Here is a 72089-nt window from a genome sequence, read left to right as displayed (position 1 = left end):
GGCTACACTGCACCACACTTTGGTGATGACCTTTTCAAGGGTGGTAGTGGACCAATACCCTAAGGAGAGCTGCAAGTATGGAAAACATGTATCCACCTCATGGCACAACAAATACATCAAGAATTTCAACCCCTTATTCCTTATGCCCCCCAAAGGCATTCTAGCCTTATATCCCTCCTTATGACCCCCATTGCACAAACAGGCCATGCAGCAAGGGTCACACAAAAATCCCTTGTGATCGCTCTCAAAACGAGAGTCTCTCACTCGAGGGTTGTCACTGCTACCACCCACAATATCCTCCTCTCTCCCAAGAGTAAGAGGTCTTGAGAAAACTCCCAAAAACATAGACAAAACATAATGCAAAACACCAAATGAAATTCCTAAAAAGGACATACAAGAAAACAAATTTCTTACACCAACATACTTTCAAACACATGCAAAGAAAATGAGACATTTTAAAGAATAATGAAACCAACCTTAATCTACCCAAAGGTAGGATAATATTTGAGGAAGAGCTGCCCAATCCACGGATCTTCTTCTTCTACCCTTAGCCAAATTTTCTATTCAAATCTATTCTATTCTTTTCAAAAATTATCTTGTCTCCAAAAATGGAGAGTGGGTGATTACCCTCAAATTTTCAAATTCTTGCTTAAGAAACTCATTCTCTCAGTTCTCACAAGTTTGTAAAAACTAAAGAGGAAAGTAAGACAGAATGGGAAAAAGACTCTCATTCGAATAGGAAAGTTTACAACTAAGTTCAAACTTCTAATTTCAATCTTCGCACAACTCAGAAAAGCCAAATTTTAAAGTGTCTAAAAGGTCACTTAGGAGTAGAAACTTGCCTAAAATTACCCCTAACCCTTAGGTATACCTTATGGGCTTTAGGAAACCCTATTAAACTACCCCTAGGTGTTCATTTAACCCATTTTAAACCCCTTTGAAGTTTATTTTCGGGTCAAACATATGTTGACCTCTCCAAAGATTCTTTTCCCAAGGTATCTATGACATCACGTTATATTAATTGAAAAAGCTATAGTTGAACACTTTCCCACCAAGAGACAAAAATAAAACATTTAAACTTAAATCCACACGTGTCAAGTGACACAAATAAAACACTTTTACAATTTAAAATATGAAATTGTCTCTTGTGGATTTTACACAATAAATTTAAATAACACTTAACACTCATGCAGCATATACTGTTACGAATAAAAATACAACACAAACGGGGTGTTGTCTCTCCAAATAGATAACCCCTGGCTTACAAACACACATAAGTCTAGGTTTGGTTCTCCGTAAATTTTCCATGGTCACATGGTTAATTTCCTGCGCATCTCAATTTACACATTAGTACTTTCAAATATCCACATATAATATAATTCAAAGGAATAACAATACACATCATCACTTGCATACAATTTTCATCTGCACAGATTAAATGCATCTTTTATCAAGCAATTTCACATAAGCAATTTCATCCTAATTCACATAAACTTAACCATACATCATAGTTCTATTATCATAGTAAAGTCCTACAAATTCCATAACGACATCTATCATTGCAATATCATCTTATCTAACAATCATGTAGTGTTCTATCTCATAAAGCATATAAGTTAATCATCAAAACATAGCAATGTTATCCAAATCCTGAAATCATATAAGTTCTAAGTTTCAAAATGCATCAAAATAAAGTATCCATAATAGTCTAAATATAAAATCCACTAAATGTCAGACTGAGTCGAGGTGAGGCCTCACATTCTTCTCTTAGTCTAGCATGTCTATCAGGGCATCTTGAAGCCATATGACCAATCTTATTGCAGTTGAAACATTTAAAGGGTGCTTTACCTTCATACTTACTTCCAATTGGACCTTTTGGCATTTTTCTTGCAAATAGTGCTTCAAGTTCTTCAAGCTCTTCATTCTCCTTCCTTGTTTCTTCAAGTTGTATTGCATAAAAGGCTTTCCATTCTGATTTGTCAAATGATGGAGCAGATGATGTCAATACTTTAAAGGCCAAATCTATCTTTATAGTAGCAACAGGACCAATTTCCTCAATTTCAAAAGCTGAAAGTTTTCCAATCAGTGTATCCCTAGTTACTGATGTATTAGGCATTGTTCTCAACTCATTTATAGCAGTAACCTTCATTTTATATGCTAGTGGCAATCCTCTTAAAATTTTTGAAACAATTTCATTTTCACTCAAGGTTCCTCCACAACATTTAATACCTAAAACAATTTCATTTACTCTTTCCATAAAAGCAGAAATTCTTTCATCTTCTTCCATTTTTCAGATGTTCATACCTGACTCGGAAGCTTTCAAGTTTTGCAATCTTGACTATGGAATCTCCTTCATTCAGTGTTTCAAAATGATCCCAAATAGCTTTAGCAGTAGACCTATCTGATAATCCCATGATTTGTTGATCTGATAATGCACTCAAAAGTGCTTCTCTTGCTTTGCAATCATTTTCCTCATCTTTAGCTAAGGTAGTTGGAGTAGTCTGATCAGCTACAGTAGTAGTATAACCATTCTTTGTAACTTCCTAGATGTCTTTACCAATGTAATTCAGATGTGTCTCCATCCTGATCTTCCATATCCCATAGTTGGTTCCATTATGTTTAGGACTGTCCTTCCTGAAATAATTAGTAGTCATTGGATCTCCTCAAGTTGTTAAACTTCTGCAAAAAAAGACTAGGCTCTGATACCAATTGTTAGGTCCTGAAGACAATTGAGAGGGGGGGGGGGGGGGGTGAATCATTTGTCTAATAAATTCAAACCAAAAACTAATTAACCAACTAGATGCTTAATACCAGTAAACTAGTTAAGTATGTCGATAGACAGTGTTAACAATAAATTGCTATACCGATAAAAATAAATGCATGAAACATAAACATAAAGTCATCCACAACACATAACACCAATATTTGTACGTGGAAACCCTATAAGGGGAAAAACCACGATGGGAAACCTTACCCACAATCAGATGATACTACTGTAGATAGTAAGTGTACATAATGGGGTCTGCACATGCAGAAAGGCCAACAACCTAGAGCTCACTGCTCAATCACAAAATGGGAGTCACACTGACTACAGTTGGATGGTTAAATCCAATAAGAATGTACTACACAAAATAGCATCTTCATATGTTGGATTCAGTACTGGTGTAATGCTGATATGCCTCTACAAAAACCTAGCTTCACCTTCAAATGATGTCTTCGTGTATACCTTCACACAATTCTTCTTCACATTCCACATTCGATCTTACATATAAGATCTTACATTTATACCATAACCTAAGACCAATTTTAGTAGGTCGGCTCTACATGATATTACAATAAAAATATTTTACAAAAAATATAATATCCAATGCAATAACCGATTGAACATGTTGGCTTAATGCATTTACAACAATAATAAATTATCTCCATAGTGTGCCATGTTGATCTGGAAAAGATAAACCTGTCGGTGTAACCCTAGATAACTTTGGACCTATTTGCCGGTAAAAGAAAATATGCAAATATGAATATATGATTAATTCTTCAAAAAAAAGTGTCCACATGATGTCTTCGACATTACCAAGTGTCTCCATATCATTCCAAGTGTTAGTGATCATTATATCCTACCGATGAACCATATACCAGTAACTATGCAATAGTTACTTGCTTGCCAATGAATGTTGCTGGATCTCCAAAGTGCTAGTTTTCTAGTAGGTGTTGACATCAATGACAAAACCATACCAAAATACCAACATTATTGGTTCATCTAAACCTATATCAGTTATTAAGCAAGAAATAATAGGATTTGAGGAAAATTTGGAGAAGTTTGAGAAGTAAAAAGCAAGGATCAAAGCAAATGCCAAAGAGCTTAAGTATAAACTTAGTCCTAAATTGGATAACCTTATCTCTCTGAGAAATGAGATCTCTAAGGCATTAATTCAAGGGGAAAGATCACCAGAGGAGCATATGCATCATCTCATTGGCACGATCCAATGAACTAAGGCAACCATGAATGATAGCAACAGATTCATGCAGATTTTAAATTTGGTTTTGGCTGACATATTTCAGAGTATAACCAACTGGTTACAAACTTTGAGGTGAAATTTTTCAAATCGTTTGACAATTTTTGACAACCTTTGTCATTGATGTCAAATGGGGAGTAGTAGACAGAGAAAAATGATCATTCAGAGGAGATCATATGCTCAAGGGGAGCACATCATTTTTGGTAAATTTTTGGACTTCACTTTTTGGAACAGTTTTTGGATTTTTCTCACGAGTGTTGCCATCAATGCCAAAGGGGGAGATTGTTGGCATTCTACACTCTAATGAGAAATGATGGTGTTGTCATTTATGGCAACCTTCTGGCAACACCTGACATTAATCTAGTAAAGCTACCAGTAGGCACTGACACCAGAATAGACATCTACATACACCGACAAACACTACATTGACAGCGGCTACAATGCATACCGACACTCTAGTCGACAGGGAATAAACTTTTGTTTATTTTATTTAATGTAATTATCTTCTGTAAAGCCGACATGGCATATTGTAAAAGACTCATATATATGTATGAGATCTTATAGGTCATTTTGTGTAATAAGTATGGTAGAAGGATAGCATGAATGAATGATATTTTTGTATAAGGAGATATAATTTGACAGTGAAGGTTTTGGTTATAGAATGAGCTTAAACCGGTACTGAACCTGGCATAGTTGATGCTGATTTGAAGAAGAACATTGTATTGGATTTTCATAATCCATTTTGTAAGTCAGTGAGACTTCTATCTTATAAATTGAGAAGTGGGCTCTAGGCAGTTGGCCTTCCTGCATGTGCAGGCCCCTCATTGTAAGTAATATTTATTCATTGGCCAGTGAGTGAATATTATGGGTCACAAATCCCACCGAGGTTTTTCCCACACCAGGTTTCCTCATTAAAAATCTTGTGTTATGGTGTGTTTTCTATGTTGTCTTTATTGTTCCTTTTTATTGCATTAACTCTTATTTACCGGTACACTATTTTGGAATGGAAAATACTTAATAAGGTTAAATACTAATTCACCCCCCCCCCCCCCTCTTAGTATCTTTGGGACTATCATTAATCCTAACATTAACAAGAAGAAGGAGACCATTATCTTTATAGAATAGAGGTCATAGAGCAACACACACTTAGGTATGATCAAAGACACTCAAAACATTGAAGAGCAGAGTCAATGATTAAGTAATGAAGGTCCAGACCTAAAGCATCTACAATGGACATCACAACTAAAGAGAAAAATAGCTAAAGGCATAAAACAGATATCTAATGCAGTGCATACAGGGGCAGTTAAGTTGATTACTCAAGAGAAACAAGCAATATAATCATGGTAGTAATGGTATATTGATTTACAAGTCTAAAAGGTTTACAAGATAAAAGTAGTCAATCATTGTTATTAAACAATTGTAAACAACAAAGACTATCTATTTATTTCTTATATGAATGTTTTAGTAATGTCTCTTTGTTTGAAGGGTAGACTAGAACAATCTAGAGAAAGATTGAGCAACAATTCCATAAGAACAAGGATTGCAATAGTCATTAGGACAAAAGACTCTTAGTAACCTTATAGTCATGAAGCCAAAATGACAATAGAAAAGGATAACTATTTTCAATCAAGGCACAAAATAACAATACAAAGTCACAAGGGATTCTCAACCTTAAACAGAAGCACTATCAAATCCAAAGAGAGAAGCACACTAAAGTTTCTAGAATTAAGTAAGAGTTTGATATTTATATAAAGAGTCATACATACCAAGACATTGGCCGAAAGGATAGTCTAACACATATAAATTGATGGTATGATGAAAGAACAAGGATCCGGTCCACTACTAAGAGGGGGGGAGGTGAATTAGTAGATAGAAAAACTAATAAAACTTCACCAATCTCAAAGTCAACTTCTCAAAGTAAACTTAGAACTGTCAATGCAATATCATTGTCAAGATTAAACTGTCAAGTTAAATCGGTTGCCTGTTACAACAGATTAATAGTAAACAACTTGAAACTCGTAAACATCCAAATACTTTTATTGACATAAGTAAAACTTCATTTCATATTGTTGTTAGTTACCATGACTTATCAAAGTGGATTAAGTAGTTAAGCAAATCAACCATAATAAAATATAACCACAAAACATTCACCACTTGACACAATATTTTGACATGGAAACCCAAATGGGAAAAACCATGGTGACATGAGACTCACAAGATAACTATTTGAGCTCCTCTAAAGTTCACCCTATTAGGAGCCAAGCCTATTAAAGCTTTAGGGTAAAAGTACAAAGTTGTGTCACACTTTTATAAAAGAAATGGTCAATGATGATTCAAATTTTTAAATTAAATCAATAGAAAGTGAAATATATGTTTTGAATTTTAAAATGATGTAAACTAATAAAATTTATATTCTTATGTCTATTTTGTGTTTGTAATTTTAATAAAAAATAAAAAAATTATTTGAATATAGTTTTTTATAAAGTAAACACTATAATTTAGTTGCTGAAAAAATGTTGAAATTGAAGTTACACAAGCCACCACACTTTATTTAGTAAATTTTCCTTTTTTTTCTTGAATTTTTATTTTTATATTTATAACTTGAAACTTTAGTGCATGGATATATTTTTTACTATTTTTTATAAATATATATTTTTTAATAAATTTGAAAAGTTGTGTGTGTTGAAATATAACTCTTTCCAATTCCCACCACCTTTTTTCTTAATTATTTATCCAAATTAGAAAAGAATTATATCATCTTGACATAGATTATTTTCTTTACTGCATCATACTTTTTAAAATTTTTTTTAATAAATTTTAGTATTTTTTCTTGACAAGATAATCAACCTTGTATTTTAGTGTTGATGATCTACTTTCAATAAAAAATATAAAAAACTAACTAAAATATTAAAAGATATATATTTTAAAAAATTCACTTATAGATCTATAAAAGGGTATTTTTACATTTCAAAAAAAAAAATTAATAAGAGTAGGAGTTGTTGAAACATCGAGTTTTTTTATTTTTTTTATTAGACCAAAAGTAGTATAAAATATACATTTAGTAGACACTTCCAATTAGAAGAGTTGTGGCCCATATATAACTTAGCTATAATGAATCTATATAGACCATATGTTTGAGTAAAATTAATTTTTAGTGAGAATTACTTAAATTCACTTGTGCTGATAAGTTAGCCTGAAACGTGACACATTTTTGTGCTTTTGCCCTTCACAAAAAGTCTTGTTAAGAATAGATCCTATTAGGGACCACCCGGTTAAGGGATTGACTATAATGCCTTGTTAGAAGCAATACCCTGTGAGGAGTAACCTTAGTAGAGGATTTAAAATCCAAGCTAATGGACCACTTGGTTAGAAGATTTGAATAACACCAAACTTGTTATAGATTATCCGGTTAGGGGATTTTACTGCTATAATTGTTAGAAAACAACATGGGTTTGCTAATCTATTTGAATAGCACTATACTTGCTTGTTTAGATCCTTTTCATGTTACCATCTTCTTTTACTCAAACTGCAGAAACATCATCTGGTTCGGCAACCACACACTCAACTGAAACTTTGCCAACTTTGAAACTAAACAACTCATTGACCTTATAAAACAATCAATTAGGTCGGTAACACAAAAAAAACCTAATTATCTCATAGAGATTACAAACAAGTTGGTTCAATTATGACTGTTGGATTACATAACAATCTCTACACATCATTCAAGAAATCCTCGACTGCTCCTTGATCACTACTTCATCAAACTCAATAAATCATCATGTGCTTTGCATTACATGAAATATACTTTCTCATTCCCTAGACAAAAAACTATTACCTCAACGTGCCAAAAATACTTTGAAACTGTTGGTATTTTGGTATGGTTTTGTCATTGATGTCAACACCTACTAACACTTATCAAATCTAGCACTTTGGAGAATCAACAACATTCACCGACAAGAAAGTGACTTATGCACAGTCACTAGTATCTCATACACCGATAGGATATAATGATCACCGGCACTTGGAATGGCATGGAAAACACCTGGTTATGTTGAAGACATCATTTGGACACTTTGTTTTGAAGATTTGTTTATTGGCATATTCATATTTGCATATTTGCTGTTATCGGCAAATAGATCCAAGATATACACTAGTAGATTTATATTTTCTAGATCAGCACGACACACTATGGAGATGTTTTATGATTGTTGTAAATGCATCAAGCTGACATGTTGAATTGGTTATTGCATCAGATATTGTTTTATTTGTAAATTGATTTTAATATAATATCCTCTATAGCCGGCCTACTCAAATTGGTCTTAGGTTATGATATAAATGTAAGATCTTATTTGTAAGATCGAGTGTGGAAAGTGAAAAAGGATTGTGTGAAGGTATATGCAAGAATAAGAAGAGCTATACATGCAGACATCATTTGAAGGTTGAAGGAGGGTTTTTGTGAAGACAATCAGAACTACACCGGTACTGAATCCAGCATAGAAAGATGCTAATTTGAGCAGTACATCCATATTGGATTTAATCATCCAATTGTAGTCAGTGTGACTCCTATTTTATGTTTGAGCAGTGAGCTCTAGGCGCTTGGCCTTTCTACATGTGCAAACCCTATCTGTATACACTTACTATCTGCAATAGTATCATCTAATTATGGGTAAGGTTTCCCACCATGGTTTTTCCCCTTATAGGGTTTCCACATACAAATATTGGTGTTATGTGTTGTGGATGACTTTGTCTTCTTGTTTCATGCATTAATCCTTATCGGTATTGCAATTAACTGATAAAACTGTCTACCGGCATAAATGACTAGTTTACCGGTATTAAGCTTTAAGTTGGTTAAGTTGTTTTTCGTTTGAATTTATTTGACAACTGATGCACCCCCCCCTCTCTATTGTCTCTGAGACCTAACAATTGGTATCAGAGCATAGTCCTCTTTTTACAGAAGTTTAACAGCTTGAGGAGATCCAATGTCTTCTAACTATTTTAGGAAGGACAGTCCTAAACTTGATGGAACCAACTACGGGATATGGAAGATCAAGATGGAGACACATCTAAAGTGCATTGGACAGGATTTCTAGGAAGTTACAAAGAATGGATATACTTCTCCTACTACAAGTCAGCCTAATCCACCAAATCTGACTAAAGATGAAGAGAATGATTGCAAGGCAAGAGAAGCACTCTTGAGCGCATTATCAGATCAGCAAATCATGGGATTATTAGATAGGTCTACTGCTAAAGCTATTTGGGATCATTTGGAAACACTAAATGAAGGAGATTCTATAGTCAAAATTGCAAAACTTGAAAGCTTCCCATTCAGGTATGAAAATCTAAAAATGGAAGAAGATGAAAGGATTTCTGTTTTTATGGAAAGAGTCAATGAAATTGTTTTGGGTATTAAATGTTGTGGAGGAACCTTAAGTGAAGATGAAATTGTTTCAAAAGTCTTAAGAGGATTACCACCAGCATACAAAATGAAAGTTACTGCTATAAATGAACTAAGAACAATGCCTAACACATCAGTAACTAGGGATACATTGATTGAAAAACTTTCAGCCTTTGAAATTGAAATTTTTTGTCTTGTTGCTACTATAAAAACAAACTTAGCTTTTAAGGCATCAACATCATCTACACCATCATTTGACAAGTCTGATTGGAAAGCCTTTTATACAAGAGAACTTGAAGAGAGCAGGAGAGAAAATGAAGAACTTGAAGCACTATTTGTAAGAAAAATGCCTAAAGGTCCAATTGGAAGTAAGTATGAAGGTAAAGCATCCTTTAAATATTTTAACTGTAATAAGATCGGTCATATGGCTTCAAGATGCCTTGATAGACATGCTAGACTAAGAGAAGAAGCTAGAAGAACATACAAACCTAACCCTGAATATCAAAGATACAAATTTAAGAAGAATAAAGACAAATCTTATTATCTTGCTAATGAAGGAGTCACTGATGATTCTAACGAGGATCTGACAAACAATGGATGGGTTTTTGTTGCTATAACAGAAGATCAACTGCACCTACTATTCAACTGGTAGAATAGGCCTTGGTAGCTAAAATCAAAGTTAAGGATGAATGGATCATTGATTCAGGATGCTCACATCATATGACTGGTGATAAAAGTAAATTCTTGAATTTTTAGGAATATATCAGAGATCTAGTGAGATTTGGAGATGATAAAGCTTGTTTGATCAAAGGTAAAGGTATAATATCTCTTGATGGTAAGCATAACACTGACAATGCTTACTATGTTGAATGTTTAAAAAATAATCTTTTGAGTGTTGGTCAATTAGTTGAGAAAGGATTTCAATTATAATTCAAAAATGGTAACTGCAAAATTATGAACAGATCTGGTTTGGAAATTGCAACCAGTAGTCAAACTAGAGGTAATATCTTTCATCTGAATAAAAATGAAAAGACATCATTGATTGCACATATTGATGAAAGTTGGCTATGGCATAAGAGACTCTGACATGTAAATTTTGATTGCATTATGAAGATCAGTACTACTAAGGCAGTTAGAGATTTACCTAAGATTCTTAAACCTCAAAATCCAGTATTTAAGGAATGTCAATTTGGAAAACAAGTTAGAGATACTTTTAAAAGTATTCCAGAAAAATCCAATAATGCTCTTGACTTAATTCATACTGATTTATGTGGTCCAGCTAGAACTAAAAGTTTACAAGGTGATAGGTATTTCATGCTAATCATTGATGACTATTCTAGAATGTGTTGGGTTACTTTTCTCAGAGAAAAATTAGAAGCACTTGGGAAGTTCAAACTGTTCAAAGCAATTGTAGAGAATGAAACTAGGAAGAAAATCAAATGTCTAAGATCAGATCAAGGAGGAGAATTTACATCTAAAGAATTTAATGCATTCTGTGAAGTGAATGGAATCAGACGACAGCTATCAGCACCCTGGACACCACAACAAAATGGAGTTGTAGAAAGGAAAATCAGAACCATCTTGGATGCAGCTAGAAGTATGTTGTCAGAATCAAATCTACCACATGTATATTGGAGAGAACCAGTAAGTACAACGATCTATACATTCAAAAAAGTTCACATCAAAGGTGAAACCGGTAAGACCCCTCATGAACTATGGTTTGGTATTACTCCTACTCTTAAATATTTTACAATATTTGGAAGTAAATGCTATATTAGAAGAGATGAGTATATTGGAAAATTTGATCCTAGAAGTGATGAAGGAATATTTCTTGGTTATTCATCTAAGAGTAAGACATATAGATGTTTTAACAAAATATTGGAAAAAATTGTTGAGAGTACAAATGTAAAGATTGATGAACAATTTATAGGAACTTCAAGGTATATAGACTTTGAACCGACAAAAAAAATTATAACAAATGAGCCTACACTGAACCCACTGGTATAGAATGAAGATCCAGTTACACTGTTATCATCTAAAAATTCCACTGTAACTGAGGAACAACAACAAACAAAGACACCTCAGTATGTAAGACTGAATCACTTTGAAGATCAGATAATTGGAAACAATTATAAAGGAGTTGTGACAAGAGAAAGATTGGAAAATGAAGAGGTATGTCTTATTTCTCAAATTGAACCATCATCTGTTAATTAGGCATGTGAAGATAAACACTGGATTAAAGCTATTGAAGAAGAATTAGAACAAATTGAGAAAAATAACACATGGACATTAGTTCTTGACCTAAAGACAAAAATGTAATTGGAACTAAATGGGTATTTAGAAACAAACTTAATGAAGATGGTAAGGTAATTAGAAACAAAGAAAGACTAGTATGTAAGGGATATTCATAGAAAGAAGGAATTGATTACAATGAAACCTTTGCACTGGTAGCTAGAATTGAGGTAGTTAGATTATTCTTGGCTTTTGCAGCACATAAGAACTACAAAGTATATCAAATGGATCTCAAATGTGCATTTCTAAATGGAGATCTTGAAGAAGAAGTTTACATTTGAACAACCTAATGGATTTTCCTTGACAGAAAACAAAGATATGGTTTGCAGATTAAGGAAAACTTTGTATGGGTTGAAGCAAGCTCCAAGAGCTTGGTATGCAAGATTAGATAAGTATCTTTTGAAGATTGGTTTTTCTAAAGGTAATGCTGACAACAATTTATACTATAAAGTAACTAATGATGACATCTTGGTTATAGAAGTTTTTGTTGATGATATAATCTTTGGAGGAGAAGATGGATTATGTAGAAACTTTTGTATTGAAATGCAGCAAGAATTTGAAAACAACAAGAAATTGAAATGTCTATGATTGGAGAAGTAAATTATTTTTAGTATTGCAGATTTCACAGACTGATAAAGGTATATTCTTAAGCCAATCCAATTAATTAAAGGAGTTACTAAAGAAATTTGGGATGGAGAACTCTAAACCGGTAAGCACACCTATGACTACAAATGAAAAATTATCACTAAGGGATGAGTTAACACCTATTAATCCAACCAGGTACAAATATATGATATGAGGTCTACTATATTTGGCACAAACAAGACCTGACATTATAAATGCAGTATGTATTGTTTCAAGATTTCAGAGTAATCCTAGAGAAAATCATGAATCAATAGTAAAAAGGATTTTTCGATACTTACAAGGCACTACAAATCTTGGTTTATGGTACCCTAGAGATGAAAACTTTGAATTATGTGCATACACAGATGCAAATTGGGTAGGAGATGTAGATGAAAGAAAAAGTACCACCAGCGAAGCATTTTTCCTTGGTAGCAATTAATTTCTTGGTTGAGTAAGAAACAAAGTTGTACATCTTTATCAACAACAGAATCAGAATATGTTGCAGCAGCAACAAACTGTACACCGGTATTATGGCTTAAACAAATGTTGACAAACATAAAGGTAAAATGCAAGGAACCTATTACTATCTTTTGTGATGACACTACAAGAATTGCTATATCTAAGAATCCGGTACTACATTCTAAAACTAAACATGTTTCTATCAAATTGAATTTTCTGAAAGAGAATGTTGAAGCAAAAGAAGTAAAACTGGTCTATGTGAATACTAAAGAGCAGATTGTAGATATTTTCACCAAACCTCTACCTAAGGAGAATTTTTAATATCTAAGAGATCAGCTTGGGGTCATACCCCCACTGGTAGAAACTTAGATAGTTGATGTTTATCATCAACCAACAGAACTAAAAAAGAAATCTTTTACTTCAGTTTTTCATGGGAAAGCTACTTCTCAAGGGGAGTAGTTGGTATAGTGAATTGAATAGTATTTTGTATATGATAAATAGTCTTATATTGCTTTGGCATTTGATGTCAAAGGGGGAGAGATTGGTATATGGAAAAACACAAGAAAAATTCATGTCGCTCTCAGGGGGAGAGATTATTACTTTGGGGAGAGATTTTTTTTGGTTATGACCTCTTTTGGGAGATTGTTGGTTTTTGGTATATGGCATTTCTATTTTGGCACTTTGATGGTGAAGTGGGGAAAATAGATTAGAAGGTTAAATGATCAAAACATAACAAAATAAACCTCCAAAATGCTAAAATAGCATGAAAAGACCATTTTACCTTGCTATTTTACCTTCTCCATCAAATTGAGCTTGATGAAGTGAAGGCCCCCCTTGATAATGCTCCACTTGATGTGCTCCTTTGATTGCTGGATGTGGATGGCTCTCCAATGATGTGCACAACATGAAATGGATTTTAGGAGGATGATAAGGGTGAAAATGATGAAGCTACCAAGATGATTTCCTGGGCTCAAAAGGGCAGCATAGGCTTACTGGATTTAGAGATGTCCCAATGAAGGGATGGAGCCCTTTTATTTATAGGAAGAGGAGAGAAAAATAGATGGCTAGGATGGATTCGAGTTGAAGGGCTAAGATTTATTTGTGAGCTCACACAAGCTCCAAGAGAGGGTGTGGAGACCAAGAAATATGCCTTAAAGGCATTTTGTATCTCCACACTCCACAAGGTGCATTGGAGGATTTAAAAAATTCTCCCAAAAAGGATATTATGGGGATTGGAGGAATAAAAAAGGAATTAAAAATTCCTTGAGAGAGAGGATACTTGGAGGAATGTGAGATTTCAAAAATCTTACATTCACCTAGGAAAAGATTATTTAAAAGCAAGGAGTTGACTTTGTGGCTAATCATGACGATTAGCCATTAACGATTCATTAGGAGGGGGATTGGAGGAAATGTTAGGTGGGATTAGGATTAGACTAGGAGAGAGAATGAGTGGAGGGAATAAAAAATTAGAAGAATAATGTTAAGTGAGTTTAGGGAGTTTCTAGAAGAATTTATTAGGTTAATGATGAATTAAGAAGATGATTTGTAGGAATCATGTAGGTTAACTAATTAATTGAAATTAATTAGCTAAGAGGAAGATTTGTGAGGATTTGATTTTTTAGAAGAATAAAGAAAGAGATTGATTTATTAAATAAATCAATCACATGCTATAGTGACAATATTAATTATATTTAATTAATATTGAGGAGAATTTGAATTAACATAATTAATTAATTAATTATGTGAGGCATTAAAAATAATTAAAATAATTACTTTTAAGCGTCTACAAATGGTTTTTCCATCTTGTGTTGCCATCAATGCCAAAGGGGGAGATTGTTGGTATTTTGGTATGGTTTTGTCATTAATGTCAACACCTACTAGGACTTATCAACTCTGGCACTTTGGAGAATCAACAACATTCATCGACAAGCAAGTGACTTATGCATAGTCACCGATATCTAGTACACTGGTAGGATATAATGATCATCGGTACTTGGAATGACATGGAAAACACCTGGTTGTGTTGAAGACATCATCTGGACCCTTTGTTTTGACGATTTGTTTATTGGCATATTCATATTTGCATATTTGTTGTTACCGGCAAATAGGTTCAGGATATACACCAGCAGGTCTATCTTTTCTAGATTAGTATGACACACTATGGAGATGTTTTATTATTGGTGTAAATGCATCAAGCTGACATGTTGAATCAATTATTGCATTGGATATTGTTTTATTTGTAAATTGATTTTGTTGTAATATCCTCTAGAGCCGACCTACTAAAATTGGTCTTAGGTTATGATATAAATGTAAGATCTTAATTGTAAGATCGAGTGTGGAAAGCGAAAAAGGATTGTGTGAAGGTATATGTGAGAATAAGTAGAGCTATACACGCAGACATCATTTGAAGGTTGAAGGAGGGTTTTTGTGAAGACAATCAGAAATACACCGGTACTGAATCCAGCATAGAAAGATGCTAATTTGAGCAGTACATCCATATTGGATTTAATCATCCAATTGTAGTCAGTGTGACTCCTATTTTGTGTTTGAGCAGTGAGCTCCAGGCGCTTGGCCTTTTTGCATGTGGAGAGCCCATCTGTATACACTTACTATTTGCAGTAGTATCATCTGATTGTGGGTAAGGTTTCCCACTGTGGTTTTTCCCCTTACAGGGTTTCCATGTACAAATATTGGTGTTATGTGTTGTGGATGACTTTGTCTTTTTGTTTCATGCATTAATCCTTACTAGTATTGCAATTAACTGATAAAACTGTCTACCGACATAAATGACTGATTTACCGGTATTAAGCTTTAAGTTGGTTAAGTTGTTTTTGGTTTGAATTTATTTGACAACTGATTCACCCCCCCCTTTCAATTGTCACTAGGACCTAACAGAAACTCTCTTCATACAATATGCATATGTGTCATAATCATTACCGCTCATCATCAGATCATAAACCAATATAATGAATTCACTAAACTTAATCGATTAAGGTTTATCAAATCAATAGGTAGGGTTTATTGGTTCACTCCACAAACTTACCTACCAGTTACAGTTTCTCAGTTATAGTTAATTGACATCAATAAAAACATAACATATCATTAGTGCAATCTTCATGCAAATGCCAACAGTCTCCCCCTTTGGCATTGATGGCAATACAAATATCAATACCATTGATTGTTGTGATTTGTGAATAGGAATCCTGGTTTACATTTTACCATGTACTCTCCTTGTCTTCAGGTTGTCTTCCTTCAAGTACCAGCTATAGACCTTCTCTCTATCAATCATACAATCATCTCTCAAAATCACATAGTTCTTCTCCCCCTTTGACAAAAATGCCCACATGAAAGTAAAACATGCAATGTCAAATTTCACTATTTAACATCAACAACCTACAACCTGATGCTCCCCTTGTGGAATAATTCTACTTCTACACCAATCCTATTGTAAACTTCTACAAGTAGCTCTAGGACTGATGTATACTACATCATGCTCAATTCACCTCATGAAGGGGTACAACCCCTAGCTAACTTCTAAGATACTCCAAAGTAGTCTTAGGCAAAGGTTTAGTAAAGATATATGCAAGTTGCTCCTTGGTAGAAACATTCTCCAAGATCACATCTTTACTCTCCACTTTCTCCCTCAAGAAATGATACTTCAATTCAATATGCTTCATTCATGCATGCAAAAAAAGTTTCTTTGATATATTTATGGCATTGGTATTGTCACATAAGATCTTTACAGGTTCTGTAAACTTCATCTTTAAACCTTTTAAAATGTGCCTCATCTAGATAGCTTGGGTACAATTCATATAAGCTGCAACATACTCAGTTTCAGCAGTAGACTATGATATACAATTCTACTTCTTGCTACTCCATGAAACAAGTCTTCCTCAAAGAAAGAAAGCTCCACTGGTTGTTCTTTTCCTATCATCAACATTACCTGCTCAGTTTGCATCTGTGTACACCTTCAAGACAAAGTTTCCTTCATATGGATACAATAATCCATAGTCAATAATACCTTTCAAATATCTGAAAATCCTCTTGGTTGCTATCAAATTTGTTTCCTTCGTATTCTTCTAAAATCTAGCAACTAGACCAATTGCATGAGCTATATCCGATCTGCTATGAAAAAAATAGTGCAATTTTCCAATCATTGACCTATACTCCTTCTCATCACAAATGTGGCTTCATCTTCCTTAGAAAACTTCTAACCTATAACCATTGGTGTCCCAACTGGTTTACAATCACTCATACGAAATGTCTTTAATACCTCTTTCACAAACTTAGTCTGTGTGATGAAAATACCACTCTTCATTTGTTGTATTTGCAAACCTATGAATTTTTTTATCTCTTCTACTAGAGACATTTCAAACTCACTTTTCATTTCATTTGTAGTCATTGCTCATGTCATAGTTACCTCCAAATATGATATCATCTACAAACACTTCACTAACTAGTATCTTATCTCCTTCAAATTTAAGATATATGTTGTTGTCTTCACTGGTTCTCTGAAAACCTATCTTCATTAGGTGTGAATGAAGACTTTCATACCATGCTCTCGATGCTTTCTTTAATCCATATAGTTCTTTGTGCAACTTACATACCATGTCTTTCTCATCAATCAAAGCATAACCATTTGGATGCTCAATGTATACTTCTTCTAGTATTCCATTCAAAAATGCTGACTTCACATCCATCTGATATAGTTTGAAACCCTTATGTGCTACAAATGCAAGTAAAATTCTGACACCTTCCAATCTAGCCACTAGTGCAAAAGTCTCACCATAATCATGTACTTCTTATTGTGCATAACCTTTTCAAACCAATCTATCTTTGTTACAAACTACAATACCTTCTTCATTCATCTTGTTCCTGAATACCCACTTAGTACCTATCACATTTTTATTTACCAGTCGGTCGGGGTACTAGGGTCCATGTAATGTTTTTCTCAATTTTTTCAAGCTCCTCCTCCATAGCTTTAACCCAATAACCATCTCCAAATGCTTCCTTAGTAGTTCTAGGCTCAATAGAGGAGATCATGATGGAATTTTCTCTTATTCTTCTTCTAGTTAACACTCCAGCTTCCTTATCTCCAATAATTTGGTTAGGATTGTGATTTAGTCTCACATACCTTAGAATGACATGATCATTATCTTCGGGTTCTTCTTCTTCATTATCATTATGTTCTTTTGAGTCTACCTATTCCGATTGAACTGGTACAACAACATTCTCTTTACCAGTTTCAGGTTTCACAAGTTCTGGTTCCAAAAACAAAATGCAAGGATCTTCATCCTTTTCTCCACACTAGTTTCCTCTAAGACTTCAAGATATTCATCCACTTGAACATCAACACTCTCAATGATTCTTTGTGTCTGGTTGTTATAACATTTGTAGGCCTTACTCTTGGTGGAATAACCAAGAAATATACCTTCATCACTTTTAGCCTCAAACTTGCTAACATAGTCACCTCTCTTAATAAAACATTTGCTACAAAATATTTTAAAATAACTAACATTAGATGATCTACATACCGTTATTCATAAGGAGTCTTGTCCTTACCTCTTTTTACCAAAATCTAGTTCATAGTGTAGACAGATGTGCTGAGAGCTTCTCTCCATAAATTTTTCGCTATACCTCCTTGTATCAACATCATTCTAGCTGCTTCAACAACTGACAAGTTGTTCCTCTCTGCAATACCATTCTGTTGTGTTGTCCTTGGTGCAGAAAGATGTCATTTCATACCATTTTATTCATAATATATAGTTAATTCCTCATAAGTAAATTCACCACCTTGATCAGTCCTCAAACATTTTATCTTCTTACCACTCTCCTTTTCAGCTAAGGCCCTGAATGCCTTTAACTTACTAAATGCTTATGTTTCATCCTTCAAGAATGTGACCCACGTCATTCTTGAGCAATCATCAGTGAAGATCATGAAATATCTATCACCTTGAATAATTTTAGTCCTTATTGGTCCATAGAGGTATGTATGAACCAAATCTAACAGATGTTTTGCTAAAAAATATTTTCTCTTGAAAGTTGAGGATGTCATCTTTCCCAACTAACATTCCTTACACAAAGCATTAATCGGTTTGTCCAACTGAGGCAAACCTCTCATTATCTTGGACTTAGTCACTTTAACAATGTTATCAAAATTTATATGACAAAATCTCCTATGCCAAAGCCAACTATCATCTACTTTAGCAATTAATCAGTTGCTGACTTTAGGATTTAGGTGAGATAGGTTACCTTTAGTCTGCTTGTCGGTTACAATCAGTTCACCTTTGCTCCCATAGATTTTGCACATACCATTCTTAAACTCCAATGGATATCCTCTGTCGTTGAGTTGAGAAACACTCAAAAGATTGTGCTTTAGACCTTCAACCCAGTAGACATCATCCACATTGCTCTTTTCAATAAGAGAAATAGTTCCCTAACCTTTAACCATGCAGGGTGAGTCATTACCAAATCATACAACTCCGCCATCAAATTTCTTTAAAGAAATAAATTTTCTCTGGTCACTGGTCATGTGATGTGAACAACCACTATCAATGATCCAATCATCAAAATTATCCATGCAAGAAACTAAAAATTTCTGATAAGATGTTTCTTCTTTAATGGCTACAAACACAATATCTTCATTAGCATCACCATCAGATTCCTCATCAGTGATACCACCATCAACTGCAATCAGACAATCTCTTTTTCCTTTTCCCTTGTACTTCTTGAATTTTTCTCGCTTGTGCTCATTATCACCATTAGGACAGTTAGCTACAATGTGTCCAATCTTGTTGCATGCAAAATATTTCAAAGGTAATTTACCTCTATATCTACTAGTACCTCTAGGCAACCGCTTGGCCAACAATGCTTCAAGCTCAACAGAACTATCTTCATCATCAACTTCTTTGCTAGATCTAGATTCATAATTGCGACTGACATCTCTACTTTTCCTCATAGATGGGTTAGAAACTAAAGCTCTAAATGCAGATTCATATTTTTGAATACTACCATCATAACTATTTAATTCAAAATCAATAAGCTTACCAATGATGGAGTCAAGACTTACATTAGTTTTGTCAATAGACTTTATCTCTTGAATGGCTACAACGTAGATAGTATAGACCGGTAGCAAGCTTCTCAACACCTTACTAACCACTGTGGCACCTTCCACTTTACCACAAGCACTCTTGATCTCACCATCTATCTTTTTTATCCTTTGACCATATTGTTGGATATTCTCACCTTTAGCCATCTGCATGTCATCAAAATTTCCTTTTAGACTCTCTTCCTTGGAAATCTTCACATGTTCATCTCTGCTATAAATCTCTTCAGGTTTCTTCCATACCTCATATGCAGTCTCTAGACCATGGACATCAACATATTCTGCATCAAACAAAGAACTCATAATAGCCTCCAATGCTTGATTGTTTTTTTGTTTCTCTTTCTTCTGATCATTAGTCATAATCCCACTAGGTTGAACATATTGAGTACCAACATGTTCCCAGTGTTGATTTCCTAGACTCTTGATATAAATTTTCATTATATCACTCCATATTCTATAGTTCTCTCTATTAAACTTTGAACCTTCCTTCTTCAACACGTTCTGCAAGATCTTTACCTCAAGCTGCTAGGCTTAGAGCTTAGAGGACCTAAGAAGCTCTGATGCCAATTGATGGTATGATGAAAGAACAAGGATCTTATCAACTACTGAGAGGGAGGGTGAATTAGTAGCTAGAAAAATTGATAAATATTCATGAATCTCAAAATCAACTTCTCAAAGTAAACTTAGAACTATCAATGCAATATCACTGTCAAGTTAATCTGGTTGTCTATTGCAATAGATTAATAGTAAACAATTTGAAACTCATAAACATCCAAATACTTTTACTGACATAAGTAAAACTTCATTTCATATTGTTGCTAGTTATCATGACTTATCAAAGTGGATTAAGTAGTTAAGAAAAACAACCATAATAAAACATAATCACAAAAATATTCACCACTTGACATAATATTTTGACATGGAAACTCAAATGGGAAAAACCATGGTGAGATGAGACTCACAAGATAACTATCTAAACTCTTCTAAAATTCACCCTGTTAGGAGCCAAGCCTGTTAAAGCTTTACAAAAAGTCTTGTTAAGAACAAATCCTGTTAGGGACCACCCATTTAAGGGATTGACTATACTGCCTTGTTAGAAGTAATACCCTGTGAGGAGTAACCTCGGTATAGGATTTTAAATCCAAGCTAATGGACCACTTGGTTAGAGGATTTCAATAACACCAAGCTTGTTAGAGCTTACCTGGTTAGGGGATTTTACTATTGTAATTATTAGAAAATAATAGGGGTTTGCTGATCTATTTGAATAGCACTACACTTGCTTGTTTAGATCATTTTCATGCTCCTATCTACCTTTATTCAAACTGTAGATACATCATCTGGTTTAGCAACCACACACTCAACTAAAACTTTGCCAACTTTGAAATGAGACAACTCATTTACTTTATAAACAAATCAATTAGGTTGGTAACACAACAAAAACCTAATTGTCTCATAGATATTACAAACAAGTTGGTTCAAGTATGACCGTTGGATTACATAACAATCTCTACACATCATTCAAGAAATCCTCAACTGCTCCTTGATCACTGCTTTATCAAACTTAGTAACTCATCACGCACTTTGCATTACATGTAATATACTTGCTCATTCCCTAGACAAAAACTGTTACCTTAATACACCAAAAACACTTTGAAACTCTCTTCATACAATATGCATATGTGTCATAATCATTACCACTCATCATCAGATCATAAACCAATATAACCAATTCACCAAACTTAATTGGTTAGGGTTTATCAAATCAACAAGTAGGGACTAGTTCAACTATCTAATACTTAGCAATACCGGTTCACTCCACAAACTTACCTATCAGTTACAAAACATCATTACACCAATATCATTACCAGTTAATTGACATCAATGACAACATAACATATTATTAATGCAATCTTCATGCAAATGCCAACAGAAATAGAGCCTTCATAAACTATAGATATAATGGTTCTTCTTGTTAATAACAAGAGCATTCATGACCATATATATATTTCATTTCATGGTTAGATAAAGAGAAAACATAAATGAGCAATTACTATTATTTTAATGGTGGTATTATTTTGGGGGTTTGTTGTTGCCCTACTATTGACTATGGATAGGGGTGGGTGGATTCAAAGATCCTTCCCTGATTCCTCTCTCCCAAGATGTTGACTCCCTACTACATAGATTGAATTCGAGGGAACCCAACTGATATAGGAGGGTGTGCCAATAATCAATCTCCTCTCTAGGTGGGTAGTTTATTTGATACAAAAATTTCATATTGCATACAAGAAAAAGATACAAAAATTTTATTTAAAGTTTTATAATTCAAAAACACAGAAATGTACAGTACCTGTGTTTTTCAATGTCTTCCTTTGGTCTTCTTCTACCGTGTGTAGTCTATAGAGTGTAGATAAAGTCAACATTTTTCTTTCCTATTTTTTCCACAACAAAGTTTTGATTACAACATTCCATCCATTGGTTGGTTTCCATAGCTCCTCTTACTCTTGTCGATCGAAATTCTGATTTCTCGTTAATTTTTTCCTTGGCTGGAGTCATTTTTTTTTGGAAACAAATTAGCCTCTATTGACATCATTTACTTGAGATTATAGTCTTAGTCTTTGGAGGTAATTTTTTATCTTTAAAGAATTCAAAACCTTCTAAAATTTCAATTATGACCTTGAAATCTATATAGCCTATTTTTAATCTAGATAGATGAAAAATGGGTGACAATAAAAAATGGGTAATCTGCAATAAAAAATATAATGCAATTTTGATAAACAGTAAGATGTATATATACATATATATTTATTAGAATATATATATATATATATACATATATATATATAATTAGAATATTTTTAGTTTTTAATTTAAGATAATATAAAGAATAATTTAAATATTTAAGGTAAATTATTTATTTTGTCTTAAAAAATTGTTTTAAATCCAAATGAAATTGTTATACTTTTATTCTTATTATATTTTTAATAGAAATAAAAAAATATAATAGAATACATCTTATTTATAAATAAAAATAATATTTAAATAATAAATAATTTACAAACAAAAATATTAGGATCAAATTTTTATATCATTTCCACAAGTACCTAATTTCTTTAAGAGAAGAGCCAGACAATTATCTAGTCTTTTATTTAGTCATTTATAGATTTTTTGTAAAAAATAACTAAAATTTGGTCATTTTTACTTGCTGTGACTAAAAATTTTGCTCACATAGTCATTTATTTGCCATATTTATACTAGTGAACTCTTCTCAAGACTCAGATTCTTCACTTCCTTCTCTTTCTCCCTCAAAGAAATCAATGTGAACTTCTTCCCATCCTTCTCAACAGTAACTAGGTTTCTTATATAGTCATAAATAGCTCCTCTATGATACTGCCAAGGTTTTCCTAACAAGACATGACAAGCACTCATGGATACAACATTACAAAAAAATTCATCTCTAAAAGGCCCAATATTAAAATTCACCAAACACTGCTCCTTTATCTCTATCTTTTGATCATCTTGCAACCAAATTACCTCATAAGGACAATGATGCTTAGGCCTCTTCAATTCAAGATTTACAACCATCTCCTCAGATACCAAATTGTCAGTACTTCCACTATCTACATTAAACTTGCAACACTTACCACCTAATTTACACATAGTTCGGAAAAAACTCTTCCTCTGAGTAGATCTAGTATCATTTCTCCTAAACATAAGGGATTCTCCTTTCTATGGTGAATAGTCAAATCCGGTACCATCACCTTCTGGTTCCTGATTTGCCACACAACTTCTTGTCATTCCTTGCTTACATTCATAGAATCTATGTCTAGTTTCTCCACACTTGAAATATTTGCCAGGAAATTCTCTATCGGTACTGCTGTTACCTTTCCTTGGTGTCTTCTACTTTGGATCTTTACTCCACTTAGGTTTTGATTCATCTTCTTCAATGAGTTTCTTCATACTATCACTCATCTTGAATTTCTCCTTCCCTCTATTCGGTTGTATTCTCCTCATCTTCTCCTCAGCCTTCAAAGCATACTAGTAAGCTTCTTCAACTTTGGAAACCTTCAACATAATCATGTCATCTTGAATGTTAAAACAAAGTCCATTGATGTACCTCACCACCTTTTCTATGTCCACCTCTTTGTTGGTAAATGCACACTCTAATGAGAAATTGTAGGTGATTAAAGGTTTCGTCATTGATGACAACCTTGCAATCATATGATACTGGCAAGACAAAGACACCGGCACTGGCACCAACAGACTCTTTACTGACAGTCAAAGGAAGGATACCGACACCCTGGCAGATAGGAATTTTGCTTAAAATGTATTTTGTAATTAATTGTAAAATCATTGTAAGCCAACATGGCAAGTTGTAATATGCCTCATATATGTATGAGATCATTGTAAATCATTTTGTAGAGTATAGGATGTGAAGTATGGAAATATAATATGCAGACCTAATATGCAAATTATTGGTTAAGGGTTTATGTATGTAGCAGAGCTTAAACCAGTATTGGATCTAGCATAGCAGATGCTAACCTGAAGTAGTACAAGACATTGGATTAATATAATACTTTTTTGTAAGTCAGTGTGACTTCTTTTGTAATTGAGCAGTGAGCTCTAGGTACTTGGCCTTCCTGCATGTGCAGGCCCCTATTGTAAGAGTAATATTCATTTATTGGCCAGTAAGAGAATATTGTGGGTCACAAATCCCACCGAGGTTTTTCCCACATCGGGTTTCCTCGTTAAAACACTATGTTATGGTGTTATTCTCATGTAGTTGTTGTTATTCTTGTTTACTGCATTATTTTTGGTTTATCAATACACAGTTTTAATATTCTTTTCATGTTTTAAGTCAAGTAAAATCTTATATCAGTTAGATACCAATTCACCCCCCCTCTCAGTATCTTTGGGAATCCTAACAACAAATGAAAATATTTGTCATTGATGTCAAAGGGGGAGTAGTGGGATGAGAAAAATGGTCAGAAGAAAGGACATCATCTGCTCAGGGGGAGCATACATTTTTTTTTAGAATATAGTTTTGGTAAGACAATTTTGGCAGACTATTTTTGGACACTTTTTGGATTTTTCTCATGAGTGTTGCCATCAATGCCAAAGGGGGAGATTGTTGGCAAATGCACACTCCAATGAGAAATTGTAGGTGATTGAAGGTTTTGTCATTGATGGCAACCTTGCAATCATATGATATCGGCAAGACAAAGACACTGGCACCAGCATTGATAGACTCTTTACCGGCAGTGAAAGGAAGGATACCGGCACCCTGGCCGACATGAATTTTGCTTAAAATGTATTTTGTAATTAATTGTAAAATCATTGTAAGCTGGCGAGTTGCAATATGAATCATATATGTATGAGATCATTGTAAATCATTTTGTACAGTATAGGATGCGAAGTATGGAAATATAATATACAGACCTAATATGCGAATTATTGGTTAAGGGTTTATGTATGTAGCAGAGCTTAAACCGGTACTGGATCTAGCATAGCAGATGCTAACCTAAAGCAGTACAAGACATTGGATTAATATAATCCATTTTTGTAAGTCAGTGTGACTTCTTTTGTAATTGAGCAGTGATATCTAGCCTCTTGGCCTTCTTGCATGTGCAGGCCCCTATTGTAAGAGTAATATTCACTTATTGGCTAGTAAGTGAATATTGTGGGTCACAAATCCCACCGAGGTTTTTCTCACACCGGGTTTCCTTGTTAAAATATTGTGTTATGGTGTGCTTCTCATGTGGTTGTTGTTATTCTTGTTTACTGCATTATTTTTGGTTTATCGATACACAATTTTAATATGCTTTTCATGTTTCAAGTCAAGTAAAATCATATACCGGTTAGATACTAATTCACCCCCCCCTCTCAGTAACTTTGGGAATCCTAACACTCTCTATGTCTAGATCTAATCACCACCTTGTATAATTCCCCATTATATTCCTTCACAGTCATGCTTCTCTATTTTAGGTTTTGCAACTTCTTCAACAACTCTAGTTCATAGTCTCCTAGTATGAACTTGGCCTTCAATCTTGCAACCATCTATCTCCACCGGGTGATCTTCAATTCACCATTCTCCACTCTGTCTTTCTTAAATTCTTTCCACCACAAGGCATCATTCCCTTTCAACTTAGTTTGTGCCAACTAGACTCTGTGTGGGTCCTTGACATCCTCAAACTCAAAGTAATCCTCTAACCCTCCAATCTAATCAATCAGATCCTTTGGGTTCAGTGCTCTAGAAAATTTAGAAACCTCAACTTTATGAAATTTACTTTCTTGTTCCATTTCTCTCAGGAATATTTCCTCTCTTTCATTTTCTGATCCTTCATCTTCCTTAAGCTCTTCACCGGCTTCCTCATATTCATCCTCAGAATTAGTGTTCCTCCACAAAATAGCCAAAGTGTTTTGGATTTCATTTCTCACTTCATCCTTGAAGTCTTCCATCATCTACTCTACCCTTTGGGGATTTTTCCTCCTAGGTAACATCTTCTCTTCCACTCTAGTGAACTACCTCAACTCAATGATCTGACTACCAGTTTCAATTGCCTCCCCTTGATGATCTATTGAGTACATGCACAACCTACCTCCAATCGGTGATCTATCCACCTAAAGGAATTCCTCAATGTTCAAAAATGATTTTTCCACCAACAAGTCCCTAACTAGCTCTGATACCACTTGGTGTAGCCATAACTAGTAAAACCCTCAAAGAGAATCAACCAGCTTATGCAGCAAGAGCAACACAATGAAAACAACAAGAAAACATAATAATATTACATAAGCAGATCATATTAATACCTTATAACTTCAGGCAATCATCTAAGAATCATCATATAATCATCAAAGAACATCTGACAATTAACTGGTTACATGCAGGCTATTAGCTAGATACAATCCAATCCAAGACTCTAAGAGTCAACCAGATCACAATATGTAATTATCAATCCTTATTCTCAAGTATACTTCCTTTGTCCTTACAAATGATTACATAACATCATATTTATACCCATCGAAACATGTCTATGTCAGCCTTATAAGATTACATTTACCAATGCAAGAAAATGAAATGTGTAATTAGGTCGGTCCAAAGAATTAAGAAATATTTCCAGAAAATAATAACCACAAAATGTGGTTTAGTAGGAAGGTTGGTCATATGCCAAAGAGCATCAAAAAAGACACAAGAAAGATCCACACGCTAAGAATCACATCGATAATGAAGGAAAACAAATTGGTAAGCACAAGAACTATCCAGGAACCTAAAAATAGTCAACCAAAAGAGATAACTAATCAAAAAAGAACCCACATGAACTAAAAATCTAGAATTAATCACATGGACCCACCTAGAAACTAAAAATAATATTTTCCAGAAAGAACAAGCAACTACTGGTACCAAGCGGTAAGAAGACAAAAAACTACACAAAGAATTAAACAAGAACAAAACTAAAAGGAAATATTTTTGGATGATGCAAGATTTCTCCTTGCCCTAGGATGCTCCTACATCAATATGTGAGGTAGCTTATTAGGCAATTCTAGCCCCCGATGTTTATTTTAGTACAAGTTTCTTGGTCTGGTATCCAGTATTGAAGGAAGAACAAAGTTATCATTATGTTTGATGGTGTAGCATGTGGTCTGAATTCCTTGAGGTGATTCTGGTGGATGTTGATGAGTTCGGGGTAATTGGGCCGACCTATGGGACGCGTGTGATCATATGCTTTAGGTCTGGAATAAGGATTTGTAGAAGGATTGAGGTGACATGAGACTATACATTTCATATTTTGTAGTTTTGTAAAGCTGACTTGATGAAGATATATTTTGATGGTGCAGATATATAAGACCAACTTGAACAATGATTTTGAGAGAGTGATAGTATGCAAGATTGTGTTGGAAGTGATTGAGCATAGTTTCACTTGTTCATCTTAAGTTCTTATGATTTGGTACATGGTAGTAGAGAAGAATAGAGTAGTTTTTCAGAGCAGTGATAACAAATCATTCTTGAGTCTAACTAGAACTGATTCATGGCATTTTTAGATGCTATACTCTTGTTTAGACATTGCATTTGCTTCTATATCTCATTTGTAGGATAGTGAGTCCTCTAGGATTGCAGTCTTGTTTTGTAATTGAGCAGTGATCTCTAAGAAGTGTACCTGAATGAAAGTGCATTTCACTTTTATAATATTGTTTTACTACTGGCCATAGTATAATAATATTGTGGCTACTCAATCCCACTAGGGTTTTTCCCTTTCTGGGTTTCCACGTAAAAATTCTGGTGTTATGGTTGTGTGGTTATTTTCTTTGTGTTTCTGCATTATAGTTTTTATTCTTTGCATCCAGTAGTTAAAGAATCATTTTTATAAATTTGTGAATTCCAAAACATTGATTCACCCCCCTCTCAGTGTTCTTTGATTCCAACAATTGGTATCAGAGCCTTGTGCTTTGGAAGAACCCTAACAACTTGAGGAAGATTCGAAAGATTGAATCAATGGACTCCGGTTTGTAGAGACAACTTAGTGCGACACTTGAATACCTTGATGCAACGATGAAGGAAAAGAGTAGCCTGAAAAGAAATCTAAATGCAGCTGAAGACTTCATTAGGACATTGATAGATCAATTGAACACTTCAAGAGAAAAGAGAAAAGAGCTGATGGGTAAGCTAGAGGAGAAAGAAGAACAAAGTGTCGACAATCAAATCCTACACGATAAGACCAATTAATGTGAGAAGTTGGCCAAGGAGAATGCAATTTTGAAGAATGAGGTTCAATCTATTGTCATGAAGCTGACTAAGAAGATTGAAGATTGGAAGAAGAATGAAGAAACCTTGACTAAATCATTGAAGGAGAGATCTAATAAATGCTGCAAATTGGCATATGAGAATGATCAGTTGAATCTTAAATTGGTGCAAACAAGGAATGATAGGAAAGAACTTGAAAGGCATATCATAATTCTAAGAGATGAGCTGACTACTACTAATGAGTACAAAGAAAATTTCAAAGCTAGTTCAACCCGGTTAGATGAGATGTTGGAAATTTAGAGACATGGAAAAGACATGCAAGGACTTGGATTTGAGAAAGGAGAATTATCCAATTCTAGTCAAAGCAATCATCAACAAAAGAACAAGAAACCTTTGGTAAGACATCCTAATACCTATAAATTCAATGGTAAATGTTTTGTTTGTGGTAAATTTGGTTATATGGAAAATCATTCTAGAAGTAGGATGAATAATGGGATGATGAATAATATGATGGTCCTACCTTTACTGGTCAGTGTTTCATATGCAACAACTTTGATCATAAGTAAAAAATGTGCAGAATAGTGATAAATAATTTCCAGAACAAGAGATGATATATTTGTGGGATGTTTGAACATATATCCAACCAATGTAGAATGAGACCAAATCAAATGAACTTCAGGCCTATGCAAAGGAATGTTGTTTGTCATGCATGCAACAAACTAGGTCATATTGCAAAATATTGTAGAAGTAGGAACAATGGTATGATGAACAAGATCAATCAAAATGAGAAAGGAAAAGCAAAGGTAGATGAAATCAAAGATTAACATAAGAAGATGTAGGTGAAAAATGAAGATTCAAAAGTGCAAAATGGCTCCACACCTAAATCAGGTGCTGGAATCTCATGCGAGAACTAGGGCATTTTTTCCTTAGGGGGTAGATTATCATGTAGATCTTTAGAAATCCCTTGCAGAGATCCGTAACCAATCGAGGATGGTTGCAGATTATGGAGATCAGTTATGTAGTTGATAAATGAAAGATTTATGGTGGTATGATAATCTAGTGAATGAAATGATGAAAAATAGTGTAACTAGAAGCCTTTAAGGTTGAGCATTTATTACAACTCAAAATTAGGTTAAAAAGGGCATTTTAGTCATTCATTTTTTATATTGCAAAAGAAGAATAAGAGTAGAAGAGAAAGGTGAACGAGTTTAAGCTGTGATAATCAAGCTAGAAGTGATCATTCAACATTTCTAGCATCCAATTGAGATCAAAAGAGGTATTTATCTATTTGTGAGAAATATTTTGATACCTTAAATTTGTCATCGCATCTATATCTAGTGTTGTGACTCCTTTGGTGGTGGAAATTTCTGAGAGGGAAAGACCTATATTCAAGAGGCATCCATTTAAATCCATTGAAGATGATCCAGAATGAGCATTTTCTTCAGTCCCATATGGTTTGCTTCACAACGAGGATATTAGGGCTTATATCCACTACAACATCAAAGAATTGAGTAATACCAATACTCTATCACTCTACAACAAGCATCAACCAGATAGTTTGGGAAATCTAAATCTAGAATTCAAGACACTTTAGGATAAGGGTTTTGTGCAATTTATTCATTTTTCGGTGCTTGATGAAGTAGAATGGGTCTGTTACATTCTGAGTAGAGTTCACGATGAATTTATTTGTCTGGATCAAACTTATAAGATTACCAAGCAAGACATTGAAGTAGTTACCTGTTTAAAAGAAACTAGTGAAGTCTCCAAATGAAGGAAAATATAGAATACAATGCTGACAAAGATTACTAGATCTCAGTTTGATACCTGGTGGATGACTATCAATTATAGTATTGAGCATGATGTTTGATTTGCATCAATGGTGATTGGATACAAGGTATATCAATTGAGAAGGTTGAATCCTATCTCTAACATGACCATATTTGCAACCTATGAAATGCTAAAGGAAGACAAAAGGTATGATCTTTGTATAGTACTTCTCAATGAGTTAATGAGCAACTTGAAGAAGATAAAGAAATATAAGAAACATTTGTTCAAGTTTGGATCCCTAATTGTCTATTTAGCATTTTATTTCATGAATAAGATCCCTGGAATTGGAAAAGTCCAATGGGATTACGATAAATTGGTGGCTATGCAAATCAAGGAAGGATTGTTGGGTTTGGGTGACAATGTAATGTAAAAATCAGCTTTACGGGGATATTTCAAAACTTTTCAAGCCACTATGAAAAGAAGAGAGAGAATTCCTAAAGACATAGTGGAAAAATTCTAGAAAAATATTTGTTTCACGGTTGATAAGGATCATTGTCATATGGAGGCAGTTGAGCCAAGAACTATCTGAATCATTCCCATAGGGTATGAGGTGGATGGAGTCACACCTAATGCATATTCTCAATACTTTTTGAGTCAACTAGTGGAAAACAAAGAGGAGAGATTTGGCACTTTCAAGGAGAAGGATCTAGACCTACAGAAGAAATTTAATGGGCCCGGGAGAAAAAGAAAAGTAAGAAACAAAGTTGAAGAAGTTGCTAAACATATGGGTATAACCCAAGAAGAAATTAAGAGAGCAAGAGAGAAAAATATATTGAAAGAGGAAGATATGGTGAAGCCACAATCTAATCTGGTATATTCTCCCACCAAGAAAGCTAAGGACAAGCAAAGAAAGTCCGCACCTACCTCTGGTGTGTAGAAGTCGGTCCCTTCACTTAAGCCAGAACCAACATCAACTGGTGGAGTAGAAAATAGGAAGAAAGAAAAATATGCAAGGAAGAATGTAGTAATAGAGGAGGAAACTAAACTAGATGAAGAGGTCAAAAAGGTGAAGAAAATTACTACATTTGCTAGAGTAGTCAAAAAACCTTTATCCGGTGAAGCTCCACCTGCAAAGAAAGCTAAAACACAAGGAGAGCATTCCGATAGAACAAGAATAGGTAAGAAGAAATCAGAGATAGATGAAGCTCTCAAGTGGGTAAGATTGAAGGTTCCTACACTATTGTGCCTCCATACAGAAGATTATAGACACAATAATAAATAAAGCTAATTTGACAAACCTTTCTGTATATTATGAGCATTCTACTAAGAAAGTTCGAAGAGCTATTGAAGAAGAAGTTGTATATTATATGAATTCTTTTAGTAAAACATTGATTGAACTATCATCCATGATCCCAAAAGAATTATATGACATTTTGGATGCCTAAAGACATACAACTAGCCTATAAGATGAGAGGTTAAAAGAACTTACCTTAGTAAAGTTGTTTTTCCTGATATAAAAAAATATGAAATACCAATAATTTTGGGACTTGCTAAGGAAAAATTTTGGATCAAGCACAAAGTAAGTAAAACAATGTTTGAAAGAGTCAATGAAGTAGTAAAAGACACAGAGGCCATTCTAAAGAAAATTTTAAAAGAAAATAACTATCAAGTTAACCCGGAGAAGGATGACTCCCAACCGGAAGGACAATCAAGAAAAGATACTTCTCCTCTGGCAGTTCATGTTCAAACATAAGTTTCTCAAGATCAACCATATGTATAGATTGATCTAATTCGATAGGAATCTGTAGATGATACCATTGATAATCAATGTAGTTGACAACTCTAATGAAGCTATTCAGGATCCTCCGGAGATAGAAATGATTGTTGAGATGATAGCTAAGGAAATAGGTAATGCAGGAAAGGGTGAAGGTGATGGTGAGAAAGAAGAAAAGGACGTAAATTCATAAGAAGTTGTGAAGGTGAAGGGTGAAGAGAAGACTGATAAGGCTCTGGTGATCATGGAAAAATTGACTATTCCAATTAAGGGAAAGCAGATTGCAAATGATGAGGATAACTTTTCTCATGGTCTGGTAGATTTGAGTACCCTATGTCCTCTTAAAGCACTTAAATTAGCCACCCTCACACAACTAAAGGCAAGTGAGGACCTACTTAAGTCCGCATCTAAAGAAAAAGAGGTTATAACTCTAGCTACCATAGTTTTAGAGAAAATTTTGCCTAACCTTAAGCAGGATTCCAGTAACACACCCTCTGGTAATCTTAAGAGTATGTTGAAAAAAGTTGAATTAGATTTTGCATCATTAGAGAAATCAGTGGATATAAAAGTTTTTGAACAAGTTTAATGAGATGAGACTTCAAACCTTTTTAAAACAATTGAGGCTGGTAGGGAATTTTTGAAATCTGTGGTCAAAAGTGTTGAGGATGCATTAGATGAAGGTGGTAAAATATTTAATTCATGTCTCATGTTACCCAAATTTATTTTAGACATTGACAAGAAGATTAGGGAATATGAAGGGCAGTTAGTTGCAATTTCACAATCTTTTGCCCCTCTTTTAGTTTTTACTTGCAGTTTGGAAGCCCAAATCAAGAATCCAATAGATAAGATCAGAAGCTTGAGTGCTAAAAATGAGTGGTTAATAGGTAGAGTGGGATAATTGAGGAGTTTAACCACTCCCTGATTAGATGCTTTACTTGGTGCTTAGAAGGATGCAGTGACAACTTTGGGAAAAGATGTCCCAATAAATCTTAACTATTCTTAAGGGTGTAGAAGTACATGCATATATATTTAGTGCCCTAATTAATGTTTTGGATTATTTAATGAGAGGATGGAATTGTATCTAAAATCCTTGAAGGTAACTTATGCAAATATTTTCAAGCTTCTATAGATCATTGTACATGTTGGGAAAAATGGTGTCTCAACCTTGCATTTATGCGAGGTTACTATTTATAGTAAGTTTTCATTTGAACAGGAAATGGTGCAAAACTCTCCCTGAAGCTTCTGGTTGGCTAGATAAGCATTCCGGTAAAGTTGCGTCGTAAGGTCACAACTAGTTTTGAAGATATTAAAGTTTTCATCTTGGAGGGGTGTGATAAAATGTTTAAACTTAATTTTGGGGGCTTTAGAGGCTCTGAAACACCTTGAAAAGTGGTCGTAACTGGTGTAGTGGGTTATGAGGTGATAGAGCACTTTGCGAGCTTTTTGGTGCTTCAAATGGTTCGTCAATCGGACACCCGGTTCTCAAGTTATGGCCTCCGGAAGTTTGTACTCCTGAAATAGGAAAAATAATTTGTATCGGATACATAAATGAGCTGTAAAAGGGAGCGACACGTGTTGATGTGTGCTTTAACATGTCATAGGGCATCTAGAAGGGAGATAAGGTCGGCTACACCTTATTGGGTGGTTTTAGCCCATGGTTTTGTAATACCGTTTGACGGTTTCTTGTATTGTATCTCCTATTTATGAGGTGTGTGAGATAGAGGTTGTGTGTAAGAGTCTTATGGCTATTGAGTTGCCTCTGAATCTCTGATTAGTGGTACTCCTACGAAGAGCTTGCTCTGCAAGTATGTTGTAATCTATTTTTGATTGCTGAATAAAATATTGAGCTGCTTTTGGAGTGTGAGGTTTTTCTCCCGAAAGGGTTTTCCCCATGTAAATCACTGTGTTGTGGTATGAATGCTATTATATCTATTTCTATTTTCTGTAATTGTTGTAATGATCTGAAAAAGTTTTACATTACCCTCCTCTCAAGGTTAGTGTAGGAAGTTTTTTCCGCTACTTAACTTCCTTACAAGTGGTATCAGAGCCTGATCACCTTTGGTTTCAATTGTGGGCAGTTGGGTTTTTTGAACTAATCCAGATTTGAGTGGGAGCTTGTGCAGAAGACACTTTTTGATCTTGTTGCAGGAATATTCAGATGGCGAGTTCATCAGGGAGAATAGAGGTGGAGAAATTTAATGGAAGTAATTTTGAGATGTGGAAGCTGAAGATGGAAGATCTGCTAATAGATCAAGATCTTTGGGATGTTGTTGATGCGAATGTCCAAAGGCCCTCAAATCCTACTGCGGCAGCTCAGTATGATGTTATGGACCAAAAAGCCAAGGGTCTAATCAGACTGTGCCTAGCAGACTCTGTTCTAATCAATGTCCATGAAGAAAACTCTGCAAAGAAGCTATGGACTAAGCTTGGTGAGATGTATCAAGCTAAATCTTTATTAAATCAAATTTTCTTAAGAAAGAAATTGTATTACTTGAAGATGGAAGAGGGTGGATGAATTGCAGACCACTTGGAAGCATTCAATATGTTGGTGGCTCAATTAGTATCTGTCGGTGTTAAGATGGATGAGGAGGAGAAATGTCAGATCTTGCTTTGTTCTTTGCCTGATTCATGGGATTCTCTTGTTATGGCTATCGGTAGTACTTCTATTTTTTTGAAATCTGAAGACGTGGTGGGTGCCCTACTCGGTGAAGAGATGCGAAGGAAGGTATCCATCAGTTCAAAGGAAGCCCTAACCATTTGTGGAAGACCTAAGGAGAAAGGCAAGAAGAATGAGAAGCACGACAAGTCCAAATCCAAAGGGAGATCGAAATCTCCTGGAAAGTCCAAAGTCATTTGTTGGAATTGCGGTAAATTGGGTCACATCCATAAGGACTGCAAAGAAGAAAAGAAGAAGAAGAAAAAGAAAGAGTTAGATTCTAATTCTAAGTCCGACAAGGAAGATGGCGATGCATTTATTGCGGCTTTGGCGACTCATGCAGGTAATGATGCCTAGCTAATTGACTCAGGTGCATCTTTTCATATGACTTCCAATAGAGATTGGTTTTCTGAATATGAAGGATTTAATGGATGTAAGGTGTACTTGGGTGATGATTCACCTCTAGACATTGTTGGTCGAGGTAAAGTTAGAATCAAGTTTTCTGATGGTAGAATAAAAAGGATTAATGGTGTGTTGCATATCCCTGGATTAAAATGAAACCTATTATCTGTGAGCAAATTGATAGATGCGGGTGTGCAGGTAGTCTTTTCTGAAGCAGGATGTAAGATGATTAAGGGTGCTATGGTAGTTGCTAGAGGTGTCAGGTTTGGCACTTTGTATAAGCTTGAAGCATACACTGTTGAGTGTAATAGCACTTTTGTAAAAAGTAAATCTGCGGATACTTCACTGGAAGATTTGAAGGTTTCACCTTCAGCAGATGGAAATGGTTTTTGGGTACCTAAGGGTGCTCTTTCGTCTGAAGCAAAGTTACCTACAGAGAAGACTATGTTATGGCACCAGAGACTTGGCCACATTGGAGAAAAGGGTCTAAGGACCTTGAAAAATAAAAACCTTGTTGAAGGTTTGAATGATTGTAATCTTGACTTTGATTTCTGTGAGCATTGCATTTATGGAAAACAAAATTGCGTTCAGTTTTACTTGAGTTCTCATAAAACTTGTGGTGTTTTGGATCTTATCCATTCTGATGTGTTTGGTCCAGTAGATGTCTCTTCGATTGGAAAATCCACATATTATGTTTCATTTATTGATGATTTTAGTAGAAGGACATGGGTATATTTTCTAAAGAGTAAATCTGAAGTTTTAAGTTGTTTTAAAGAATTTAAAGCAATGGTTGAGTTGCAGACTGGAAAGAAAATAAAATGTTTGAGAACTGATAATGGTGGTGAGTTTTGCTCTAATGATTTTGATAGATTCTGTAAAGACTGTGGAATTAACAGGCAGAAGACAACTTCGTATTCTCCATAGCAGAATGGAGTTGCAGAAAGAAAGAACAGGACACTAATGGAGAAGGCTAGGAGTATGTTGAGTGGTGCTGGTCTCGAACAAAAGTTTTGGGTTGAAGCTGTTGCCACTGCTTGCTACCTGATTAACAAGTCTCCTACATCAGCTCTTGTTGATAAAACGCCTATGGAAGCATGGTCAGGTCACAAGCCTTCATTGAGACATCTTAGAGTTTTTGGTTGCAAGGCATATGCACATGTGCCAAAGGAGAAGCGAACAAAGTTGGAGAACAAGGCTGTGAAATGTATCTTCATCAGGTATAGTTATGGTGTGAAAGGATACAAGCTTTGGGACCCTGTTGCACAAAAGGTAATTCATAGTAGAAGTGTTATTTTTAGAGAAATTAAGTCTCCTTCTATTACATTGCAGCCAGAACAGACTAAAAAAGAAGATGTGATTCAACTTCCTTCTACACTTGAAAGAGTTGAATCGAGACCCCTAGATAGGCAAGAAGTTGAGGATAGCTCGTCTAGCTCTGAATCTTTAGAAGAGGAGGAAGAACCTCCAACTCAGCTTGTTCGAAGGTCTACAAGACATAGACAACCACCTGAAAGGTATTCACCTAATGATTGGAGATGTATTTTTGCTATGAATACTAGTGTGGATGAACCGAAATCTATAGAAGAGGCATTAGGTATGAATGATGCAGAATCCTGGAAGATTGCTATGGAGGAAGAAATGGCAGTTTTGAAAAAGAATGATACATGGGATCTTCTACCATTACCTAAAGGATGAAAACCTGTTGGTTGTAAATGGGTGTTCAAGAAAAAGATTGGTTTAGATGGAAGCATTGAGAAGTATAAAGCAAGGTTGGTTGCAAAAGGTTACTCTCAGGTTGAGGGTGTTGATTACGGTGAGATATTTTCCCATGTTGCAAAAATGAAGTCCATTAGATTTTTGCTTTCTATTGCTACTGCTTATGATTTAGAGGTTGAGCAAATGGATGTGAAAACTGCTTTCCTTCATGGTGATTTGGAGGAAGATATTTATATGACATAGCCGGAGCACTATGTGGTGAAAGGCAAAAGTAATTTGGTCTGTAAATTGAAGAAATCTTTGTATGGCCTCAAACAAAGTCCTAGGATGTGGTACCCGAAATTTGATACATATGTGTTGAGTTTGGGATTTGAATGTTCTAAATCAGATCACTATGTTTATTATAAATCTGATGGTGATCACTTCTTATTCATTGCATTGTATGTTGATGATATGTTATTCATTAGTAAAGGGAAATGTATGATTTCAGAACTGAAGTCTCAGCTCACTACTAAATTTGAAATGAAAGATCTTGGTGCAGCAAAGCACATTCTTGGGATGGAAATTAGAAGAGATAGAGTGAACAGAAAGCTATGGCTAGGCCAGAGTAAGTATGTGAATTCAGTGTTACAGAGGTTCAACATGCAGAATTGTAGACCATTGAGTGTTCCTTTTACAGTTGGAACGAAACTATCTATTTCAGATTGTCCTATATCCCCATTGAAGATGGAAGACATGAGCAGAGTGCCTTACCAGAGTGCGGTTGGAAGCTTGATGTATGATATGGTCTATACTAGACCAGACATTGCCCAAGCAGTGGGAGTACTTTCTAGATATATGTCTAATCCTGGTAGAGTTCATTGGGATGCAGTCAAAAGAGTCTTCAGATATTTGAAGGGTACTTCAGATTATTCTTTGTGTTATCATGGTAATTCAGTTGGAGACATGACTTCCCTTGATATCTATGGTTATGTGGATTCAGATTGGGTAGGTGATATTGATAGTAGAAGATCCACCAGTGCTTATGTGTTTACTTTGTTTGGTGGTGCAATTAGTTGGATGAGTAAGTGACAGGCTGTGGTTGCTTTATCCACTACTGAAGCAGAGTATATGGCAGCTACTCATGCTTGTAAAGAGGCCATTTGGCTTAAGAGACTATGTTCAGATATTGGAATAAAACAAGGTACAGTGACAGTTTACTATGACAGTCAGAGTGCAATTAGCCTAGCTAAGAACCCGACATTTCATGCCCGGACCAAACATATTGATGTTCAGTATCATTTTGTTAGAGATATGGTCAAAGATGGTAGGGTGAAGCTGGTTAAGGTGGAAACTTTGATGAATGTTGCAGATGCTTTAACTAAGGCTGTGAGCACAGAGAAGTTCAGATGGTGTTTAGAGTCTATGGGCCTTATGGCCCCTAGCAATTGATTCATTGTGTTGACATTCCCTTTCGCTCCTGCAAGGTGTTCGACAAGTGGGAGATTTGTTGGGAAAAATGGTGTCTCAACCTTGCATTTATGTGAGGTTACTATTTATAGTAAGTTTTCATTTGAACACGAAATGGTGTGAAACTCTCCCTGAAGCTTTTGGTTGGCTAGATAAGCATTCCGGTAAAGTTGTGTCACAAGGTCACAGCTAGTTTTGAAGATATTAAAGTTTTCATCTTGGAGGGGTGCAATAAAATGTTTAAACTTAATTTTGGGGGCTTGAGAGGCTCTGAAATGCCCTGAAAAGTGGTCATAACCAGTGTAGCAGGTTACGAGGTGATAGAGCACTTCGCGAGCTTTCCGATGCTTCAAACGGTTCGTCAATCGGACACCCGGTTCTCAAGTTATGGCCTCCGGAAGTTTGTACTCCTGAAATAGGAAAAATAATTTGTATCGGATACATAAATGAGCTATAAAAGGGAGTGACACATGTTGATGTGTGCTTTAACATGTCATAGGGCATCTATAAGGGAGATAAGGTTGGCTACACCTTATTGGGTGGTTTTAGCCCATGGTTTTGTAATACCGTTTGACGGTTTCTTGTATTGTATCTCCTATTTATGAGGTGTGTGAGATAGAGGTTGTGTGTAAGAGTCTTATGGCTATTGAGTTTCCTCTAAATATTTGATTAGTGGTACTCCTGCGAAGAGCTTGCTCTGCAAGTATGTTGTAATCTATTTTTGATTGCTGAATAAAATATTGAGCTGCTTTTGGAGTGTGGGGTTTTTCTCCCAAAAGGGTTTTCCCCACGTAAATCACTGTGTTGTGGTATGAATGCTATTATATCTATTTCTATTTTCTATAACTATTGTAAACATGCTATTAAAAGTTTTGCATTACCCTCCTCTCAAGGTTAGTGTAGGAAGTTGTTTCCGCTACTTAACCTCCTTACAGTACACATTGTTTTGTATCTAAGTATTGGTGAATTCCTACCTTTGCCATTGATGTCAAAGGGGGAGAGAGAGAAGTGAAAAATGGTGCACACTCTAAGGGGGAGTTAGTTGAGTGTACATATTTTTGGATTGATAGCAAATTTGGATTCTTAGATCACTTGTTATTTTTCACAGTGTTTCCATCAATACCAAAGGGGGAGATTGTTGACAAAAGGAAATGTTCTAGTGACACTCCAATGGAGATTGATGATATTAGATGCATGGAGATTACTTAGGGGTTTCCAATAATGCAACTCATCCTAGTAATCCTATCTGGTATATGGAGATTGGGATTACCGAAAGTCTTAAGTAAGTTTGGTTATTCAAGAGGCATAATTCTAGTCGGTGGAACACAATGTATAGATTTGGTAAGCATTATTCAATTTAGGTGATGCAGTTTCCATTATGGTGATTGAAATAGTTGATTGCATATGTGAGGTATCTTATCAAGAAATTCTACCCTCTGATGTTGATTCTAGTACAAGTTTCTTAGTCTAGTGTCCAGTATTGAAGGAGGAACAAAGTTATCATTATGTTTGATGGTGTAGCATGTGGTCAGGATTCCTTGAGGTTATTCTGGTGGATGTTGATGAGTTTGAAGTGATTGGGCTGACCTTTGGGAACTGTGTGATCATATTCTTTAGGTCCAGAATAAGGATTTAAAGAAGGATTGAGCTGACATGAGACTATACATTTCATATTTTATAGTTTTGTGAAGCCAACTTGATGAAGATCTATTTTGATGGTGTGGATACATATGACTGACTTGAATGATGATTTTGAGAGAGTGATAGTAAGCTAGATTGTGTTGGAAGCAATTGAGCACACTTAAGTTTCATGATTTGGTACATGGTAGTAGAGCAGTGACAACAAATTATTTTTGAGCCTAACCTGAACTGATTCCTGGAATTTGTACATGCTATACTCCAGTTTAGATATTGTATTTGCTTCTATATCTCATTTGTAGGACAGTGAGTCCTTCGGGCTTGTAGCCCTATTTTGTAATTGAGTAGTGAGCTCTAGGTAGTGTGCCTGAATGCAAGTGCATTTTAACTTTGTAATATTGTTTTACTACTGGACATAGTATAATAATATTATGGGTACTGAATCTCACCATGGTTTTTCCCTTTCTATCTTTCCATGTAAAAAATTCCGCTGTTATGGTTGTGTGGTTATTTTCTATGTGTTTCTACATTATAGCTTTTGTTCTTTGCATCTAGTGGTTAAAGAATCTGTTTTATAAATTTGCAAATTCCAAAACACTGATTCACCCCCCCCTCTCAGTCTTCATTGATTCCAATAATTCTAACCAATGTAGGATGAGACAAAATCAAATAAACTTCATGCCTATGCAGAGAAATGTTATTTGTGATACATGCAACAGACTAGGTTATATTGCAAGATATTGTAGAAGCAAGAATGCACCAATGAAGAAGAATAATCAAGATGACAAAGGCAAAGAAATGCTACATGAAATCAGAGATTAGCATAAGAAGATGTGGGTGAAGAAGGAAGATTCAAATGTGCAGAATGGATCCACACCTAAATCCGGTGTTGGAACCTCATCTGGTAACTAGGACATTTTTTCCTTAAGGGACAAATTATCATGTAGATCTTTAGAATCCCCTTGTAGAGATATATAACTGGTCAAGTATGGTTGCAGATGATGGAGATCAGTTATATAGTTGATAACTAGAATATTTATGGTGGTCTAATAATCTGGTGAATGAAACGATGAAAAATAGTGTATCCGAAAGACTTTAAGGTTGAGCATTTATTACAACTCAAAATTAGGTTAAAAAGGGCATTTCAGTCATTCATTTTTCACATTGTGAATGAAGAGTAAGAGAATAAGAGCAAGGTCAATGAGTTTAAGCTATGATAATTGAGATAGAGGTGATAATTTGGAGATTTCTAGCATCCGGTTGAGATTGAAAGATGTATTTATCTGTTTCTGAAGTAATCAATTCATACCCTAAATTTGACATGGCATCTACATCTAGTATTGTGGCTCCTTTGGTCAAGGAAATTTCTGAGAGAGAAAGTCTTGTATTCAAGAGGCATCAATTTAAATCCATTGAAGATGATTTGGAAGGAGCATTTTCTTCAGTCTCGTATGGTGTACTTAATGATGAGGATATTAGGGCATATATCCACTGCAACATCAAAGAATTAGGTAATGTCGATATGCTATCACTCTACAACAAGTATATGTCAGATAGTTTGGGAAATTTGAAGCCCGAATTCAAGGCACTTCAAGATAAGGGTTTTTTGCAATTTATTTATTTACCAGTACTCGATGAAGAAAAATGGGTTTGATATATTTTGAGAAGAGTTCACGATGAATTCATATGGCTATATTGACCTTATAAGATCACCAAGCAAGCCACAGAAGCAGTTACTTGTTTAAAAGTGACTAGTCAAGTCCTAGACTAAGGAAAATATAGAATACAACACTGACAAAGATGACTGGATCTTAGTTTGATAGATGGTCGATGACTATCAATGATATTATAGAACACAATGTTAGATTTGCCTCGATGGTGATTAGCTACGAGGTATATCAATTGAGTAGGCATAATTTTGTATCTGCTACAACCATATTTGTAGCCTATGAAATGCTAAAGGAAGACAAAAGGTATGATCTTTGTGCAGTACTCCTCAATGAGTTAATGGGAAACTTGAAGAAGATAAAGCAATATAAGAAACATGTCTTCAAGCTTGGATCTCTAATTGTCTATCTAGCACTTTATTTCATGAATGTGATCCCCAGAATTGGAAAAATCCAATGCACTTATGATAAACTGATGGCTATGCAAATCAAGGAAGGATTTTTGTGTTTGGTTGACAATGTAATTCAAAAATCATCTTTATGTTGCTATTTTAAAACTTTTCAAGCCAATGTGAAAAGAAGAGAGAAAATTCCTAAAGATATAATGAGAAAATATGAAAAAAATGTCTATTTCATGGTTGATAAGGATCAATGTCATATGGAGGCAGTTGAGCCAAGAACTGTCTGGATCATTCCCATGGGGTATGAGGTGGATGTAGTCATGCTTGATGCATATGCTCAACACTTGTTGAGTCAACTGATGGAAAAGAAAGAGGAGAGGTTTGGATGCACATAAGAAATTTATTGGGCCCAAAAGATAAAGAAATTTAAGAAAGAAGTTGAAGAACTTACTGAACAAATGGGCATAATTCTAGAAGTAGTACAAAGGTTCAGAGAGAAAAATATACTGAAGGAGGAAGATATGGTGAAGCCACAATCTAAACCATTATCATCTCCTCCCAAGAAGTCCAAGTCCAAGAAAATTAAGTTTGCACCTACATATGGTGTGTAGAAGACCATCCCTCCACCTAAGCCACAATCTACATCAACAGGTGAAGTAGAAAAGAGGAAGAAAGAAAAATCTGCAAGGAAGTATGTAGTAGTAGAGGAGGAAACTGAATCAGATGAAGAGGTTTGAGAGGTGAAGAAAACTACTAGAATTGCTAGAGTAGTTAGAAAACCTCTACCTGGTGAGGCTCCACCTGCAAAGAAAGATAAACCACAAGGAGAGCAATCTGGTAGAACAAGGACAGACAAGAATAAATTTGGGATAGATGAAGCCCTCAAATCTAGTAAGCTTGAAGTTCGTTACACTATTTTGCCTCGGTTACAGAAGATTATAGACACAATAGTAAATTAAGGTAATTTGACAAACCTTTACGTGTATTATGAGAATTCTACTGAAAAAGTTCAGAGAGCTATTAAAGAAGCAGTTATACATTATATAAATTCTTTTAGTAAAGCATTGATTGAACTATCATCCATGATCCCAAAAGAGTTATATGATTTTTTGGATGCCTAGAGACACACAACTAGTCTAGAAGATGAGAGGTTAAAAGAACCTACCTTAGTAAATTTGTGTCTTGATGTAACAAAACATGAAATACCAAGAATTTTGAGACTTTTTAAGGAAAACTTTCGAAGAAAGCACAAAGTAAATAAAATAATATTCTGGAGAGTTGATGAAGTAGTTAAAGATACAGAGGGAATTTTAAGGAAAATTTTGAAAGAAAATAACTATCAGGTCAATTCGGAGAAGGATGAATCCCAACTAGAAGGAAAATCAAGAAAAGATACTTCTCCTCTAGTGGTTCATGTTCAAACAAAAGTTTCTCAAGGTCAGCCATCTATACAGATTGATCTGGTTTGACAAGAAGCTGCAGATGACTCCATAGATAATCAAGTAGTTAACAATTCTGGTGAAGCTATGCAAGATCCTTTGAAGATAGAAATCATTGAATACATGATAGCTAAGGAGATAGGTGATGAAGGAAAGGGTGAAGTCAATGGTGAGAAAGGAGAAAAGGATGTAAATAAAGAGGAAGTTGAGAAGAAGGGTGAAGAGAAAACTGATAAGGATCCGGTGACCATGGCAAAAGCCACTGTTCCTAATAAAGGAAAGCATATTGCAAATGATTATGATGACTTTACTCATGGTCCAATAGATTTGAGTACCCTATACCCTCTTCAAGCATTGAAATTAGCCACCTGCTTGCAAATCAAGGCAAGTGAGGACCTTTTAAAGTCTCAATCTGAAGAAAAAGAGGTTATAACTTTGGCTACCATAATTTTGGAGAAAAAATTGCTTAACCTTAAGAAGGATTAGAGTGATACGCCCTCTGGTAAGATTAAGGATGTGTTAAACAAAGTTGAATCAGATTTTGTATCATTAGAGAAAGCAACAGATATAAACGTTTTGAAAAAATTTAATGGGATGAGACTTCAAACCTTTTTGAAAACAATTGAGGTTGATAGGGTAGTTTTAAAATCTGCAATAAAGAGTGTTGATGATTCTTTGGATGAAGATGGTAAAATATTTAAATCATGTCTCATTTTACCCAAATTTACAGGAGACATTGACAAAAGGATAAGGGAATATGAAGGGAAGTTAGCTGCAATTTCATAATCATTTGCCCCTCTTTCAGTTTTTCCTAGCAGTTTAGAAGATCAAATCATGAATCTAACATATAAGATTAAGAGCTTGAGTGCAGAGAAGGAGAAGGAGAGGTTAATAGGTAGAGTGGGTGAATTTAGGAGTCTAAACACTCACCAGATAGATACTTTGCTTGGTGCTCAGCAAGATGTAGTAACTGCTATAGGAAAAGATGTTTTGGTAAATCTTAAGGGTGTAGAAGTACATGCATATATGTTTAGCACCCTAATTAAAGTTTTGGATTGTTTCCTAAGATAATGGAATGAGTATCTAAAATCCTTGAAGGTAACATGCAAATATTTTCAAGTCTATGTAGATCACTGTACACATTCTTTTGTATATAAGTTTTGGCAGATTTCTACCTTTTCCATTGATGTTAAAGGGAGAGAGAGTAGTGAAAAATGGTGCACTTTCTTAGGGGGAGCTAGTTGAGTGTACAAAATTTCATATTTATTGGATTGATTGTAATTTTTGAGTGTTGGACTCTTGTCATTTTTCATAGTGTTTCCATCAATGCCAAAGGGGGAGATTGTTAGCAAAAGACACTATACCAGTGATGCTTTGGTGAAGATTGATGATGTTAGATGCATGGAGATTACTTAGGAGTTGTCATTTATGACAACTTAGCCTAGTAATCCTATTTGGTATATGGATATTGGGACTACCAAAGACTTAAGTAAGTTTGGTTATTCATGAAGCATAAGTCTAGTTGGTGGAACACAATGTATAGATCCGGTAAGCATTATTCATTATGGTGACTAAGTTCTTGTTGCAGTGATTGGAATAGTTGATTGGATGTGTGAGGCATCTTATCATGCAATTATAGCCTCCGATGTTGATTCTAGAGAAAGTTTCTTGTTCTGGTATTCGGTATTGAAGGAAGAAGAGAGTTATCATTATGTTTGATGGTGTAGCGTGTGGTCCGGATTCCTTGAGGTGATTCTGGTGGATGTTGATGAGTTTGAGGTGATTGGGATGACTTATGGGAAGCTTGTGTTCACATTTTTTAGGTCTGATATATGGATTTGTAATGGTTTGAGACTATACACTTCATATTTTGTAGTTTTTGTGAAGTCAACTCGATGGAGATCTATTTTGGTGGTGCGGATATATAAGGTCATCTTGGATGATCATTTTAAGAGATGGTGTGAATGAGAGATGGTGTTGGAAGTAATTGAGAATAGTTTCATGTGTGCACCTTAAGTTTTCATGATACAGTACATGGTAGCAGAGTAGAATAGAGCAGTTTTTCATAGCAGTGACAACGGATCATTCTTGAGCCTAACCAAAACTAATTTTTGGCATTTGTAGTTATGCTATACTCTAGTTCAAACATTTTATTTGCTTATATATCTCATTTATAGGATAGTGAGTCCTTTGTAGTTGCAACCCTATTTTGTAATTGAGCAGTGAGCTCTAGGAAGTTTTCCTAAATGCAAGTGCATTCCACTTTTGTAATATTGTTTTACTACTGACCATAGTATAATACCATGGTTTTTCCCCTTCTGGGTTTCCATGTAAAATTTTTGATGTTATGGCTATGTGGTTATTTGCTTTGTATTTTTGCATTATGGTTTCTGTTCTTTGCATCTGATGGTTAAAGAATAGTTTTATAAATTAGTAAGTTGCAGAACACCGATTCACCCCCCCTCTCAGTATTCTTTGATTCCAACAATACTATATTTGGAATTGAAATTCTTGAATGTAAATGATTATCTGAATTGTTTATAGTTTCAATAGGTGATGCAATGTTGATAGGATAAGTCCTCCATGTATTGATGTAATAACATTATAAATCAGATAAAATCCATCATGAAATCATTATCAAAATATTATTATAGGTTCCTTGATATATCTTTCTACTCCTTAATTAAATCTACTCTTGAAGAAGACTAATTGGTATAGGAGTGGAATGCAATAATAAGATAATATTGTGATGGTGAAATGAAATGAGAGAGATTCCTTATATTGGGATGTCATAATAAAATCACCTTTTAGATAACTTAGAATTATCATATTTTTGCATGGAGCCAGATTTGAATAGGGTAGGATGAACTTATTATCCTCTTGAAATAAAGGGAAAAAACTATCAAACTAGGATGATTGGGGTGACTCGGTCCTAACAATTTCAGTTTGATTTTTTAAGGATGAAAAAATAAGGGTTGTAATGCCAAAATTACATTTATATGAAAATATATAATGTTTAGATAGAGACCAAACCATGGAAATACATGACAAATTGGACCAAAATTTGAGGTGCTACTAGTGGGTCTAGTTAGGGATGTGCAATTAAGAGTGTCATAGTAAAAATTTAGATCTTTGGATGAAAAGACCAGACAAAGACAAACTAGAAACCCAAAGAAGACAAAACAAAACAAAACCCAAGGGTAGAGAAAACCAAAAAACAAAAACCCAATAATATACACACCTATGTATACTATAATACAACTATGTTGGCATAACTAATGGAGATGATGATGAAATGAGAAGATGACTAGTAAAGTTGATATGATCATGTATATATTGTCATTGATGTCAACTAGTTTGACTGGATGCAAAACTAGCATAGGAGAGAAGAAGAAGTTGAATCATGCATTGTGGTTAGAATTGATTGTTACGCTTCAAAATATATGCTCATAACATTGGCATGAGTTTGTGATTGAAATTACATCAAGTTTGGTGAACTAGAAAGCATATTTATAATTGATTGTTATGAACTCTATGAAGAAGAATGAATATTGGTATCAGAGCTTTAACCGGTAATGATTTAAGGTTTGGCGGTGGATCTTATCATGATCATAACTTAGTGATGACATGTCATAATTTGTGTATAATGATAAGATGGTATTTGAGTGCATACAAGGATCAAATTTCTTGGGAAACAACAAAGTGATTAGAATAATGAACCAAGGGTTTGATTGCTTATCAAATTGATGTGCGGTGATCATTCAACGGTGGAAATCATCTAGAAATTTGTTGTAATGATCTATAATGTATTTTGGCGGAGTTTTTTGCCATGCTAAATGTAAATTTATTATATCTTGTTGATGAAATTAGGGTTTGTAAATGCCTTAACTGAGAAGTGTATTTAGGGCTAGTTGGAGAAGAGATTTTGTGTTGGTGGTTTGAGAAGAAAGTTTTTCCGAACCAGTTTGAAGTATTTGCATGTGTGTATCAGAGTTGTGCTGAAAAGGATATGTACTAGCAAGAAAGGAAGTATTATAATTAGATCATTTTCCCTATTGTTCCCTAACAGTTACAATAATTTGAAATTTGTTAACCAAGTAGACCCTAATAGGTCTGATATTGTAAATCCCTTCACCGGGTGGCTCATTAACTTGAGTTAGAAATCCTCTAACAAGGTTACTCTTAATAGGGTAGAGATCCTAACAGGGCTGAGGCAAAATCCCTTGATCGTGTGACTCCTAACAGGGTCTACTCTTAACTAGGCATATTTTAAGCTCTTAACTGGGCTAGGCCTTTAACTAGGTGCATTCCAAAAGAGTGCAAATACATATTATGGGTGCTAATTCCCACCATAGTTTTCCTAGTTGGGTTTCCATGTAAAAACACTTTGTGTTCATATGGTGGATGCATTGTTGATTTGTGCATTGGATATCTTTACTTTGTTTGCATATTGATGAACACTTGAGTGAATGGTTTGTTAAATCAGATTAGAAGATTGTTTGAGTAGTTGCCAATATAGTTTGGTGAAGTGTTGCAGATTCATTTTATTACTGATTCACCCCCCCTCTCAGTAATAACTAGATCCTCATGATAACAATTGGTATCAAAGCCCTAGGTCCTCTTTATGCAGAAGCTTAACTACTTGAGGCAAAGATCCAAGATGATGAAGAAGGAGGGTCCTAATTTCACAAAGGATAACTACATAATCTAGAGTGACAGAATGAAGATCTACATCAAAGGTATGGGGCTATAGTTTTGGCAGCATGTGGTTAATCTGTACACACCTCCAACTGATACTCTGACTACATATCAGTTCAAGGAGTAGAAGGAGAATGTTCAAGCATTGGAAGCCATTGTAAGTACTCTTTTTGATTCTGAGTATATTGATGTTAATGGTATAGAAAGTGCTTATGAATTATGAGAAAATTTGAAGTTGATTTGGTTGGAATCCAAGAACATGGAGAGGGGGGGGGGGGGTGAATCAGTGTTCTATCAGTAACACAATATTTTAACCTTTTATAACATACACATATAAACCAGTAAATGAAGAAAAATATAATATGAAGTAAATAAACTAGCCACATGAATGAACACCTTAACACAAATTTTATACTTGGAAAACTTCAAAGAGGAAAAAACACGATGGGATTTGTGACCCACAATATTAATTCATTGGCCATATGAAAGATATTACATAGCATGGGGGCCTACACATGTAGGAAGGCACACTACCTAGAGCACACTGCTCAACACAAAAGAGTCTCACTAACTACAAGCTTCTGCTAAAATAAAACAATACTGGTGAACTCACAAAATGCATCTACAATGCCAAAAAGAGTTCTGGTTAAAGCTATGTTCTGTACCAGTTCATAAACCTTGAATCCTTTTACCGGTATCTCCTTTCCTCCAAGAATGCTTTATAAACCATCTGCAGATCATAGTATGATATTACATTCACATACAAATAAACTACATACATATCCTTTGCATTACACAGCTTTTCTACCTTATCATATATCAAAATGACCTAACAAACTGACTTATATACCCTTTACAAATAAAATGCCTTATGTCGGCTTACAATAAAAAAGATATTCAATGTCGGCCCAATAAAATAATTACAAAATAATTTTACAAATAAATTATTTCGTATCTATACTGATGTCAACTTCACTAAAGTGTTGGATGTCACTATCAGTGATGACCCTAAATACTCCAATGTCGGTATCCGCCGGTGTATGCCTCCACATACCGATATATACCGGTATATGCCTTCAATAGAATCTTGTTGCCATAAATGACAACATATGAATCCAATGAGTGTCAATTGCCAACAATCTTCCCCTTTGGCATTGATGGTAACACTCATGTGAAAAATGGATTCCCTGCTAGTTCAACTGAAATGTGAACATGCTCCCCCTAAGATGATTGACTATGTCTACAATATACTCTATCGATATCCTCCTCCTAGGATTACATACATATTTTTCACATAATATACACTCCCCCTTTGGCATCAATGCCAAAGACTGGTGAAAGAATTGAAAGAATAATTACATATTACTTTACCAGAGCTTGACCAATCTCAAAAATTTTGGGTAAGCTTTCTCTAGCAACTGTACATAGGTATCCCAACTAGTTTTGAATGTTCCAGATATGGATAAAATTCCACTCTGTAAATGTGTTAGTGTTTCTTTCTTAGTGACTTCTGCCAGAGTGGGTTTCGCAAGCATATCCATACATTCCCTCTTATGTACACCAAGTGAGTCCAATCTTGGGCTCACCAAACCTCTGAGACTCCTTTCTTTCTGAATGATCTTGTCTCTTTCCTTTTCAAAAGAAAAAACTTGGTTCTCCAAAGTCAAAATTTATCCATCAATGGAAGTTGTAAGTGAAGTTAGTCCATCAAAAGAATTAGCAATATTAGAAATCTTTTCATGTAATTCTTTTAACCTTTGATCTACATTTGTTGTAAGAATCTCTATATAACAAGAGACCCTGTAGATGTTAGTACATTGTTTCAAAGAATTTTCAATAAGTACAAGTTTCTGTTCAACCATCCTCTTCTCTGTCTCAATAATCTGGTCAAAAGCGTCTTTCTTGGCCAGAGTAAATCTTTCAAGTGCTTTCTTGTCTAAAATCTGTTGGAATGATTGAAAGTTTTTAGATATGTGTTATGTCAATACCTTAAGCTTGCTAGAAGGGCTTTCTTCATTTTCAATCATACAATCAGGAATCAATCTATGCAACATTGTTATTGATTGATCTATTATTCCTTTGTCTGCAGATCCCTCCTTTATTATCTTTGGAGTAGCCATCATCATTAGCTTTGTGGGACTCATCTCTGTGATTGATTTCTTCTCAACTTGAGAAGTGTCAATTGCCAAATTTTTTTTAGGAGAATCAACTGTCAGTTCAGTCTCATTTTCCTTTTCTTCCTTACCTTCTCCCAATGTATCTCTTTTCTCATCCTCTATTGCACCGGTGGCTTTTCCACTTGGTGCAGTATCAATTACTATCAGTGGAGTATTATCCATAATATCATCTGTAACCTGTACATTGCCTTGCCCAGATTGTACAAATGTAGTCTCTATCAGTTTAGTATGTACACTCTCAACAGTTTTGGGTTCAACTTCTAGTTCACTCAAAATTTGATCTGAACTTCCCAAAATTCCTTTCCCTTTATATTTGTCCAGAATGGTGGGAGCAGTTGCCTTAGCAAATTCTTCTTGAGAAGTGAGAAAATCAGGATTCTTTTGGAAGAATTTAGTCCAACCATCTCTGGTCTCATTTACTATCTCATTTACTCTACCCATCATTAGGCCTATTTGTCGGGTTTTGCTACTAAAGACTATTCTATTAGAAACATCTATACACCTTTTCATTTCCTCATTATTTATAGAGCCGCACATACTCAAAAGTTCAACTTCTTTAATTTCCTTGTCCCTCCTGATTGCATCTAATCTCCTTGCATCTAACTTATTATACAATAAGGGAATTTCCTTCAAAATCTCTACCAAAGCCTTCTTATATATGTCTAAATATAACAATATTGCATCTTCTATTTCATTTTTCTCATTATCTTTTAAGTCTTCATAGAAATTTGACACATCCTTCAACATTCCATCTTTAGTTATCTCATCAATCAATTCTGCACAAGTCATTGGGGGGATGATGGTAACAATGCCATATTCAATTGCTTCATCTATCACACTCTTTTTCTTCTTTCTATGGGTTGAAGGAGCGGATGGAGTAGGATGCCTCTTCTTTGTTGGAGGTGTGGGTGAATTTGTTACCTTTCTTATTAGCTTCCTCCTAGGTTCCACATTCTTCTCCTCTACCAGAGGCTTGTCAACTTTCTTCCTTTGTACCCTTTTGAAAGAAAGAGGTTGATTATCCTCTAGATCAGAGTCAGAAGTGATAGAAGAAATAAAAGTCTCACACCTCTTCACCTCAAGAGCACCTGTTGTTGTCGGTTGATCTACCGGTTTAGATCTAGAACCTAGTTTTGTATCTATCCAATGAATTACATCCTGAACAAATGCATACATTTTGTCTATCTTCTTTTCTCTTCTTTTCTTATTGAAGCCAATCTTAACCTCAAGAGCCTTTTGTCTTGTAGTGTCAAAGTGTTCAACCTTATCATCCAAAGGAGCATCAATCAACATTTTATCATATAACTTCAAGATACTTTCATCAACCTCATAACCCAGTTCAGTGACCCATATATTTCTAGGCTCCACTACTTCCATCAGTGTTCATCTATTTTTACCATGAAGCAAATATCAGTGGATTATTTCTCCACAATGTGTTTGGAGATTATCTCCCTCAGTCTCATGTTCTCCTAAAAAGTTTTGAAGTATCCTTAAAGCTTCTCATCCTTGTTACTACCAAGATTGGTGATTGCTTCTTTGATTTGCAGACCTACCAGTATGTCATGAACCCAACACTTCTTTCCCAAACCTGATAGTTCATTCATGAAGTACAACATCAAACAGACAATAAGATTGCCAAACTAGAAAGTTCCTTTCTTAACACCTTTTAGCTTTCCAAGATTAATCATTAATTCACTCCTTAACCATTCACACAAGTCATACTTTTCATTATTCTTTATCATCTGGTGTGCAACATGGATGTAAGAACTGGCAACAAAGTTTAATTAACTTGATTGAGTTACCTTGTAGCTAATAATCATGCTAGAAAATTTAACATCAATGTCTGTGATGGTGCTGGCCCTCATAGATTTTCCATCATGGGTTGCACTGGTGAGCTTCTCAACCATAGTGTTGGAGATCTTCTTTACTAGTTCTTATCCAACTTTGGGTAACCTAGTGACTACCTGAATAGCTTCTTTAGTAATCATGTGGGGCCGGTCCAGCCAAATAAATTCATTATGGACCCTTCTTAGAACATATCTTATCACTTCATCCTTGAATTCTAGTATGTATAGGATTCTGGTTAACCCTAGATCCTCAATGATTTGATATTCCGACTTGATTGCTCTGGAGCTGCCTAGTATTAAAGATTGATACTGTATACACCTAAAAATGGTCTCAAGATAATTAATTAAATAAGAAATTATCTAATTAATCCCCCATCTTAATTTAATTGAATTCATTAGCAATTTGATTAAATTCTCCCTTTCATCTACTTATTAATAAATCTAAGGATTTATTTAATAGGTTCATTTCAATAGTCACCTTTGATTAATTAATTCAAATTAGTTAATCCTCCCCCCATTTCGATCAATTATTCTAATCTCCTAATTAATTAAAATAAATCAATTTATGTGTTGTTGAAAATTAATTAGTCTTTTCCTATTATTTGAATTTTTAAGTTCAAATTACCCACATGCCTCCTAACTTCTAACCAGCTAACCTAACCATCCCTCTAACCTAACCCATTCCACCTAACCTTGGGTTTAGCTAACCCTATCCTATCTTGCACATTCTAACCCCCTTATCCTAACCTCTTATGGTGTGGATATTCTTCCCTTCAGACACATGGCACTTTGGCCACATGTCTCCTCCCTGATACACTTGCCCTCTCATGAGAAAGGCTCCTTGACACTTGTCACCATGTATATTACAAGTGCCCCTTCCTCCAACCTCTTCTCCAACCCCCTCCAATTTCACCCTTAATATCTTTAGACTCAATCTTGACTGTTGATTCCTGCCACCTCACCCCTGGCCTTGGAAATCCTATAAATATCCCCCATTTTGGAGCACAAAGGATCCCATCTCATTATTAATTTAGGTATTATTACTATAGACATATCATTTTAGCATTGTTATTATTGGAAATTGCATCTTAGATTTAGCTTAATTTGATCATTTTCTAGCATAATTGTTGAATCATGTAGCTTAATCAATCTCTTTTCTAGCTTAATTTCATCATCATAGCTTAATCATGCATATCTTTAGCTTAATTTGTCTCTTGGATCAATCTAGCTTAAGAAATCTCATCTTTGCATATCATTATTATTTCAAATCCTCTATCTAGGTGTAGTCAAGTCACTAGGATTGCTTAGCCATATCTGAGAGAAAATCCATACTCGCATCTCTTAGGAGGCGATAGGTCACTTTGTCATGGTTCATCTTTCATTTGCTTCTTATTTGCTAACCATGCTTGTAATGATCTATTGAGTGTTTGTGTTGCAGCAGCAGGTATCACACTTCATAGGAACGACATTTTGGTGCCCATTATGGGGCTGGAAATCTCATTTTTGGCCTCTTAACATCATCAATTTTTCAATCTAGAAGGTTTCTGGCCGGGTCTGATTCAAAATTTTGTATGAGTTCCTTTGTGTCCTCATACAAGAAGGTGAGAATTGTCGTACAAAATTCTGCTTTTGTGTTTTCAAAATAGATTACATTTTAGGGTTTTCATGCTTCAATTTGATTATTACTAATGCTAACCCTAGTCTATTTGTGAGTTTTTCTATAGCCTAACTAGTTTTTGCAGGACGATTGTCAAAGATTACATTTTTCAAAGCTTCATTTTATCCAATCATCATGACTACTAACGTGTCTATTTTGCAGGTTGCCTAGGAAGACTCAACCAAACTTTATATCTTCTTTAAATTTTCTAGGCACACTTGTTTTCGCTAAAGGAAATGAACAAACATGTCTTATGTGTTTTGATGATAGGCGAGTATGATCTCACCTTTCTTAGGTGATCAAAAAGCCAGACTCATCTTTTTCTTTCAATAGTGCATATCTTTAGTGGGCCTTCCCTCTCAAGGAGCCTATAAGGCCAAAGTCATTAAGGTCGGTGAGAGGGGAACTGTTGGGAAATGAACACTCCAATGAGAGATTGTAGGTGATTGAAGGTTTTTTCATTGATGGAAACCTTGCAATCATATGATACCGGCAAGTCAAAGATACCAGCACTGGCACCGACAGACTGACTCTACACCACCATACAAAACACTGACAATGAAAGGAAAGATACTGGTACCCTGGCCAATGGGAATTTTGTGTATAATGTATTTTGTAATTAATTGTAAAATCATTGTAAGCCAACATGGTGAGTTGTAATATGACTCATATATGTTTGAGATCATTGTAGAACATTTTGTAATAAGGTGATAGGCAAAATTATGCAGACCTAATATGTAAATTATAGGTTAAGGGTTTATGTATGAAGCAGAGCTAAAACCAGTATTGGATCTGGCATAGCAGATGCTATTTTGAAGCAGTACAAGACATTGGATTTGCATAATCCATTTTTTAAGTCAGTGAGACTTCCCATTTTGTAATTGAGTAGTGAGCTCTAGGCACTTGGCCTTCCTGCATGTGTAGGCCCCTATTGTAAGAGTAGTATTCACTTATTGGCCAGTAAGCAAATATTGTGGGTCACAAATCCCATTGAGGTTTTTCCCACACCGGTTTTCCTTGTTAAAATACTGCGTTATGGTGTGCTTCTTATGTGGTTGTTGTTATTCTTGCTTATTGCATTATTTCTGGTTTATTGGTACACAGTATTGATATGCATTTCATGTTTTAATTCAAGTAAATTCATTAATCGGTAAGATATTGATTCACTCCCCCTCTCAGTATCTTTGGGAATCCAAACAATTGGTATCAGAGCCTAGTCCTCTATTTTCAGAAGCCTAACAGCTTGAGGAAGATCTTGACACTGGTAGAGATGGAAAAATTGATGAAGCAATTGGAAACAGCTCTTTCAGACTATGATACAGAAAAATTGAAGAATATCAAACTTGAAGACGACCTAAAGGCTACACAAGATATTATTCAAGCCCTTCAAGAAAATCTTACCATTGCAAGAAACAAGAGAAGAGAACTTTGTGAAAAGATGCAAAATGAGAATGATGAAAAGGAAACCCTTAGTGATTTGGTAAGCAAGCTAAAACAAGAAAACACTACTACAAAGAATGAGATGCAGGATATGACTATGATATTTTACAAAGAAATTGAAGATAGGAAGAAAAATGAAGAAGAATTAACTAGAAGACTGAATGATGCTGAAAATACAAATACAAGACTTAGTCATGAAAATGATATGTTAAAGACAAATTTGATGCATACACAAAATGACTCAAATGAACTCATGAGATAGAAAGGAATCTTGGGAAGAGAACTAGCTGCTGCAAATCAACACAAGGAGAAATTCAAGAAAAGTTTAGAAGAACTTGGTGACATGTTGAAGAATCAGAAACCTAATGGTGATACAAATGGCCTTGGCTTTGAAGTTGGTGAATGCTCCGGTACTACAAACACACATGATCATAGAAAACCGGTAAGACAAACATATGCTTATAAATTTAATGGCAAATGCTTTAAATGTAACAAGTATGGTCATAGAGAAAATCAGTGTAGATCTAGAAATTATCAGAACACTAATGCACCCACCGGTCAATGTTCTAAATGCAACAAAATTGGTCATAATTCAGAGAATTGCAGAATGAATGTAAGATGTTATGTTTGTGGAAGATTTGGACATTTATCTAATCAATGCAGAACACAAACCAGCATAGGATATGGGAAAGCTATTCAAAAAAACAATGTGACTTGTTATGCTTGTAACAAAATTTGATATATTGCAAAATTTTGTAGAAGTAAGGCACCACCGGCAAATAATAAAGGTCCTAGCTTGAAAGGTAAAAAAAAGTTGAAGAGGTAAAGAAAGAATTCTCAAAACAATGGATCAGAAAGTCAGATTAGAATGTTGATGGGAATACTCCTCCACCGGTAGAATAGAGTAACACTTCACCGGTAGGAGACTCTTCATCTAATTGAAGAAAATTCCTTTGGGGGTTTAGCAACATAATGAAAAACATGCTATTATTCCCTCGGTTGATGGTGAGAAGTTGAAATTACTTCTATACCGATAGATGAGTTAAGTTGTGACTTAACTAGCAAGCATTAAATATGGTAGGTGAAGAAAATAACATTATAAAGCAAGTGATTTGGCTCCATTTTCATTTCACCAAGAATTCAAGTCTTTGAGAGCATGAAAATTCCCAAGCGAAGGTATCTCAAGCGAAGAAGTGAAGCGGTCCATCAAATCATTCATCCCTAAGGCAGATTTAAAGTATTTATAGCTATGGCATCTTCATCCATCCTTAAATTTATTGCAAACCCTACTGTTGTTGAAGTAATTAAGCACCCTAGACCCATATTCCAGTTAGTTCCCAAAATTGTGAAGAAAGATGATAACTTAGGTGCATTTTCTCAAATACCTAAAGGGGTAGTATATGATGAAGACCCTAGGATGTATATTCATTGTCATATTGATGAACTAGGTGATGAGGAAATTAAGAATATGTATAAATCTATAATTTGTGATGAATTTGGAAATGTCAAGCCTGAACATAAGATAATTGAAACCCTAAGTTTCACTAAAATTCTTAGTATCCTGGATTTCTCCAAGGATATCATAAGGATAGTATTAAGAAGGGTACATGGTGAATTTTTCTAGTTGGACTCAGTTCATAAAATTACCAAAGAGGCAGTAAAGGCTGTAACAAGGTTACCCTCCACCGGCAACAGACCTGACAAAACAAAGAAGGTCTCAAATGACTTAGTAACAAGCCTAATTGGTGCAACATTTGATAAGAGATCCTTAAGGGTAAAACGATGTGAAGGATATAAATGTTAGATTTATCAGTATGATCTTAGGTTATAAGGCTACACGTGTAAATAGGTTGAACTCAGTTTCTAGCCTATGTATAAAGAGTGCCTATGACATGGTCAATGATAATGCAAGGATAGATATATGTGAACATCTAGAAGATGAGTTGATAGACAATTTAGGAAAGATTAAAAAGGATAAGAAAGGTACATTCAGATTTGGAAACTTACTTGTTTGTCTAATGCTATATATAACAAAACAAGTACCCAATATTGGTCCTAGAGACTTTGGATTTGATATACCGGTAGGTAAACAACTATCAGATTTACTGAATAACATGGGAGAGAATAGGGAGAAGAACCTAAATGAGTATTTTCAAGCATTGAAGACCCGAATGAAATCTAGAGTAAGACTATCACAAGCTATTGTGGATAAGTATCAAAAGGAAATCTATTTTGTGATTAAGAAAGATGAAATTTGGATGGAGATTGTTATCCCAAGAACCATCTGGGTTACTGAAATGGGGTATGAGACTGATGATAACATAATAGAAACATATGCAAAAGCCCTCCTTGAAGCACCCAAGGAACCTACTGAGGAAGTTTTTGGAAATGCTGAAACAATAGAGAGTCAAATTCAATCAAAGAAAATGGTTAAGAAGGTTGAAGCAACTGTAAGAAAAGGTACTCGGCAAGCAAAAACAATAAAGGAAGATGTGTTAAAACAAACTGGCATAAGTGAAAGTGAGTTGGAAGCTCCTCAACCAGAAACTCATAATTCACCGGTTGGAACCTCCTCTGAAAGTGACATACTTGCAGTGTTCAAGAGAGTTGAAAGGAAAAGGAAACCTTCACTGACACCCACTCCTACACCAAAAAGAACAAGATAGAAGCAACAAGCAGTGAGGCTCCCAGCAAAGAAATTAACTCCAAAGAAAAAGATGACTCCCAAGAAGAAAAAGACAAAACAAGTCATTGCCCCAATAGACAAACTTCTTGATGAAATCATAGAGGATGGTAAGTTGAAGAACATTAGCAAACTGTATGATACATTATCAGCTGATGATAAGGAAAGAATAGAGAACAGTGTAATTTTACTCTTGGATATATACAAGAAATTTTTAATGCAAATTGTTGATGAAATTCCAAATGACTTGTATAGGAGATTAGAAGCTAGAAGGTTATCTATTATTGATTTGGATAAAAAGATTAAAATTCAAGATTTACTGGTAGTACATCTAGTTAACTCACCTGATGAAATAGACAAATTAATCAGTGAGGCTAACCAGACAGTATTCTCTACTGCTCGCTGACATGTAGCATTAATGGTTGTTAGAGTAAAGGAAGTTTCTGAGGAAACTACTGATGGTTGGGATATTTTCTTTGTAGAGAAAGAAAAATAAGAAGAATTCCTCAAACCTAAAACCATCAAAGTATATCAAAAAGATAGGGATAAAGGAAAGGGTAAGGTAGGTGGACCTCCTAGTATAAAGATAACTGATAACTTACCCCCACCATATTTAGATACTCCACTAGTAGACACTACTGACAATCAATCGGCAACTGAGAGTATGGATACACCACATGAGGATACAAATCTTGATTCTGAGGTGCTATATACAATGAACATTGACACTCAGGAAGTCAATATTATGGTGGATAAAGAATCAACTGAGAAGACAAATATGGAAAAAGAGCCACCAATAGGCAATGTTGAAATTGAAAACATCAGAATTGTGGAACAACAACAAATGGAAGAATCAATTGGTACCCCGGACACTGAAAAGGAAAAGACCACATATGTGCATACTAATGTATCTACTGAGCCACCAGCAACTACTAAAACTAAGAAACCAACTTAGTCACTGGCACTAGGTAGCATAGAGGTAAACAAAGGAAAACTAGCAGTGGACACCATAGAGAAACAAGTAGAGCAATAGGCTCCTTCAAAGGTACAAGTACAAGCACAGGTATAGATAGATACAGTGCCACCGGTCCATACTGAAAAACCTAAAACTTTGCTTGTGGAAATGCAAACTCAGAATGACCTACCAGAGGTCGAATCAAGCAAGGAAATTACCACAACTGACAGCAAGGCTATTGTGAAAGTAGTTGGACAAACATCTAGTACTTCTATGGTAGAATTCAGACCTACAAATATAACAGAGGTCTTATTGGATTCAATAAAGAGGATAGAGGATTGCAATGCACAAGCCTATAAGGCTATTGATGATACAATACCAATTCTTAAATTGATTGCACCAAAGTGCACAATGGATAATAAAGATTCTTTAGGACAACTAGACACATTGTCTAAGTTCATCACCAGTAACCTAATCACTGTTGATCAAATAAATGAGGATACATTTAAGGAAAGAATGATAAAAGAAAAAGAAAAATTCTTTATGGAAATTGTCAGTAAAAACAAAGAGGAAATGGATAAACATTTATCGAAACTCAATGAAATCATTTTTGACGTCAAGAAAATGTATAGGGACACTTGTAAAATGGATGTATTAATAGAGGATCTTGACAAAGAAGTCAGAAAAGAACAAGAAAAGATAAACAACATTGTTGACAATCTAATTGGAACATCAGACTCATTTTTGGAATTAGAAAAGAAAATTGTAGAGCAGGAAGAGAAAATCAAGAAACTGGAAAATGAAAAATAGAGAATATAGGACAAGGCAAAGGACTTAAAATGCAGACTTAGTCCAAGACTAGAGTGTCTCATTTCCTTGAGAAAAGAAATATCTTAGGCTCTGGTTCCCAGACTGAAGACACTGGAAGAGAAAATGCACATACTCACTGGTACAGTGTAGAGAACACAAAAGGAAATAAAAGATAGTAAAACCTTTAGTGATGGCATAAATTTGATTTTGATAGATATTTTTTAGATTGTAACCCACTAGTTACAAGAATTCCAGTAGGACTCCACTAACAGCGAATGACAACCTTTGTCATTGATGTCAAAGGGGGACTAGAGGCAATGAGAAAAATCCAGAAGTAGATATCATCAGCTTAGGGGGAGCACATATTTTTGATAACACAATTTTTTTTTGGTAAAACAATTTTGGCAAACCTTTTTTTTGGATTTTTGAATTTTTCTCATGAGTGTTGCCATCAATGCCAAAGGGGGAGATTGTTGGCAAATGCACACTCTAATGAGAGATTGTAGGTGATTGAAGGTTTTGTCATTGATGGCAACCTTGCAATCATATGATACTGGTAAGTCAAAGATACTGGCACCAACACTGACAGATTGACTCTACACCAGCATACAAAACACTGGTAGTGAAAGGAAAGATACCGGCACCCTGACCGCTAGGAATTTTGTGTATAATGTATTTTGTAATTAATTGTAAAATTATTTTAAGCCGATATGGCGAGTTGTAATATGACTCATATATGTATGAGATCATTGTAGAACATTTTGTAATAAGGTGATAGGCAAAATTATGCAAAACTAATATATGAGTTATAGGTTAAGGGTTTATGTATGAAGCAAAGCTAAAACCGGTACTAGATCTGGCATAGCAGATGCTATTTTGAAGTATTACAAGACATTGGATTTGCATAATCCATTTTGTAAGTCAGTGAGACTTCCCATTTTGTAATTGAGCAGTGAGCTCTAGGCACTTGGCCTTCCTGCATGTACAGGCCCCTATTGTAAGAGTAATATTCACTTATTAGCTAGTAAGCGAGTATTGTGGGTCACAAATCCCACTGAGGTTTTTCCCACACCGGGTTTCCTCATTAAAATACTGTGTTATGTGTGCTTCTTATGTGGTTGTTGTTATTCATGCTTACTGCATTATTTTTGGTTTATCGGTACATAGTATTGATATGCATTTCATGTTTTAATTTAGGTAAATTCATTAACCAGTAAGATATTGATTCACCCTCCCTCTTAGTATCTTTGGGAATCCTAACAAGAATAACCCAAGTGGGAACAACTAACACCAAGTACTCCAACCCACTATAAAATAATTGTTATTTGATGAAAATCAAGTCAATGACAGTGCTCAGGAATAGCTCTCCTTCATACCTTCGGGTATATCAAACCTTGGTTTTCAAGGCTGGGAGACCTCTTAATTGATTTTATACTCGACATGCCGAATGGATCCCTTACTAGTTCTGATTAAAATTAGAAGCAACCTGATTCACCTTCGAAAGTGGGATAATCTTTGTGCAAGAGAAATAGTAACTCTCCCAAGACATTTGCCATATTGTTCCCCCATTAGAATTTGGAGTCGGTTAATACGACATTGAGAATCCATTGCATGAGACTCAACGAACATATTCTGATTAGCTATTGGGTGTGTACCTAAGTTTGCAAGAAAAGGTTTTCTCTCTCAGCCAACTTCCTTAGGTAGCATGTTGTTCTTGAGGTCACTTATCATATCACGCATTTGTTGTGTCTTCATCCCTAAAATAGAAAATTAGACATCTAAAAAATTGGAAAATAGAAGCAAAACATCAAACTTCATTCATAAAAAAATATGTCCAAACAAAGTTTTTGTCTCTATTTTGTCCTCTATTGTACGAGTTTTTTAGTTAGTCGTATGAAGCATCTAGTTTATCATTCGGTCCAGTGGGAATTATCGTACGAATCATCTTAGCAAAGAATTTTGTGTCATCTTTTGTCATCTAGTTCTATGAGAAAGATCATACGATTTTATGTCTTTTATCATGCGAAATTTTTGGTTTGTCATATGAGCCTATCTAAATTGTCATTCGAGGTTGTATAAGGTGTTGTACAAATATATGTCTCTATCTATCCAGAACTATCTTCTTGCATGTCTTTTTCAGATTTGTCATATTTGCTTGGTTAGTTTATGGTTAGCATAAACACTCAATATCTATCATTATGTGCTTAGATCATCTTCTTGGTTTGCTTGGTCAAGTTATCATCTGTCAAATCGGATTCTAGAAATAGACACCTCAAGATTTTCAAGTATTCACCTTCAAAAAGTTCAAGATCTAACATCTCAAAGTGCATTATCACCCTCTTTGATAAACTGATCACTCAAAATATAGTTTCTCATCAGGATCTATCATCCTCTATCATGAAACTACAATGTTTGGTCAGGATAACCTTGTCCCACATCATAGGATATATCATTCCTATTGAACTTGTTTTTTATCAAAATCATCATCATTGCACTCCAAAAATGAAGATCAAAAAACTTGCAAACTTTTAAACACTTGAATCATCTTTTTGTGTCATATCATTTTATCACATTTACATTGACAGTTGATCACTTATTGAAACAACATTTAGACAATCGAATCCTTGCACAATATCTAACACACGTGTATTCCCATTTTAACTAGGGCTCAGAGATGAAAGATTGGAGAAACAAAAACAAAAACATTCGGAATAGCTAAAGATCATAGAAACATGGCATACCAAAGAAAAATACAAGAAGAAGACATAACAAGCCAACATATCAGAGCAATCAAACAAGTCCAAAATCAAAATCCAACTATGTCAAAATCTCACAAGAATTCAAATACATCTCCAAAGAAAGGCAGCTCTTTTATACAACTCTTAAAGAGATCCCTAAAGGATTTTGCTAAAGAAAATCAAAATCGTGCACCTATGTATAGCAATGGTTCATCCCCCCATAAGAAAATTGACTCTCCAAGGGCATCTATTCCTACACCTCTTAAAATCTTGCAAGAATCTTCCAGAGCATCCTTACCAAACAATATACCCATCAAACCTATTTTAGAGGATCCTATTCAAAGTCCATCTCCTTCATATCTAAGCATTGATTCCTTGCAACATCCTCATAATTCTTCCTTTAAAATTGAAATCCTCATTCATAGAACACTCGTTCAATGTGTCCTAATAGATGGGGAGCTGGCTTAAACATTTACTCATTGAGTCTTGTCTGTGCTCTAGGTTATTCAGAAGATGTCGTTTATCCCCAGAAAAAGATCAGATTCAAAGCATATGATGAAGAAGAGCATTCCTCTAAAGGAATTGTGGTATTACCCATCAAAGTGGGACCTTTACAGAAAGACAAAGCATGCCAAGTTCTAGACTTGGACTTATCATATAGCATACTCTTGGGAAGACCATGGATACATGACAAACAGGCTATTCCATCAACATGTCATAAGTGCTTGAAATTTCCATACAATGGGCAGGAAATCATGATCTCAGAAAACTCAAATCCATTGCAGTGTTGTAGCAATCTAAAACCAGCTGAAGAGGTCATTGTTCCACATAACAGAGAGGTGGCATATTCAAGCACACAATCCAAGGAACAATCATTTACATCAATTTTTTCAAGAATGGAAAAACAAATGTGTTGGAAAATGCACACTCCAATGAGATATTGAAGGTGATTGAAGGTTTTGTCATTGATGGCAGCCACACAATCTTATGACACCGATACACAGACCAATGGCAGTAAAAGGAAGTATACCAGCACCCAGGCTGACAGGAATTTTATTTATAATATATTTTGTAATTTATTGTAAAATCATTGTAAGCCGACTTGGCAAGTTGTAAAATGACTCATATATGTATGAGATCATTATAGAACATTTGTAAAGAAGAAGCTAGGAAAAATAAGGTAGACCTAATATGTGAATTATAGGTTAAGGGTTTATGTATGAAGTAGACCTAAAACCAGTACTGGATCTGGTATAGTAGATTCTATTTTGAAGCAGTACAAGACATTGGATTTGCATAATCCATTTTTGTAAGTCAGTGAGACTTCCATTTTGTAATTGAGCAATGAGCTCTAGGCACTTGGCCTTCCTACATGTGCAGGCCCCTATTGTAAGATTAATATTCACTTATTGGCCAGTAAGTGAATATTGTGGGTCACAAATCCCACCAAGGTTTTTCCCATGCCGATTTTCCTCATTAAACTACTATGTTATGGTGTGTTTTCTTGTGGTTGTTGCTATTCTTGTTTACTGCACTATTTCTATTTATCAGTAGACAATATTGATATGTTTTTCATGTTTTAAATTGAAGTAAATACACAAATCGATAAGATACTGATTCGCTGCCCCCCCCCACTCTTAGTATCTTTGGGAATCCTAACAAAATGCAGCTAAGAGATCAAGGGAATGGAGAATATTTGCTATCATGGAAAAAAAAACAAGAGAAACTTGAAATTGAAAGGGAAGAAGAATATGTAGGTGTTGATATAGTTCACATGTATGCAAGACAAATGTTAGGAACTAGCCCACTTTTATCACAATCACATTTGGTTGACTTGGACTTAATTGAGGACAATGAGGAGCTACTTGCATGAGGTCATTCTGACAAGAGTATCATTCTAGACATGGAAATACATATTGAAAGTTTTGACATCTCTATCATGACCCCTAATATCTTTGAAACAATTGAACATGAGGATCCTTTATCCTTAATCCACCCCAAACTTATTGACTGGGAAAATAAAGGACATACTACCATTGATACCTTTCCTAATGACCATGCCATATCTGTATATCTTAATGCAATCAAACCCACAACGACCCTCACTAGGAATTTCAACAATGCATCTTCCAGTCAAGTGGGTGCCAAATCTCCTAGTTGCAAAAAGAAAAATAAAGAAAACAATATTAGGTCTAATGTTGAAAATTATTTCTTGGCAACATTAGATCAGAAAAAAAGTAAAAAGAAAGGATGCATCTAACGGTGAAAACCTCCTTGAGGCATCAAAAGATGGGAGATTTGACACTTTACCTGAGTAATATCAAGAAAGGTCATCAATTTTGATCGAATGAACAAAGGCAGTTAACATTGGAACAACAGAGCAACCAAAGATCCTACATCCAGCAACTTCTCTATCAGAAGAAGAAATGCAACAATATATGAAATTCTTCAAATGACGACAAATCAATTTCTCTTCGTCATATGTAGACATGCTAGGATTGGATCCAGAGCTTATTATGCATCACTTAAATGTTAGTCCTGAAGCCAAACCAGTTAAATAGAAATTAAGGAAGATGCATCCACATATCGCTCTCCTGGTCAAAGAAGAACTAAAGAAATTACTGGATGTAGGATTCATCAGACCTATAGCATATCCTCAATGGGTATCCAATATCATTCCTATTTCAAAACCAGACAAAAGTATCAGAATATGCACAAAATTCATAGATCTTAATAATGCATGTCCAAAAGATGACTTTCCTTTGCCTAACATTGACATCATTGTAGATTTAACTACTGGACACTCCATGTTTTCTCTAATGGATGGTTTCTCTGGATATAATCAGATTAAAATAGCACCTGAAGACCAAGAAAGGACAACTTTCACATGTCCATGGGGTACTTTCTGCTGGAACATCATGCCTTTTGGACTAAAGAACACAGATGCTACATATCAAAGAGCTATGACAATGACATTCCATGACATGATGCATACATTCATGGAAGATTATGTAGATGAGATCTTGGCCAAATCATATAATAGAGAAGACCATATAGGAATACTAGAAAAGATCTTTGACAGGTTAGAACAGTATAAGCTATGGCTAAATCCTAAGAAATGTGCCTTTGGTGTCACTTCAGGCAAGCTATTGGAACACATTGTTTCAGCTAGAGGTATCAAAGTAGATCCAGGTAAGGTCAAAGAAATCATGGAAATGAAATCTCCCAAGAATATTAGTCAACTCAAATAACTCCAAGGAGGACTATAGTCAATCAAAAGATTTTTTTCTCAGCTGGCAGATAAATGTCAACCATTTACTCATCTATTGCACAAAAATGTTCATTTCAAGTGGGACCATCAATGTAAGGATGCATTGAACAATACCAAGGCATATCTCATGCAACCACCTATCCTAATGTCACCAATTTTGGGAAAGTCATTGTTACTCTATGTATCGACCACCAAGGTATCATTAGGAGTTCTGCTTGCACAACAGGATGATGAAGGAAAATAATGAGCCATCTGCTACATTAGTAGAACACTAGTAGGATACGAGATCAACTATTCTCCAATAGAAAAAGAATGCTTAGCGGTAGTTTTTGCTTCTCAAAAATTAAGAAACTATCTACTATCTCACTCCATCAAGTTGATAGCTAAAATCGATCCATTGAAGTATTTACTCCGCAAGGAAACATTAACAGGAAGATTAGAAAAATGGATCATGATTCTAAGTGTGTTTGATAATGAGTATGTAGATAGAAAATCTATCAAGGGGAAAGTCATTATAGACCAACTTGCAGAGGCACCACTTCAAGATGATCATCCTTTACAGATTGAGTTTCTCGATGTTGATATCCTAACAGTCACAACAAAAACATGGCAATTATACTTTGATGGTTCATATACATAGCATGGATCAAGAGCAAGTATTCTATTCATCACACCACAAGGTCATACAATTCCAAAAGCATACAGATTAAGCTTTCCATGCACCAACAACATAACAGAATATGAAGCTTTGGTTATGTATCAAAATGGCTATAGAATGGAACATTACACAACTTCAAGTCTTTGGAGACTCTAAACTCATCATCAATCAAATCAATGACAATTATCAAAAAAAGGATGAAAATTTAATGTCTTATAAGAAGATGGTTGATGATATTAAGAAATAATTTGTAAAAATAAATTTTCAGAATATTCCAAGGAATGACAACAAAGCAATAGATGTCCTGGCTACACTTGCTTCTCTCCTTTAGACACAGGAAAATCAGTGGTGTTATGAATTCTTGGTGGAAGAGTTGTTTTACCTTGCTCATAATTATCCTGATTCCCAAACTATCTATCACCTTGTTGGGCATGATTTCTCCCATTATGGCCAAACTTACACATACCTGAAAGATAACACCTTACCTCCTAACTTATCAAAAAACCAAAAGAAAAAATTTATTCGCCAATCCTCCCATTATACTCTTGTCATGGATACCCTTGTTAAACGAGGTCTAGATGGTACTCTTTTAAGATGTCTTGAACAAGAAGAATCTGAGAAGGCCTTAAATGAAGTCCATAATGACATTTGTGACACTAATTCAAGTGGTCTTACCCTTTCAAAAAAATTCATACGCTTGGGCTAATATTGGCCAAATATGGAACGAGATTATTTTTAGATAGCTAAAACATGCAAACAATGTCAGATCCATGGAAATTTGATTCATGCACCAAAACAAGAACTTCATTCTTTGGCAACATCTTGGCCTTTCTACCAATGGGGTCTTGATCTTGTAGGAAAGATAAATCCTTCTTCATCTAATGGTCACAAATTCATTCTTGTAGCTACAAAATATTTCACAAAATGGATTGAGGCAGTACCTCTCATCAATATCACAGGAAAACAAATTGTTGCATTTATCTTGAGCTATATCATCTGTCGCTATGGAATACTTATGACCATTATCACAGATAATGGGCACCCATTCAAGAATCAGGATGTCCAAGAACTATGTGAGAAATTCAAGATCCAACACATGTTTTTCACACCCTACTATCCAAAAGGGAATGGGCAAGCAGAAGCATCAAATAAAACTATTTTGAAAATCCTTAAAAAGACAGTGAATGATGCTGGAAGAGATTGGAATATTCAATTAAACCCTGCTTTATGGGCCTACCATACTAGTATCCGTACACAAACAGGTACCACACCTTTCTCTCTTGTCTATGGATCAGAAGCAATATTGCCAATAGAAGTAGAGATACCTTCTCTACAAGTATCATTAAAATGTCTTATCCTAGATGAAGAACAACAAGTGTCTCAATTGCAGGAGTTAGAATTAATCCATGAATGAAGACAAAATGACTTTGATCATTTAAAGGTATATCAACAAAGAATGTGTTGTAGTTATAATCATAAGGTCAAACCAAGAACATTTCAAGTTGGGGAACTCATACTCAAAGAAAATCCATGCAACCAAGTAGATTGAGAAAAGAAAGGAAAATTTGAACCAAACTGGTTAGGTCCATTTGTGGTCACAACAATATTTGGGTCAGGAGCATATCGGCTATCAACACAGGAAGGGGATTAGCTTGTGGAACCCATCAATAGAATGCATCTGAAGAAGTTTTATGTCTAAAAAAGAAAAAAAAAGAAAAAATATAGTGAAAAAGCAGAAAAATCCAAAAATAATGAAGAAGTAGAAAATCCAAAAAACAGTGAAAAACAATGAAAAATCCCAAAAAAAATCAAATATGAGAAAAAGTGCAATAAAAATAGATGGTGAAAACCTAGCAAATAGGGGCTATCTGTTTGCTAGCTCTTCCATCTATTATTTCATCCATCCTTCCACTTGCATTTTTTTCCATCATCGTTATTCATATCCATAATAAAGCCTTTGTACATACGCAGGCATCCCGAGTGGCTTCTCGCCATGGTTTGGATCATTGGGTATATCATAATGAATTTGTTTCTAGGCTTGGGGCAAAATCCTACACCTAGCTGGGGGCAAAATGTTTGATCATTTTTAGCTTAATCAAACATGAAGAACAATAGTCAGGCAACTCTTATCAAGTGAAAACTGAGATACATCCAACGTTGAGCACAAGATCAAATTATCAACCATCAAACTATCACATGTTAGTCTAAGCATATCACACACTTTTCAATGGATGATATCTTTTGGATAATGATTTTAGCATGGTTGTTCAATTTTTCTATCTTGATTTTCACTATCATGATTTCTAAGTGACTCCAGGATGTCTCTAACTAGAGGAACAAGGAAGGAACATGATATTTTTCTTGTCTGCTATATGTAAATTAATCATTAATATGTGAAAATTTGTCTAAGGACATGATCGTCGGAGTACCATCAAATACATTTCCAATTTGCGTATTGAAATGGTTAATACTACATGTTTTATGCAATGCAACACTCAGGTCATCTTGGTTCAATTATACCTCGATGCTTGTGATAACTTGCCATATCAAAATCTAGGAAAGTAGTGCTCAGGTCATCATGGTTTAATTATACCATTGATGTTTTCACTCACTTCCCACATTTTAAAAATCATAATGATGACCAAACGCAATAACCCAGTGACTGGTCCTATCGTAGCTTTGCATTTGATCTGTATTTTTATTCACATTTATCTTGCATCTCAATCTTGCATGGGATCCCACATGCTCATTTTATCCAAGGTTAAATCTATCGCATGAATTATCAAGGTATCATCATAAGCATATACGCAATTAGACTGATGACTCATCTCTCTCTAGATATTGTTGACCTAGCCCAAATCTTATGCTTCCCTCTCAACTAAACCAACATTAGCATATCTGAATCTACCTGCAATGTTTTATCAACAAACTGTTAGTTCTTTTCTCAATCAACCTTATCAATTCTATCAATCGATCGCATCTAAATCGATTCTATCATGTCTTATATGGGATGTATCTTTCCTAAAACTAGATATTCTGGTCATGTCTTATACAAGATATATCATTCCCAGACGCTTTGATCATCTTTGTCTTATACAGGAGGTGTCATTCCTGAAACTAGACTGAATCTTGATCTTATCAATCTAATCAATCAAGCTTTATCAATAATCAAGAACCACATCACCGTGATTGTAGAAATTGCATTTTCATCAACCACAGTTGCAGAAATCAAATAATTTCTAATTGGGATATCAATTTCACAAAAAATCACACTCCAAAAATCAATTATCTTAATTGATCTCCCCAGGGGGCATCATCGTACCACAATTTATGAATAAATGTTTGGGGTATCCTATCAAACCAATATCATCATCAAAATGAGATTATTATTTGAATCAACACATCATCACACCTCACTTCAAAGGGGGGCGAAATGTATACACCTAAAAATGGTCTGAAGCTAATTAATTAAATAAGCAATTATTTAATTAATCCCCCTTCCTAATTTAATTTAATTCATTAGCAATTGGATTAAATCCTCCCTTTCATCTACTTATTAATAAATCTAAGGATTTATTTAATAGGTTCATTTCAATAGTCCCCTTTGATTAATTAATTCAAATTAATTAATACTCCCCCCATTTTGATCAATTCTTCTAATCTCCTAATTAATTAAAACATTAATTTATGATTTGTTGAAAATTAATTTGTCTTTTCCTATTATTTGACTTTTTAAATTCAAATTACCCACATGCCTCCTAACTTCTAACCAGCTAACCTAACCATCCCTCTAACCTAATCCATTCCACCTAACCTTGGTTTTAACTAACCCTATCCTATCTTGCACATTTTAACCTCCTTATCCTAACCTCTTATGGTGTGGATATTTTTCCCTTGAGACACATGGCACTTTGGCCACATGTCTCCTCCCTAGGACACTTGCCCTCTCATGAGCAAGGCTCCTTGACACTTGTCACCACAAAGATGACAAGTGTCCCTTCCTCCAACCTCTTCTCCAACCTCCTCCAATTTCACCCTTGATATCTTTAGACTCAATCTTGACTATGGATTCCTGCCACCTCACCCCTGGCCTTGGAAATCCTATATATATCCCCCATTTTGGAGCACAAAGGATCCCATCTCATTATCAATTTAGGCATTGTTAGTATAGGCATATCATTTAAGCATTATTATTATAGGCAATTGTATCTTAGGTTTATCTTAATTTGATTATTTTCTACCATAATTGTTGAATCATGTAGCTTAATTAATCTCTTTTCTAGCTTAATTGCATCATCATCATAGCTTAATCATGCATATATTTAGCTTAATTAGTCTCTTGGATCAATCTAGCTTAATCAATCTCATATTTGTATATCATTATCATTTTAAATCCTCCATCTAGGTGCAGTCAAGTTGCTGGGATTGCTTATCCAAATCTGAGAGAAAATCCATATTCGCATCTCTTAGGAGGTGATAGGTCACTTTGTCATGGTTCATCTTTTATTTGCTTGTTATTTTCTAACCATGCTTGTAATGATCTATTGAGTGTTTGTGTTTTAGCTGCAGGTATCACACTTCACATGAATGAAAGATACATTCCCTTGATTTACTTAGTGCCTAATATTGGAGTTGAGAAAATACAACACCACAGGAGCCCAAATGATCTCTGCAAGCTGAAAAACCTATTACAAGGAGAATCAAGGAAGCAAATCATAGAAGAAAGAAATACATAGAAAATATGCTCAAAAAGAGAGAGCTCAATATTCACAAAAAGTGTGTAATGTAATAATCCTCCTTCTTACAATGAAAAGAAAGAACTCAACCTTTAATAGGTCAAGAAACCCTAAAAGGGAAAACCTAGGTTTGCACATAATAATTAATAAAAGAATTATTTATTATGCACCTAAAGTTATCTTAAGTGTAAAAGAGATAAAGGGAACTTAAATAATTAAACAAATATTGTTTAATTAATCAAGTAAATACCCAAATACTCTAACACCCCCCCCTTAAGCTAGATTGAGGGAGAATCTAAAACCTAGAACAGTTACTGAAAGCATGAAAGATGGGTCCCGACAACAAGGCCTGATCAGGTACCCAAATACAATGAAATCTCTATGAACCAGAGAAATAGAGAAAACCATGTGGGAAAAAAATCTACTCCAAAAAGAGATGGAAAAGAACACCACTAAAGCATGAAATAGATGCAAACATTGTCAAAGAGAAACTCTTGATCTGAAGAACCTCCACTGAAATAGAACATGACTAGGTCAAGAAGACTGTAATCTGTATGAGTGGCCTCAAATGACACTACTTGAATCAGAAGGCAAACAAGGAAAACAACTGAAATCAAAGATACAAATGGCATGAAAACCCAAAGCCTAAAGAGCTGATCAATCAAACCACGGAAGCATTAGAACCAACAGGACAAACTTCCCCATAATGTTGAAGAGGGAGAGGGATAGGTACACTAAAAAGAACAGCCAACAAGAGCTGCATGACGAAGAACCAGGAACATCAAAGGTACTAAAAAAATTACATGGTGTCATGGAAGGAACACTCACTTGACACACAACATGAGGTGAATGTCATGGAAGGAACACTCACTGGACAAA

Source organism: Cryptomeria japonica, chromosome 3 (assembly GCF_030272615.1).
Source record: "Cryptomeria japonica chromosome 3, Sugi_1.0, whole genome shotgun sequence".
NCBI lineage: Eukaryota > Viridiplantae > Streptophyta > Pinopsida > Cupressales > Cupressaceae > Cryptomeria > Cryptomeria japonica.
This window is presented reverse-complemented; position numbering follows the sequence as displayed.